At 36.4% G+C, this 72089-nt stretch overlaps 3 protein-coding genes, 1 long non-coding RNA gene and 2 pseudogenes across 4 annotated transcripts; 2 read left to right on the top strand and 4 right to left on the bottom strand.

The window, feature by feature from the left end:
• Positions 1-10979: 10979 nt before the first annotated feature.
• LOC118761108 lies at positions 10980-12804 on the bottom strand (annotated as a pseudogene).
• Positions 12805-12945: 141 nt separating this feature from the next.
• Positions 12946-13538, bottom strand: LOC118761111. The gene is made up of 3 exons (XR_004997158.1): positions 13468-13538; positions 13079-13437; positions 12946-13046 (listed from the first exon to the last, which is right to left on the bottom strand). It is a non-coding gene; the product is annotated as an uncharacterized LOC118761111 (long non-coding RNA).
• An 11025-nt stretch (positions 13539-24563) lies between these two features.
• On the top strand, positions 24564-25981 carry LOC115227942 (annotated as a pseudogene).
• Positions 25982-35145: 9164 nt separating this feature from the next.
• LOC115227919 (EPM2A-interacting protein 1-like) lies at positions 35146-51275 on the top strand. Its single transcript, XM_036498778.1, has 4 exons — positions 35146-35841; positions 36550-36705; positions 49099-49217; positions 51068-51275. Exons 1-4 carry the CDS (start codon positions 35146-35148, stop codon positions 51273-51275), a joined length of 1179 nt encoding a protein of 392 aa, XP_036354671.1.
• Positions 51276-56750: 5475 nt separating this feature from the next.
• LOC115227917 (KRAB-A domain-containing protein 2-like) lies at positions 56751-57440 on the bottom strand. Its single transcript, XM_029798622.1, has one exon. The coding sequence runs from the start codon at positions 57438-57440 to the stop codon at positions 56751-56753; it is 690 nt and encodes a 229-aa protein (XP_029654482.1).
• Positions 57441-70590: 13150 nt separating this feature from the next.
• On the bottom strand, positions 70591-71112 carry LOC118761107. The gene has a single exon (XM_036498777.1). The coding sequence runs from the start codon at positions 71110-71112 to the stop codon at positions 70591-70593; it is 522 nt and encodes a 173-aa protein (XP_036354670.1).
• Between the last annotated feature and the right edge of the window lie 977 nt (positions 71113-72089).

Raw genomic sequence — 72089 nt, 5'->3', positions numbered from 1 at the left:
CTTTATCAAGATACTCTACCAAAAATTTACCAAAATTATTAAAAACAAGTTAAAAAGATTAAAAAGATGGAATGTCCGAAACTTTAAGCCCCCGAGAAACTTACTCGTTGATACCAGCCACATATTCCAACAACTCGCACTGTTCAGAAGAGAGAAAAAGAACATAGTTAACAAAATTAGTGGAAGCGGACAACGATGATAGGTAACACGGAAGGGATAAATCACAAGAGCGAATACCGATGCCCCCATAACGAATGGGATAATATATATTGTTCGCACATACTTGAAGATATCCGCTTACACGCCGACCTGCTGAAACTTCTTTGACTGACATTTGTTGCTTCGGCCCCTGGCTTTTGAAACCAGTGAGGTAATTGGCCAAAAAGCTCTCAAACTCCTCTCAGAAATTAGTTTAATCATCTCGAGGAGAAGTCACGACAGTTGTGAAACGATATCGTTCGCGATATTACGTGGAATTTGCCTGTCCATTTGCTCGGCGACTCATCTAATTTAGTTAACTTCTCTTTTTCTTTATCATAAATTTTTTTTTGACTTATTTAATTTTTTAATAGTATTATGTTTATGGTAGATATGTAGCCTGGCGGATTGCCAAACTGTTTCCCCGGAAATTAATTCCAGATTTAAAAAAAAGATTAAATAGTCAAGGTGAAGAAAGCTCACTCAGAAGGCTCTGGATTTAGTTAGAAAAATTACTTAGTTAATTAGTTTCTTTTTTAATAAAGATAAAAAAAATTCTCTAAGTCGACAATATATTTAATCAGTTTTCTTCGTGCCCCATTCTTCTCAATTTCAAGAGGAATAAAGTTAAATGAATAAATATATAGCCGATACTGCCTTTTATGGTCTCTAAGTTGTAACATCCTTTTTTCAGTATCAATAAAGACAGTTTCTCATTGGATCCTACTCCACAAGGTATCCTGCATTCTAGTTAGATTTTTCTTACTTGAATGGGCAATGTTATAAATTTTATAACAAAATATAAATACTAGAAGCACGCAAGAAAAGTAAAATCTCCCTTTATTGTCTGAAAACAGGTTTATTTTATTTTCCCCGAGTTTTCAACCTCGAATTTGATTAAACCACATGTAGTAATGTTGGACTGTCAAACAAACCTAGATATCATTATTGTTTTTTCAACTAGCAAATATATTAATTTGATTATATCCAATATTATTATTTATATAATTTTATAATAAACAATAATTAAGATATTTATTTATAAAATACCGCAAATTAAAGAATGCCTTGTGTTGTTTGTTGTACTCTCAACATCTCGACATGCAAACACGAATTAAAAGAAATAAATGCCATTCTCAACACAGATAAACAACTCAGAGAACTCGTACGTTTAAATTTAAAACTGTATAAATACTTAATTTTAACATACTATCAAGAAACCTAAAACAAGCACTCCAAAACTACACAGGCAACGACCCTCTTGCTCTTTGGATGAAGTAAAACTTTTAAAAATATTTCTAAGACATTTGGAGACATTAAAATCACTCATACCCGTCCCCGAATTCATTGATGAGTGTAAAGAATGTATAATAGAGCACATTCCCCACAAAGAATGGTTAGGGGACATCCGGATTATCGACTTGTGCATTTTTTACGTTAAAATTACTAATTATATCAAAGGCACGTGATATGAGGATTTATTCCTTTCTGCATCGCCTTGGAGTGGGTCAGAGGTGTAGCAAATTTTACATTTCTTGGGCAAGACTTTGTGAGGAGAAGGGAGATTTGAAAAACGCAGAGCAAGTATTTGATTTGGCAAAAAAGTCCGGATCTCGGCCAGTTAAGGCTGTTGATAATGAAAAAATGTGAGTCGTTTAGTCAAAATAATTGCAGGGCTTTTTTATCGCGGATTGGTTCTTTGAAGTCTCCTCGGGTCAGATTGGAGTTTGACAAGAATATGTTTAAAATCCCTGGAGTGGGTTGTTTTGAGGAATTCTACTGGCATGATTGTTTAAAGAAAATTAAAAAACAAGTCCACCCACAGTCAGGGCTTAAAATACAATCAAAAAATTGTTGTCTTGAAATTTTTGTGTCGAAACGTGGAAAAGATCGCATTTCGTTTGAAGAATATGCCACACAGTTATATATTCCCTCTGATTTTTTTGAACAAAAAAACGAGGACTATGCCTTTGCTGTTGATTGTTGTTATTATTTGTAGGTGGATCACGGAATGAAAAAGTTGGATGTGTTTCTGAATCCCTTTGATGGCTCTCCTTTCGTTCTTGGTTTATAAATTGTTTTAATTTGTAGACGGAAATGTTTACATTTTAGAGCGAGTTGTATCACATTCAGCTTTTTTGTTGACTTTGGTGGATAAGAACGAGAATTATTATCATGCCACAGTTATATTTTCTCCGTGATTTTAGATTTTTACGGATATTAATTGGTTGAGACAATTTCGTTTTTCTCAACAAATTGTGGAGAAATGTCATGGAAATGAGTTTTTTAGTTCTTTTTCTAGTTTATATTCCTTGAAAAACTGTTTTCTGTTGATTGGGAAATCTCCATTTATTTTAGGAACTTTGAAGGTTTTTTGTGGTTTGTATATTTTAAGTATTTGATTAAGTTGTTTGTGTTGATTGAGTATCCGGCTGCACTGTTGGCTCTTGGTGTATATCTTTGTTGGCAGCTGTTGAGAGTTGTCAATCGATTTCACTCACATTGTTTTTTGCATGGGAATATCAACTCAGAGAATTTGATGATCATTAATTTGTTGGTTATGTGAATAAAATGATTAGACATCCCATGAGTGATCCATCTGTCGACTTTACTGTTTATGAGTGCTTCATGTTGATGGATTACCGTGCGAGTGTTGAGTTAACTGATGACAATTATCATTTGGACTGTTTGTCGGTTCGTGGAGTGCTTGGTGAATTGTTTGGATGTTTGAAACAAGAGTATCGGAGTACTGTTAGTTTGATTTTAGAATTCATTTAAATTGGGTGAATGAAATGTTTTTGGAAATGGAGAATTGTCCAGTGGGATGTAATGTTATTGAGAAATACCAAAATATTGCAGAGAATGAATTGCGGAATCATTTAATTGATGATTATCGTCGTATTTTTATTTCGGACATTCGTGATATTCTGTACCAGTTTATATGTTCATGAAATAAATTTTTATGTTGTATTTTATTAATATTTGGCATACTATGTGCTGAATAGAAAAGAAAAATGATTTTTTAATGTTGGACCATTGGTGAATAATACGAATTAAAATTATGTATAAATATGTAAAAATTTATTACATAAGAATTCAGCTTTGTTTTTAAAAATCATAAAATAATTCTTTCGGCACGATGATTTGTGCGATCGCTTTTGCTTTTAGGGAATTACCGTTGAGACTTCCCTGTGTTTTCTGGGCTAAGACTCTTGCTCATCTAAAGAAACTTTGCCGTCTGTGCACCCATCGTTCCAAAAATCCCAAGGAATTTATATTCCTTATTCAGAGGATCTCGCTGGCTGTTTTACGCTAAAATTGTCTCACTCCCGCGAGACGGTAGTTAATAACTAGCTTCTATCTCTTCGAAAAAAATCAATTATTATTTTTTGAATATTATAAAATAAAATATACAACAATTATTAATATGAATTCAAATTATGTATAAATATGTAAAAATTTATTACATAAAAATTCAAGCTTTGTTTTTAAAAATCATAAAATAACTCTTTCGCAAAGGGAGCCTGAATTCCACTTCTTGTCGACCCGGTTCGTCGGCTGAGAAGGCAGAATTAACGAAACTGTCGAAGTGCGGTCATTTCTGCGAACGCTTTTTCTTTTAGGCAATTGTCGTTGAGACGTCATGTGTTTTTGTGGCCGACTCTTGCTCATCTAAAGAAATTTGACCGTCTGTGCACCCATCGTTCCAAAAATCCAGTAATCTCCACTTTTAGTCAATGTATAAATCTCGACGTATAAGCAATAGATTTTAATTATTTTTTCATTTTTTATTAATTTAAATTAATTTTAATGGATTTGTTTAATTTTAAATAAGTTTGTCTATTGTTGATGCGGCTGCAATCAAGTCTGATGAGCAAATAATGCAGGAATATAACCGGTTATTGTCTTTAAACAGGCTCTTCGGCGATAATATAGAAGAGTATGTAATTTGGTGCGCAGAGAGGCGGTTGATCTCTAACAAAATGAAATGCGTTCGCTGTAAAGTAAGACCTACATTCTCACAAATAGAGACGCTGTCGTTTATCCAAGTCAAGAAGAAACGTGAACAACGCAATTTGGTTATGTATTCCATGCAATACTTCTCGAAGTATAAGAACGAACAGCTGGTTTTGCAGTAAGTGATCCTTAAACTCATGGTTAATGAAGATACATTACGTAATTCATTTAATTTTAATTTTTAGAGGAGTCGATAGTGGAAATCGACGAGTGTAAATTTGTTCACATAAAGTACCATTGAGGTCATTGGCGACCAGGCCATTGGGTATTGGGTGGAATAGACAGGGAAACCAGAAAGTGCTTATTTGAAGAAGTTGCAGGTTCTTTTTTCCATTTATCTTTTAGACAGAACAGCGGAAACACTTAATGAAGTTATCGTTCGACGCGTACTTCCCGGCACCCATATCATTACTGATGGTTGGGCAGCCTATAATGGGATTGCGCAGATTGGAGGAGTGATTTATTCACATTCTGTGATAAATCACTCCGAGCATTTTGTTGACCCTTTGGACCGCTCCATCCATACTCAAAATATTGTAACACATGGATGCAAGCGAAGAGAATGCTAAAGACGCAATTTGGTAAAACTCGTAAATTTATTTTAGGAACATCGCGATCTTTGTCGGAGTCTTATTTGGACGAATTCACGTGGCGGACCTCGTTAGTTGATAAAGAGAAGATATTCCAAGAATTTCTGCTCCTAATAGTTAACAAATGAGATTTTTCGGCTTAATTTTTATTCTTTAGAAAAATATGAAAATCTAAACAATCCAATAGACAATCCCATTAAAATTAACTTAAATTAATAAAAAATGAAAAAATAATTAAAATCTATTGCTTATACGTCGAGATTTATACATTGACTAAAATTGGAGATTACCTATATTCCTTATTCAAAGGATCTCGCTGGCTGTTCTACGCGGGAATTGTCTTTCAATACTGCGAGCCGGTACTTAATAACTAGCTTATTCGAAAAAATCAATGATTATTTTTTGAATATTATAAAATAATATATACAACAGATTCGCCGACAGATTCTCTTTGTGCCTGTTTCAGTCGAAACATCAGGCACATTCGCCCAGCCACGCTACGTTTTCTCACCGAGAGAGGCCGTCACTTCGGGAGGATTAGAAACGACCCCCGTGAGGTCAATCGGCTTTTTGAGCGCGTCTCAATAGCCGTACTCAGGGGGAACAGTTTCTCTATTCTCTCTGCGGCTAGTAGCTGACTTCTTGTTCCATTTTCTTTTCATTTGTAATAACTTGTAATAACATAAACTAAAAAAAAAAAAAAAATATATACAACAATTATTATAATCCAAATCTTTCGGATATTTTCTGTCGAATATTGACGAGATGAAAAATTCTCTTCCATCTGGAATGAACTAACCTTTTCCGCATTCTCTCTTTCTCTTTTAAGACACAATTTTCATATTCATCAATCAATTCTCCTGCTTCATCCGCACATACAATAAACCATCGAATCTACATTACTCATATCACAGTCATACTTGGGCCGACATGAACCTCTCTTAAACTCCCAGCCAACCATAGCCTTCGCAATATCAATCCCAAGTTTCTTTGCCAAGCAATCAATCCCAACATCTACCAAAAGAGTGAATACAGATAATCACAACAGTGTAAATGTACAGTCCCAACAGGCACCATATCATCGCCAAACACATACACATGTCCGTATTTATTTCGAGGCACAACTCCCTAAATAAATAGTTTTGATAGACAGACATTCGTAGCCACGGGAGCCACGAAGACCTCTGTTTGCCAGTAACCAAAAAACTCAACAAAATGCACTGATTTATTCTTTCCGTGTACTCTCTTATAAAATAAATTAAAATATCAAACTTTCAAAATTTTATGAGGATATTCCCCAGTCTACGATTATTAAACAGAAGACGTAAATAACCTTCACTTGCCTTCGCAATCTTAGCCAATTTTCTTCTCTTCGTAACTAGCATAAATAACACAGAAAACTTGCTGAACTGACTCTCTTCGATAGACGGAATATACGCCAACATATCCCACGGGGACAGTGCCATTGGGGTAAATACACTGAGTCTTCCTTATTTGTCGACTAAGGACATAACTAAGAGTAAGAAAATATATCGACTCAGGATGGCCTAAAAACCCACAAATGTTAGTCGGAATATTTTTTTGCGAAACATCTTTAAATCTTACAACTAAAATAAACCCACAAGTTTATTTCGTTCTCCAAAAACATCAAAAATTTGTTTTAACCAGCGAAATGAAGTCCGGACTTTCCAGGCCATTTCACGCAATATTTAGAAGTAAGGTCGGCCATTTGATTTCCTGAATATATTCAAAGCAATACTATTATCGAAGGATATTACATATATTAACGGGGAATATATATTCCCTATGTTTTTCACGTTATTTATTCCATCCCCGTTCACGTCGACGACTATTAAAGCATTCATTAAGGAATTATACTTCTCCATTGCTTTATAGCCGGGTCATGCACCTCAACCCAAACATGATCTAATATTCACGGTTTTTTTAATACCTTTAAATTTGGATTTCAATGAACACGAAATTCCCGGCATTTCTCGAATTTGGGCTAAAATTTGGTCTGAATTTTTAATTGATTTTGCCATTTTTTGAAGACTTGGATAATAAAATGTAATAAATACTCAAAATATGGGACTTGACGTTCACTTTTTAATTTCCGAATTGGAATGACGTCAAAAGAAGCCACAAATCTCACTTCAAAGCCCAGCGACCTCAACAAAGAGACATACAACTGAAATAAAAATCGTTTTAAAACCAAACCAATGAAAATATAAAAGGACAACACGCTTTCCTACGTTTTATACATTTAAACAAGCATTGACAATGCCGACGGTGTTTTTTTCTTATTTTATAGTTTAATCGACAAAATAAATAAATTTTTTGGAGAATTGCAAACGAAGGCTGACATGGAAATTTAAAATTGCTGTCACTTCCAAGAAGGACTGACAAACTCATAGCCAAAATAATATTCTGTGAGCAAATCATGTTCCAATATCGCCCTCGTGCCATTAAAAGAAGTAGATTTATCTGAATATAAAGGCTTATATTACTTGGTGGACAGTTCTCTGTTTCAGCGATACTTCCAGGTTATATCGTCTGAGGAGAGAGCCCAGGATTTGATCGGAGAGAGGTCTACTTGGAAATGTCTTTATACTTTTTTATACTTCCATTTTTTTCGAAAGAAATTTCTAGAATTCCGTCAGAAGAGTTTTCGTCTTTGAATTTTTGAATAAAGAAAACCTACTACTTCATGCCAGGCATCGTCCTCACTTTCATAATTTTCAAACGATACTTATTATTATTAAAAATTAAACTTTCTTCGTTTTCTTTTAGTTTTGGGGAATAGTTTCTTTTATTATTTGAATTTTTATTTGGTTTGTCTCTCGGCCTCTTCATTTATAAATAGGTTAACTCCCACACGAACAATGTTCTTAGTTTTAAATAATATTGTTTTTTATTAAAAAGTTTTGTATTTTAAATTATTTATTAAAACATTTATAAATATAAATTATTTTTTTATTAGATCAACGCTTTTGTTTAAGCTATCTTTTGTTTTAGAAATAATGTTAGAAAAGTGTCGAGAATTTACTTAATTTTATCTTAATGTGTATTTTATTAGTTTTTAACGATTAATTCAAAATAACTGTTCTTCACTTAAAAATAAATTGTGTGCACTGCCCAAGCCGAGTCATAAATATTTGGCTCTCGTGGAAAATGCTGTAATAAATACATAACTACTTTGGGGCTGTCAGTAGTTTTGTTTTTTAGTTATTTGTGCCTTGTTAAGTTTTATTTTTGATAATTTCAGTTTTTATTCAATTTTGGGCGTTCTCCTGTCTATTGGAATCATTTCTGTTGTAGTTGTTGAATCGACAATTTTCATTTTTTAGACCAAAGAAACGTCAGGAGCTGTATTCTGTTTATTGACAATCATGATTATATTTGGATTTATCTTTCTAATTTGTGCTCTTTCAATTTTTCATAAAGTCTATTTTTGTATTACTGCTTTGCTTCTTTGTGAGTTGGTAATTGAAAAAGATATAGTATTTTTTTGTCCATATCATGCTAATTAAAATTATTTTTAATAATTAGACGACTCTCAAATTTTTGCTTCCCGAGTTCCCCATAACTCCACTTTGATCTTCTCCGCCATGATCCTCAATCTCCTCGTGGGGCGTGCAGTCTCTGGGCCTCTTAAGGGACTTGCTGATCTTCATAGAGAAATTATATTTCCGCCAGTCCCTATTTACGGAATTTGCAGAGTCCAGAATTTCACTGAAGCCATATTTGTACTCGACAAACATGCTCTCCAGAGTGGCCTTCAGCGTTACAGTCTGGATGTAAGACCGAACACGTTCTTCAATCCCAGGAGCTCCATGTACTTGCGGTAGATTGTTGAAACGATTCCATCCCACGTAATGACAATTGGCACAATCTTCACCTTAGCCTTGTGAATCAGTTGTAATTCACTAGCTAAAATGTCGTATTTGTGCAGTTTTTCTACTTCCACACTCTTTAGGTTATCTATTGAAGTCACACCCACTTCAATAAGCCATATTAGGTTCTCTCTTTGTCGTAGAGGAAAATATCGGGTTTGTTATATTGAATTTTCAACTCTGTTGGAATTGTTGTATCAACTCGTATTTCTGCCAAGGTGTTGCACATAATACTCTGGACAGAGTGATTTTTCAGTCTTCTGGATTTTTTGAATCCAAATCTACGGCACAAGTGCATGTGGATGCATCTCACAATTTCATTGTGTCTTCTCGTATAATCCGAATTAAGCATCCTGTTGCATCTAGTTGCCATGTGATCAACCGTCTTATTGGAAGATTTACAGTGTGGACATTTTGAATTAGGGTCTCTGAAAAAAATATTCCTGTCTTGAAGAAATGAAAACATAGCTTCAGATTTAGGAGATATATTTCCTTTCTTAAGCCATGTTGAAGACGATAGAATATCAAAATTGTTATCATCAAGGATTCAAATAGCTTCGAGTGAAGTGTTTTCTTCTTGATATTGGACAGTAAGGAATCAATCTGCAATCTATTCAGTGATTTGGTTATCTCTTCTTGGGTGTTCGTTCCATATTTACAATGCAGGAATTCTGTGATCGTGGCCATATGGGATTTTCTTTTCTGCTCGGCCCACAGAATTGCTGCCTTTCTTGGGGAGATTAACTTTCGCCTCTCCAGATTTTCACGAAAGTCAAACAACATTTTTCCGACTGAAGGTAATCGAGGCAAGCCCTCTTCCAAGTTTATCCCTCGGCAAATATAGCCTTTCCTTACAGGCTGGTTTCATATGAATATTTAGATCCATTAACAGCTTCCTGACAAATTTGTCAATTTCATCAAAACGGACGGTTCCAAATCCAGAAGGCCGAAATTTGGGTATTTAGCCGATAACAATCTGCTCAACGGATCCAAAGTCAAAATGAACAACTGAGGAGACAGGGAATCTCCTTGGAGTATTCCACGTTCTATGTTAACAATTCCTAGATGCTGCTTTCCTAATTTGAGGGAGACCTTCCAATTTGGAATTATTGACATTACAAACTTTGTTATCCATTCAGGATAGCTCTTACTTTAACACAGAATTTCCCGAAACGTTAATTCTACAATAAAGCTCGGATAACCCTATGATAATATCTATCCAATGTCAATACCAATGATAAGGCAAATGATTTGTGTTTTGCTTCCAACTCATTATTCGGCAGCTTTTCAACTTTACTTGCTTGATTGAGAAAAGGTTAGTGATTCATCTCACTCGATGAGATTGAGTTTCTGGATTTTTCCAACATAAATATGGTAAGTTGATTATTTAAGATTTCGATAGTTGTGTTCATTGTTTCCCACGCGTATTTCCGTGTAGTGTTTAGTAGCTACAGATTTAGCTTTCAGATTTTTTTCTTTTACGTTATCTACAAAATGTAAATGCACATGCCTTAGCAAACATTATTAAGGATTATTTTCATTTCAGTTGCAACATTTTAAATGAATTAAATGACTTCAAAGCAAATGCAATATTATTTAAGCAATTTTATATGATTGAATGTAGTGAGTTTGCTCAACTAAATAATCCTTCTACCTTTCTTTTAAAATTCTCGTTATGAAAATATCAGGGTTCTAATTACATATTTTAAGCTGATGAATCCTACGTTTATGACTGTTTTGTTTTAAAACCCCGTTTAATTCAGTTTTCCTCGGGCAAACAAAGTTCTTAAATGTTTTATTCTCAATATAGTTTTTTGAAAATCAATTATTTAGGAGAAATTGACTTATTCGAGCAGAAAGAACTTAATTTATTCTCGATTAACATTATTTTTCATTATTATAATGAATGGTTGTTGCAGCTGGCGATCATCTGGGGAACAGCCAAAGCGATTCAATCCGCTGGGGCTGTGTGACCTCTTCCATTGTTTTTAAATGCAATAAATATTTTAAAAAATAAATTTGATAAAAATTAATAAACTGAAAACGATGATGTATTAAATAAAATAGTCAAATAGCATCATCATGTTGATTTAAAAGATGAGCAGGATGTCCATGCTCGATATGTTGATTTATCATTCTTTTCAACAAAAACTCAAAATCAAGCACGTATTGCTTCACATCAAAAAGAGAAGTACAAAACCGATTTTCACGAATTTTTTTCTTTGTTGCATTTAAACTATTTATAATAAAAACCACAAAAATACAATGAACGATCATTTCCCAGTCGAATAGAAATATCCATATATTCCTCAGGGGTAGTCGCCACCAGCTCAGGACACCCAATGGCTGTTAATTGAGAGCCAGCGACTCTGCTAGCCAAGTGTTCCCCCATTAGAGTAACCATTGGAGTTCCCCCGAAGAGAACATCCATTCCAGTAGTATGTCCGTTACAATTACATGTATCAAGACACACATCAGCTAATTGTCCACGACGGATATGCTCCTCCTATATTGTGATAGTAATAGACTACTTTGGGAGCTACGGATGAAAAGATTATTCTATTCTCGGGGATATTACGTTTTTTGGCATATTCAAAAATGTTCACTTGCCCACCAGGGGGGAACATTACCAACCAAAGCACAGAATTGGGCACTGCGTGGAGGATCCGACACCACATATCAAATGTATGTGGGTCGTACTTATAAAACTGATTGAAATTGCAAAACACCACACACTTTTCAGGCAAATTATACATTTTTCGACATGTATATACAGGAACAGCACAGCACTCCTCCCCAGCGGCACATCGGGGGTACACCTGCCATCATCAATCACCAAATACCTTAGGAATGGAACACCCATACACAACACTTTCACCCTTCTCGAATAAATAAAAGTCATTCTTCTTGGACAGATCATCAAGTTCTTGAACACTTGGGATGGGATATGATATCTCAATATCAGAGGAGTCCTCAGTGTACTGACAGTTCGGTGATTCCTATCGAAATGTTGTCAACACTACATTTTTGATTTCAAAGAGAGAAGATGGTGATATAAAATTGATAATATTACTGTTCTCAGATATATCATCTCCTCGATCAAAGTTGAGTCGGTTTATAATGTGCTTAAACATCTGGAATAAATAATGAAAATAAACATTCATGTGGTCTCCTATAAAAAACGAATTGGGCATATGAGCCAACTTCTCTGTGTACAAATGGGACAAGGATAGTGGGGCAATGACATTATCCAGGACTATATAATCCATGAATGAGGCACCACTGGTGTTAGGATACCCCAACCACATAATCTAGAATACTCCACTCATCTCTCAACTTGAATTGGCGCTGGTCGAAGAGCAAACAACTCATTACGGGCTCCTTTAGTATATCCATTTATGTTGATTAGAATATGAATATTGTCTTTGTTTATTAGATCTGCCACTTGTCCGTTGTCCTGGATTACAGAAAGGTCCACAAAATGTTCGACCTCCTCCATTATTTTCGACCTGAATGAAGTCCCGTCTGACGGATTCAAGGCATAACAATAAATCTACTCATCCCTTCAACCAAAAACCTCAAATTGACTCAGGTCATGAAGACCAGGAATGCTTTGCATCAAATGGGAGGTAGGGTGGTTACAAAAATCGTAAGAGACATACCCAACCCGAATCCGTTCACCTTTAGAAGGCAAATTATATGTGTAAGGTGGTTTGTTGAGTTGTTTGATCTTTTCTGTGCATGTTATTGCATATTTCTCCGCTATTTGAATCGCCAGTTCCCCTGTCAGTGTGGGGTACAACATGGTGTGGTGTGGGTGGATTGGAGCAAATCTATTCCTTCCTAACTGATCTCTCACAAATGAGGCTGCATTCTTCACACGTTCATCATACAATTCCCAGTCACAACAAATCTATTACATAACACCCAATATCCACACCAGACAACAGTGGGACAAATTGTAGTATGCCTCTGGAAAGGATGGCCTTAGTTTTAGAGCTTTTCTGAAATAGAACATTGCCTCCCCGACTTTGTTGTTGTCCTGAATTTACTTTAACACAAATAACTCGGTAAATTGTCCCAAGTTGGTTGTAGGGTTCCGGCATGTATGGATTGATGGCGGTAATTCGATTATAACACGAAATTGCACTATCAACGTCTTGGAGATCCTTGTAGAGACTCCCCAGGTTTAACAATGCGTCTACAAAGTTGGGATATATACTGAAATAGTCAGAATTGGAGGAAACCGGAGTGCTTCACTATAATGGGCCAGTGATTCGTTATATCGGCAGATGTGGTGGTAGATTCCCCCCAAATTAGAATGTGCGATGGCCATTAACGGATTGATCTAAAACAGACTCAACCAAAATCCATCAAAACCTTCAAAGCATGTTTGTATAGTGCCACTGCAGAATCGATTTGACCTTTTTCTCTTTTTATATTTCCAAGATTGTTGAGAGAATCACATAATTAGGGTTTATGAGCAATGATTGTTGATAGGCAGCTTCCGCTTCATCAAGTTTGCCCTTTTCCTTGAGAGCATTGCCCAAATAGCCGTGATATTCGGCACTGGATTGGTTCAAATCGACAGCCTTTTTGTAGCAGTCGACTGCCATGTCATACAGTCTGGAATATCTACACAGACATACCCTTTCTCCATATAAATTGAGCCAATGCTCACCAATATTTCTACATTTGTCGGGAAATAGCCCATCATTTGGCTGTATATTGATAATGCTCTACATTTGGTCTTTAAATAGAGAAACAACCTATCAGTCAGTTTTATACTCCCAAATGCATTCGCCAAGGCCATTTGAGCGTCATAAAACTTTGAATCCAAACGAGTGGCCTAAATATTAATACTTTAAATATAGACAAGTTCAAGGTGGTGGATGGTAAGCCAAATCTCCCCCTCTGCCTTATAAATAAAACTCAGATGGTAATGAGCCACTGCACAATCAGGCCTATTGCTGATAATCTTCATAAGCCAATTCTACAATAAAACAAAATTACGGCAATGCCAGGCTGCCAAACCGCAAAAAAGCAAAAATTAAACCAGCAAATCCATCTTCGGAGAAATCCCCCAGCGACTTCAGAGAAACTAAAAGCATTGCAGCGTTAGGGAATGAAATATCGCCATTAATCATTAGCAATCGCACTCAAGCCTTCATAGACCAGCTGCTACCTTGGCCTCCACATTCCGGCCTTGTAATTTAAGAAGACTTCCAATCATTATTTGAAACTCAATCGAATTCTATAAAAAAATAACTACAACAAATAGACTGGTTTTAGCTTGATTAAATTTGCATAAATCATCAACGCAGTGTCGAGATTTCCCAGTGAAACGTGACACTGTGCCAGTTCATGTCCGGCCAGGATGTTCTCGGGGTGATCGGAGTAGACTTTGTAGAGGACTTCCATTGCAAAATGTAAGGACCCAACCGCCTTGTAGGCATGTCCCAAATACATGAGGACTTCTGGCCGGTCTGGAAATAAGACCAAAGCTGAATGACAGAGGTTAATACATCTAAGAATGAATGAGTTATATGACTGGTTGTATCTCTTTTCTTGCATGTATATAGAGCAGAGCATTAGTGTGGATGGAAGGTCGCCTTTGTGTCTACCAAGTTGGTTTAGACATTTTTTCTCAAGTTCTGTTTTTTGTATATGATTGTTAGCAATATTTACTAATTTAAATACATTTTTAAACTAATAAAACCTGTTTCGAATTTCATGAAATGGACAACGAGAAAATATTATACAAATCAATAAATTGACTATTATTAATTAATAATAGATTTAAATAAAATTTATTATAATAGTTAAAAACAGTTAAAAGTTAAAAAAAGCTGCCAGACAGTCCTAGAGGTTCATGTCCGCTTCATTGTTGACCTCAATTCACTAATGAGGACTCGGTTGGTTGGTGATATGAGTAATGACATATGTTCTCTGCCACTCAGTTCTCCTTTTTGATTGTTGATAGAATTCGATCCACAGTGATTGATCTGGCAATGTAGTTTGAACGCTTGACTCCGTCTGGTTGTTTAAAACATTTTTCAACTTGATGGATCCTGGCTTCATCAAATCGTTTTGTCAGGAGACTATAGTAAATTGCGTTCTAGATTGGCTGTCGATGACACTCAAATTGAGCACGGAGAGGATTTGATTGACTTGTTGAGTGAATAAACTCGCTTCAATAACACTAATTTGCTTCTATTAGATTTGATGAGAATCGACGATTTCTACAAGGGGACATTGCCTGGGGCAGTGTAGTGCAAGATACTTACTGAGGGGGTTCAGAGTTATCTGATCAGGCAGAATGAGAATAGTCTTGACGTCTGCATTTGTCAGAAAGGAAGTCTGTCTTCTATGTTTGGTGTGTAGTCTTGATTATTGCTAGTTTGCGACAAGTTTCTTATATTTGGGTTACTGATATGTGTGCTATCTGTACGGAGGATTGGCAGGTCTTAAGATTAGAAATTATTTTGTCATTTCTATATCCTGAAACTTTCTAAATTTGTGATAAAATGATATTTTATGGGTAAACATGTAAAATACTGCAGCTTTCAGGTAAATAAAAAAGGATCAGAAATAAAGAGTCCCCTGTGGAGTTCCAATGCGCGCTTTGAATTTACGAGAGTGCTCCGAGCCAATCCACAATTCTATGTTTGCAATTATAAAACGTATCATTCTCAAACTGTTCTAATCCAACAATGTTCCTAATAGCTAAATAAGCTTGCCTCTGTGAACAGTGTCTAAAGCTCTGAATAAATCTATTCTTAGTATGTGGTGAACTGCCTTCTTGAACCTCTGTGTCATGGCACATGTCCATCTGTGTGTCCAGACAATATCCACTGTAGACCCTTCTCTTCTGAACTCATTTTGTCCCACAAACAAGAATTTTTCTACGGTAGGAGATATTCTGAAAGAACAATCAACGACAGTTGTTTTCGTAGAGATGTTAAGAGAATTATAGGTCTGCGGTTTTTTATCGGTCTAACTGGCTTCCCTAGTTTCCTGAAAGCTGCTCTCCGTGATCTGAGAGCTAAAATTAGCCCGACCTCTATCATATAAATAAAATATGCGGACGACATAGATTTTATTTCAGTGGACTTAAGTGACATCAGGATTGCACTTAACCACGCTCTCTGAGTATTTGGAGAGTGGTTCATGAACATGAACAAACAAAAGACAGAGTTCATCGCAGTCAAACAAGAAATTAAAGTTACTGACAAGATATGGAGGAGATCAAAAAATGTCTGGTGGACTCGGTTGGTTAGTGATGTGAGTAATGACTGGGAAAATGTTTAACGAAGAAAAATTTTGTTGACATTAGCAGTGAAAAGGCTAAAATCGACATGGCTGAGTTACACGCATCTCTCAAATCCTGTAAAAATACGTTTGTAAAATGTTTTAATCCTGCCCATCTTATTGTACAATTCTGCAACGTAGAAACTGAATCAGAAATGTGTTGAAAATCTCAATGCTTTTCACAGTAAACAATTCATGTCATTATTGGAAATACAATAAATTTTCCAAAATAGTTAAGGTAGCAATTTTTTTCTCTGAAAAAACAACTAAAATTTTAGCCAAATCTATAATGTCAAAGTAGTAGTTAAAGCTTGCATAGAGAGTCTTCTGATAAGTTGATGTTAAAAAGATTAAGAAATTCGATTTTAGTCATAGCTAGTATCTCCATACTATTTAACAATGCCGCTTAAGCACCGGGCGTATCCCGAGGCACGCTGGCCTGAACCACGTCGTTAAACAGGCCCTCAATGCCGCAGGCTTCCCTTCTGTTCTGGAGCCTGCCGGCCTCGACCGTGGCGACGGCAAGCGTCCAGACGGAATGACGGTCTTTCCATTCTCGGAGGGGAAATGTCTCGTTTGGGATGTTACCTGCGCGGACACCTTTGCCCCCGGGACCGTTGCTCAGTCTGCGTCCTCCCCCGGCTTCGCTTCCCGTCGGGCTGAGGAGACGAAGCGGAAGAAATACGCCTCTCTCCCATCAAATTACCACTTTGTCCCGATTGCTGTGGAGACAAGTGGAGTTATAGGGACGGCTGGAGTGTCGCTTCTGACCGAAATTGGGAAGTGCATCCACAAGTGCACGAAGGACCACCGCCAAATCGGCTGGCTGTACCAGAGGATATCGATCGCAATCTTGCGAGGTAACTCGCTTGCAATCCGAGGTGCAGCCACTGCTGACACTTAATTAGCTATTTTATCTCATTCTCAAGTTGTGCATGAATTCCTTTATCAACAATAAAAGAAGGAGTATTAAAAAAAAAAAAATTTAACAATATGTTGGTAACATAGGCTTGGCAATTTTCTTATTAAAAATTAATAGGGATTATAAAATGTTTATTTAATTAATCAAAACATAGATTTATGCTTTTTATATTTAATAAGATAGAGTAATGTAAACCCTATTTAGCAAACCTCAAAAATTACATTTTTTAGGCATCGAGCGTAAGTAGAGTTTGCAGAGTTAGCGGTCCTGACGGGTCAAAAGTACCGATCACAATCGTAACCTCTGGAGATTCTGTAAAAGTTCCAAAAGTTTATTTAAAGCACGTACAGAAATTGGGAGTATATGAAAATGGATTAAAAGATATGAATACTTGATGCAGTCAAAAATCAATTTTTAAGTTTATTTATGTTAGACGATCAAGACGGATACTAAAGTCAATAATAATAAACCGGGCATTTTTGTCTCCGACAAAGTCCGGAACATCATTACGCTCATCGAAGTTGGGATTACTTTTCAACAATTTTTGAAGAATCTAAAGTCTAGAAATTACATAAATACGATATCTTAGCAAGCAAAATGAAGTTAATCCACAATACAAATGTAAACGTCGTACCACTGGTTCTCACATGAGATGGAATAGTATCCAAATTTTACAAGCACTACCAAAACTCCCATAAACCCAAAATTCAACTCGTGCCTATGTCCAGACGATCGTGATTAAAAAGACATTAGAAAGCATGCGTCCGGAATACAAACTCTTGACTACGGCGGCGAATCATGCAATCAATGAACGACTGAGTAGAGGAAGCAGCTACTATAAGTCATTATAGGAACCCCTTGAAGACACAGACGCTGTATCCTGGCCCATGAGTCTGGCAAAAGAAGGCGATCGGAAGCAAAAAGGAGGAAACTGGAAGCAAAATTATCATAATAAAATATTTTCCCACTTTAATTAGTTTTCTAATTTGGATTTGATAATAAATCTTATTTTCAACGGTCAAACTTTAAGGAAGTTCATGACCGTTAGAGAACCTACAGCGATTGACGTTGAAACCCTTGCACTGCCTAAATCGGAACTACAAAGCCAACGAATTTGTGGCAGCAAGTGATTTATTCTATTAAGCTAGAAAAGAGTTAAGCTAGAAAAGGGCGACAGCATGTCTCCATTGCTGTTTGTCATCTTCCTAGAACCGCTGAGTAGAGTCCTTACTACTTAATTCGAACAAATGTCATGTGTCGGCTAAGTATGGTCTGGGTACTACCCAAGTAAACTTTAAATCAAAACAAAAAGTTAAATTTAGAAACAAAATGTAACTTTAATACAAAACACTCAAATTTTGCAAACAAAACATCCAATTGGTGATTCGCGAAAGAAAGCTTTAGAACAGGGGTGCGCAAGCTTTTTGGGTTTGCGGCCGCATAGCATTTTTTTTCCTTCTCTTCCACGGCCGCACATTTTCTGCATTATTTTTTCGATATTAATATAGTAATTTTTTTAATTATTAAAAGTGACCGCATAAGTTGCTCATTGTCATCGAGACCGAATGAGTTCTTGGACAGGAAATGCTCTCGTTCATCAGGGACATCATATTATTAAAATAAATAATTATTTCATGGACAAAAGATAAGAAAGAAGGAAAATTAATTAAAAGAAGTGTATTATGTGACATGGGCTGCGCGATACCTATGGGCCGCGTGATACGTGATATGACCTTGAAATGTGCAATTATGACATTGATGGGATTAAATTATAAATCTTTTAATTAGACCGCGACTCATTCTTATCATTTAATAATTTACTAAATTAGCTAAAAACTCTCTCATTTTGACAAAAAATTATATTTGTAGGAATTTAATTATCAGAAATTAATTTTTTTGGTGGAAAACCTAAATTTCTTGAGTTATTTCTAGCGTGCAAGTATATTTTGCAGCAATGTCCTCGTACAAAGGTTATGTAAAGAATAGTTTGGAATATCAAATTTTAAAAGATGCTTTACAGGATAAATTTCCTGAACATCTTACAAAGCAAAAAAAATATAGACTAGTTAAGAAAATTGAAAATTTTACTGTAATTAATGAAAGGTATCATACAAATTGTAAATGTATAGATTGTATCTTAAATGTGCGAATTCAGATCACAAGCTAGTGATTTGTCTAGACCAGCGGTTCTCAAATGCGGCCCCCGGGGCCGCATCTGGCCCCCAGGATTTTTTTTGCGGCCCCTCTAGAGTAACTAACTTTTTGAATTTTTTAATAATGTTAAAATTTAATTATTTATTCTTAAGGTTAAACATATCCATAATTGGTGATTTAATTAATCAATTTGAAGCACGTTTTGGGGTACATTTATATAAATTTAATTTTTAGACTTTTAAAGAATTCCTTCCTTTAACTTATTCCAGATTTCAAAAACTTAATAAACAAATAGTACTTTCTTTTTAAATACAACGCCTTTTGTAGATTTTTTAGCTTTTATTTCTTCATAAAGAAAATGGAAATTAAAAAAAGAAAAAAAAGTCCAAAAACTCATTACGCATCAGCAGTGGCTGCACTTCGGATTGCAAGCGAGTTACCGGCTTGAAAAATATAAAAATATATTAAAATATTTTTTGTGCGGCCCGCGAAGCTAATCTTAATTATCGATTTGGCCCTTGAGCTAAAAAGGTTGAGAACCCCTGGTCTAGACAATGAACCCGAAATGGAGATCGTTGCTAAAAGTTTGCATGACTTCTCGCATGGAGGAGTTAACAAAATTGAATATGAATGTCGACAACGATATTTCACAGTTAAAAATGAGATTATTCGAAAAGTCATTCGAAACTGTGAAATTTGTAAATTTGCGCGACCCTTAAAAGTTTTAACTTTTTTAAATCCTAGATTGGAGATATAAATAACCATGTCTTTGCATCTTGCCCAAATGAAAGATTTCAGATAGATCTTATAGATCTGAAAAGTTTTTCTACTATAAATAAAAATTTTAAATGGATTTTAACGGTCATTGACGTATATAGCAGGTTAGTTTTTTTAACAATTTTTATAGATTTGCATTTGCGAGGCCGCTCTACACTAAGTCCTCAAATGAAGTTTGTGAAAACCTCAGATCATTATTTTTCTTAATGGTCCGTGTCAATTTCTTCAGTCCGATAATGGGACTGAATTCAAGAATCGTGAAATGACCAATCTATGTGAGGAATTCAAACGAATTCACGCAAGGCCAAACAATCCCCGCTCACAAGGGATTGTCGAACGCTTCAACCAGTCAATTACAAGAAAAATGGCAAAAATGATCGACAATGATAATAAAAAGTGGCTGGAAAAATTAGAAAATGCAGTGTACAGTTATAACATTTCTGTCCACTCATCTTCTAATGAGAGCCCTTTTGAAAGATACCGGGGAATAAGTGGAATAAATACAATATTTTATGGTTGTAATTATAAAATTATTCCTTAGATAATTCAAGTAATGATTTGTTGAGTCCTGATCAAGTCGATGATGCAAACAATTGTCCGAGTCCAATTGAAAATCATGTAATTTGAATTTCTATATGTAGATGATTGTAATTATTCGTTTACAAGTCCGAAAAGATTTCAGTTCGAAATCAACCCCATTGATCCTAATTCTAATTATTACAAAGCGATGAACAGAAAAATGAATGTTCACAATAGTAAGTATGAATTTAGTGTTGGTGATAAAGTATGCATAAAAATTAGTGTTTAGGTTCGAGTTAAAAAAGACTTTGGAACAAATCCTTCGTTACGACTGGATAAGTTGAATCTCCATATTATCCATCTGCAGAATTATCAGTATTTTATCAAACAATCGCGTTGAGGTAGTTTAAACATTTAAATTTAATGGATAAAAAATTCGATGAGCGAAATTTCGATTGTGCCAATGTCCAGACTTAAAAGATAATTAACAAGTTATTATTCTTTGAAGTTTAATATTAATTACAATATTGACATTAAGTTAAGCTTCAAGGTCACGTCAGGTAACACGCGGCCCATAGGTGTCACGCAAACCATGTCACATATTATACAAGTTATTCTAATGACGGCCAGGATCTTTGGTATTTTTTGCGAGCATATTGAAATCTACTGGTAGGGTAGATATCATTATGCGCAAGCATGACTCTAAGTTTGCATCCGTTATCCGAGATCTATATTGACTTTTTAAATATTTCATTTTGGAAAATGTAGACTCACATAAATATGTGCTTCCGAATAAAATAAGAATATTTCTTGCCATTTCACGTAAATTTGGATAATCTGTCGCTGATTTCCATACATTCAACAAATCTTCGCTTTCATTAAATTTATTTATCAAAATTAAATCATTTTTTAATTTAAATAATTCAATTTGAAGTTCCAATGGCGCATTCTCAATCGAAAAACTATGTGGTCCTGCAGTTAATTGAAGTTTGAGTTCAATTTTTTTAAATTCGTTAAATCGCTCTTCAAATTGTTTCGAAATATAATCAAATATAGTATTAAATGTATTTGGTGTAAGATCGTCATAATTAATTATTTTGTCATCAATGAGATTTTTTTGACTTTTTGAAAATGAAATAATTTATTTTTTTCCATGTGAATCTTCAGTAGGCGGCATGTATCCTTTTATGGATATTTTTAATTATTATTTAAGGTTTTTCTCGATTAATTAACATTATGAGCATTATATTTAAGATTAGTGTTGTGGTGTGTGCTACCCAAAATTCAAAGGGAATCTCTAATTAAAAAATCAGCTTAAAAGTTCTTCAATTCGGTGGATCTTAGAAAACTCTTTAACTCAGAGAAACATCTTTCATACGAGCACGAAATTGGCTGACAATTCAGGAGTAATGAATACTCGGCAGGAGATATGTTTGAATTGGTCATTTTAATATGTTTGAAATATCATTTTTGAAGCCATTTATTTGTGTATTCTTTGTTTTCATTTTCAAATTCTAACAATTCTAAACCATCATATGCTTGTTCAATTGTGAAACATGTACTTTTAAATTTCGTAATAATATCTGCAATAGCGACATTATTTGGAAACGTAAATTGTTTAAATAGGTTCGGATAAGGTCACATAAACTGCTAACTAACACATGGTTTTTGAAAATTTCTTTATAAAACTTCATTTTTATTATTTAACAACAACTAAACTCAACAATAAATATTTTGTTTTATTTAGTTGAGAAGTATTCGATGTAAAAATGATATAGTTTTATGATTTATGGCAAAACAATTTTATAAAATAGACAAAAATTTTATTTAACTACCCAAGTTAATGCGAAAAAGTAGATCAAACTTTAGTAGAAATCCCCAATAAAAAAGATCAACTTTAAGGTCATTCACAAGACTTTCTTTAGCAGCCTGGGTAACACGTACATTGACGTATTGTCGTCATCAACGTGGTTGAAGTATGGGAGTAACTCTTCTCAATCAAGAGTTATTTTTATATTTTAAGGATAGAATTTTTTTCAATGATCAACCGAAACAGTGTAACCACTGTAAAGGTAAGGCGATGAACATTTAGCCACAAAATGCGAGGGTATGCTATACCATGATTACACATAAAGGCATTTCTGCTCTGCAAAAAGTATGGACTGAGGCGGTCAAAAAAGTAGGGAACCAATTGAGTTCAATCGTTGTGTGAGAACTTAAAGGTGTGCACCTTGATTGTTGTCCAGCACAACAAACCCGATATTGTGATTCACGATAAGATCACCAAAGAGATTGTTATCATGGAAATTGGCAGCAAGTGTCTATTGCAGACAGTGGAAGTGGAAAAAAGGAGGAGGTATGAGCTAGGGCTAATGCACGAGTGTTAAGTCCATGTTCCGTGTGTGATGACATAAGATGGACTGATCACTAAATATTAAAACGGGTACTTATAACAGCTGGGTGCAGATAAGTCTCTACAAGCTTATATGCAGTCAACTTTTCTCAAAAAAACTTTGGAGAGTATCTCGTTGCTCGCGATCCAGTTTTTTACTGCCATTTAGTTGACGAGAAGGGCCGGACTGCGCTTTCTCTAAAGTCTACAAACCCAGAAAAGATGAGGAAAAAATCAGTAACCGATCTCATCCCCGGAGTTCAGACTAACAACATATCCGAAGCCACATTCTTCCGCTACTCCCTCAGTCCATCTGGCTTAAGAGCCCATCTGGTGTCCAGACAAGGGGATTGGGACGAGATCTGGGCAACACACTCATTTTCCATGCTACAACCGCTATTGGACAAACATCGCCTAACGTGTTTGGTTTCCGCAGCACACGAACACAGTGAGTCCTGCCTCGACGCCTTCTCGACGCCATCAACAGGCTTGTTATTGGATGACAAGACCCACCAGATTGAAGTTGCACTCAGTTGGGTCTTGATATCTGCACGTCCCATTGGTGTCGATGAGAAGGTATGGTTAATGTGAAGAGTCTACATCCCCTTTGTGCCGCCAGATAATCTCTCATGGTCCAATCGCCTTAAAACTGAGACTACACTATGCCGAGCTGCGGCTAGCATAATGCAAATTTCCAATTTGAATAATATTATTCCAAGTCCGCTTGACCACCTAATTAAAAAAGATGGAAAGGGATTCTTAGCCATTAACAGGACCAACTGTCAAAAGATTATCATATGTCAATTAGCAACCAGAAGCACATCACCCCGATTCAATTCCTTACGAAAACTGTTCCCCGTCCGTTCCCCACTTGCGTTGGGTTCAGAGTCCAACATCGGGAAAAGCTGAGAAAGATCTTCATGATTGTTGGAATCACCTAATTAATTACTCTAATTTACTGTTGATGATTCTTGGGTTAAATAAAAAAACTTACAATAAACTGCTTTTTTTCAAGAAATCTAGAATGGAGGGTATTCGGACAAGTTTTTTCACTCAGCTCTGTTATGTAAAGTTATTCTTGCCCAAAAAGCATATATAAGAATTATATTCTATGAATCCAAGTAATTAATTATCATTTTAAGCATTCCCTGAAACATGAATTTAGTTATAGGATTTTATAATTAACCAGTTAACCCTTTAGTTATGTTTTTTTGTAATTTAAACCTAAATCCTAAAGAAATTGACTAAATATGATCATTTACAGAATAGTTGTCTATTTGTTCATTTTAAATATTAGTCTTTGACAGAATGTGAATTTTAGACGTTTTTTTGAAAAATTTAAAGGGTCGATCTTTTCAAATTAATAAAACTCATAATGAAATGAACAGAGAAGATTGCTTTATGATATTGTGACTGTATTCTATCATTGATAGCGACCACAAAATTTCCCTCTCAAACTTTATTTTTATTATAGAATATAGATTATTTGATTAGTTTGACATAAAAGGAAAGTGCTTATTGGTAGATAGCCAGGACATTATTCCCGACTATAGCTAGAGAGACTCATTCGACTAAATACTGGTGCTTAGATTGGTCGCCGGCGAGCCAGGGACTGAAGAAAAGTCTTTGTATTTCAGACTGCTTTAATTAAAAAGACTTTATAATCAGCTTGAGTAAAATATTTCTTATAATACTTATCAATTTTTTATTAGATTTATACATTTATCAATTATGGTTAACCCAAATAAATAAAATACCGCACACATTGAGCAGCATGTAATTAACATAACATGCGTGAGGTTGTACATATTCAAGCTGGTCAATGCGGAAATCAAATTGGAGCTAAAGTAAAAAACCAATCTTATCCATAACAGTTCTGGGAGGTCATCTCAGATGAGCACGGAATAGACCCCACAGGCACATACCACGGAGATTCTGACCTTCAGTTGGAGAGAATCAACGTGTACTACAACGAGGCCTCTGGTATCTAGTATGGTGTGGCTATACAGGCGGGAAATATGTCCCTCGTGCTATCATGGTCGATTTGGAACCTGGAACGATGGATGCAGTGAGATCTGGTCCATTCGGACAGATTTTCCGCCCTGACAATTTTGTCTTTGGACAGTCAGGGGCAGGGAATAATTGGGCAAAGGGACATTACACAGAAGGGGCTGAGTTGGTGGATTCAGTCTTGGACGTTGTAAGAAAGGAGGCCGAGAGTGCTGACTGTCTGCAAGGATTTCAACTAACTCATTCGTTGGGCGGAGGAACTGGGTCAGGAATGGGGTCACTAATAATCCATCGAGTGAGAGAGGAGTACCCCGATCGAATAATGAGTACATTCTCTGTTGTCCCTTCACCTAAGGTTATGGTCTCCTTCTGATCTGATTAGGTGAGTGACACTGTTGTGGAGCCGTATAATGCCACTCTCTCAGTCCATCAACTTGTAGAATACACTGACCAGACATACTGCATTGATAATGAGGCACTCTACGATATCTGCTTCAGGACACTCAAATTGACAACTCCTACTTATGGAGACCTTAATCACTTGGTGTCGGCCACTATGTCTGGTGTGACTACCTGTTTGCGGTTTCCTGGACAGTTAAATGCTGATCTTCGTAAACTGGCTGTCAATATGGTGCCATTTCCTCGTCTCCATTTTTTTATGCCTGGCTTTGCTCCACTCACATCTCGTGGTTCGCAGCAGTACCGATCATTGACTGTGCCCGAGTTGACTCAGCAGATGTTTGATGCAAAGAATATGATGGCTGCGTGTGACCCACGGCATGGCCGATATCTCACTGTTGCTGCAATATTCCGTGGAAGAATGTCTATGAAGGAAGTGGATGAGCAAATGCTAAACATCCAAACTAAGAACAGCAGTTATTTCGTTGAGTGGATTCCTAATAATGTGAAAACTGCAGTTTGTGATATTCCACCTCGTGGACTGAAAATGTCTGGAACGTTTGTGGGGAATTCTACGGCCATACAAGAATTGTTCAAGAGAGTGTCCGAGCAGTTTGTTGCCATGTTCCGTCGGAAGGCTTTCCTTCATTGGTATACTGGCGAGGGAATGGACGAAATGGAGTTTACTGAGGCCGAGTCGAACATGCACGATCTAGTTGTTGAGTATCAGCAGTATCAGGATGCTGCTGCTGATGAGGAAGGCGAGTTTGACGAAGAACATGACGAGGAGATGGCTTAGTTTTGTTTAATTACTTTTTTTGATTTGGTTTTCAGTTTTTTTCTAATAATTGTTTATTCTTTAGGTATTATATATTGATGGCATTTGGGGATTATTTATTTTTCAATACAGTTAAAGCATGGCATTAATATTATTTAAGCCCTGCATTAATTATTCTTAGATTCGAAATTATTAGTGGTGAATTAGTTAATGGTTAGTTAAGAGCACTTTTGCGTTTCCATAAGCAGAGAACAAGCAAGTTAATTATTTTTAATTAATTCTGAGGTAGGCGAATCATTGGTTACTCTTTTTTATAGTTTATTTTGATTGTAGTGCAATTGATTAAACGCTATTTATTTACCCCCGGCCTCCTCAATTGAAGGAAACCGGTGGCTAACAAGAACGAAATTGTCAATGTCCGACGCTCCCAGAGATCCCCAATCGCGATCCGGTGTTTTGATGAAGCAGGAGGTGGGCCAGGACACGAGAAAAAACACTGAGAGAGTGGGAATGTGTGGATTCGGCAAGGCCTATTCTTCGACGATAATTGCGTAGCCCAATGGCCAAGTTCACTCGGGCTTCTCTCGAGAGGGAGGATTCGTTTTTGTTTATTGGTGGCGGAATGCTTCCCAGAAGCTTGTTTATTCCAAGAAATCTGATTGCCTTCGTAGCTATCAAGTCGTGAACTTTCCTCTGGTTATTGTCCGGAGGAAATGGTTCATGCATGCGGATTTTTTCCGCAAGGGTCGGAATTATTTTCCTGTTATTAGAGAAGTGCCAAATAAAGTAGGCGGGGTGATTTTGCGTTCGGCATTTTTCAAGAAATTGTAGCCCGAGCATTTCTAAATGGTCTCTGATAGGAAGGATTTTTGATCCCCAATGTAAGTGGTCACTATGTGTCGTTTTTAGACAGCCCGTAATAATTCATAATGCTGAATTTTAAGTTCTCTGAAGTTTTTCAAGTTTTGCAATAGATAAGCAAGAGCCCCAAGCAGGGACAGCGTAGTTCATAGTTGTTCTGATAAACTGCTTGTATACAGTTATTAGACTCTTCTTATCCTGCCCAAATGACGTCCCCGCAATAGCCCGAAGCACATTGAGTTTTTTCTGGCATTTTCTACAGATGTATAAACATGTTTCGAGAAAGATAAACAGACCAGGGATTTTGGGGGATTTTTCAACTGGGAGTGGAATGTTGTCTAGGATTAGTTTAGGCTCTAAGTTGAACTGACGGCGGTCAGTTGTGAATAGAGTAACAGATGATTTGGATGGGGAAGGTTGAATAAGATTGCATTTCAGCCATGACGATAGTGTTCAAATGTTCCTGCAGAGATTCAGAAGAGATGTCAATGTTTTGGTTGCGAGAGGCAATAATTATGTCATCAGCGTAGAATAGAAGTAGAGTATTATTGTTCGTCGGGATACTGGACAGATGTAAGTTAAATAAGGCAGGTGAAAGAACCGAGCCTTGGGGAACCCCGTTAGGTATTTGTAACGTGAGTAAGAGGACATGATTGTCGTGCGACCAAGACGCCCAGAAAGAAAAGAGAGTAACCATGACTTTATTTGATGAGGAAATTCCGTATCGATTATTTTCCTACACAGAACATGTCTTGACGTTCTGTCAAATGCTTTTCAATGTCGATGGATGCAATAACTGTTCTTTGAGAAGGATTATAATTGTTAAACCCATCCGCAATGAATTGTGTCAGTCTTGAGAGATGGGTGGAAGTGGATGGCAAAGAACGAAAACTGTGTTGAGATTCAGCAAATGGGAGGAAAGGTTTTACGATACTACCCGTTCTGTTATTTTTGAAACCACTGAGATCAAAGAAATAGGTCGAAAAGAAGAAGGGTCAGAGGTATCTCAATTTGGTTTTTCGAAATGGGATGATGGTAGATTTTTTCCAAAGCATAGGAACCAAACCATGGTTGATCAAGTGTTCGATTAAATTAGTCAGACCCAGAAAGCCATTTGGACCCAGATTTTTTAGATGGTGGATGTCAAGACCATCCAGACCTCTGGCGTTAGAATTCCGCGAGTTAACAACAAGCTGCTTGGTAAGTGATTCTGGGATGTTAATAGAGTGTGTAGAATTGAAATTAGAATTATAATGAGATTTTCTTATGAAACAGAGATCCTTTGGGGTAGGAAGGTGACTAATTTTTGCATAATGACGAATTAAGATGTTAGCTTGATCCCGAAAGGATAGGACAGATTTTTTGGACGAGATGCCGGTGGCATGTGAGAGAGGGCATGTTTTCCTTGTGTGAATTTGATTAAGCGCTAGAAATTAAATTTCTTCTTCGCTCTCTTTTTTTAACAATTTGCTAAAAATGAATGAAATGAATGAATGAATTTTTATTAACGGAAAAGCCGAAAAAAGAGGGAGAAAGTTAAAAATCAAAAGAGAAATTACAAGAAAAAAGAAGAAACGTGTCTACATATACAATCTGGCAAATTGGCAACTATTCCGATTGCTCACTGACCAACAATTCGCAAATATAAAACTGGAAGACTTCATCTCTCTTGACGCGGCTGTTGCCTACGTCAACAAGATCATTCTAGAAGCAAGAGCTAAGACTGTTCCTCAAAGACATGCCTCTTACACATGTAACTATGGAAGGAAGTCTCTTGTCAAGGAAAGAAATCGTCTTAAAAAAGTAGGGATCCGAACCCCCGAAGCAAGGATCCGTTTGAAACTGTTGAACGACGAAATAAAAGTTAGTGAATTCAAAACTCAAAGAGCGAAATGGAGGAAAGTACTTACGTCCCTAAACCGTAATCGGTCGACATCCGAGATCTGGAAATCTATTCGGAACATTTTGAAGGCTAATGAGGAAACACCTGGAGACGACGAATTCAGCCAAAAAGATCTAAATGCCTTAATAAAATACTACGCGAAAATCTCCCACAAGGATCGTATGAAGACTGACCCATCCAATCCGCCGCTAAGAAAGCTGAAAAGTAAACATTCAACTCATTTCACTGAAAAAGAAATATTGGAATCCCTACGCCAAACAAAAGTAACATATTCACATGGTCCCGACGGCATTCCTATAATTCTCCTGAAAAACATAGGGAATGAGGGAATCAGTGTTCTCACAAAAATCTACAATTGGTCTATTAGCTACAACTCAATCCCAACGATTTGGAAATTGGCGAACATCCGCCCAATTTTGAAGAGTGGAAAACCAAAACAAGACCCGGCCTCCTTCAGGCCAATTTCCCTATTATGTTCAATGTCAAAAACTCTGGAAAAACTCATCCTCACAAAAATCATTAACAGCATTCCCAACAAGGCTTTCCAACATGGATTCAAAAAAGATTGTTCCACTGCAAGCTTCCTTAGCTCCTTGACTATCTTTATCCGTTCTGGCATTTCGTGCAAGCCAAGACATCAGAAAACTGTACTTTGTTCCCTGGACATCCACAAAGCCTTCGACGCTGTGCCTAGAAAAAACCTAGCATGGAAAATCCACCAATCAAACATCTCTGAAGACCTCAAGCTCTGGTTGACTAACTTCCTCAGCAGTCGAAGAGGAAGAGTATGCTTTGGAAACATTCGTTCCATTTCCCGTCTATTCCCAAATGGTGTACCCCAGGGCTCACCATTATCACCTTTCTTATTCAATTTGTTTACGGCCGATATTCCGACGCCTAATGGCGATGACGATCTGCTTCTGGCCTATGCAGATGACATTGTATTGGCATCACGGGACCAGAACATCCAAACAGCAAAAGGAAGATTACAACAAAACCTGGATCACCTAGTTGAGTGGTTTAACGTAAACCGGATGTCGATCAACACAGAAAAATCTGTCACAACTCTCTACTCCTCAGCCAAAAGACTATCGAAAACTTCAATCGGAGTTGTTGTGGAGGGAAGAGTATTACCTTTCAGCAAATGGCAAAAGATATTGGGATTAACTTATGACACGCACATGAACTTCTCTAAACATGTCACAAATGTGCTGAACAAATGTGAAAAGAAAATCAACCTCCTGAAATGCCTAACTGGTCTATGGAAAATGGGAAATCACCCTATACTTAAAACACTCTACTCACAGTATATCGAACCATGTATCTCATATGTTTGTGCCTCATGGGGGCCACTGATTTCGAATACAAATCTCCGCAACCCAGAAAAGAGCTTTCACACTTACCGAAAGGTGGTATACAGGTAAAGCTATCAAACCACCAATCTCTTTCGAAACTCTCATTGAGAAGAATACAAAAGGGCATCAATGGTATAAAGAAACGATCCGCCCTCAACGATCTTGTGTGGGCTCAAGAGAGCAGCACAGAGCGAAGCTGAGAGCAATGATCAAATTTGTCGGGATCACCTAGTTAGTTTTTTCTTTTGGTTAACGGTGGTCTTTGGAATACATTTTGATTTTGTGGCTGGCACGAGCGAATCCTTAGATGCTTATAACAACTCGGAAGTGCTATTTATTTACTTTTACTTAATTAGTTAATGTGCACGCTTATCGATGTTACTCCTGGTTTTCGAATTAAAGATCATTTAAGAAAAGTCAGTAAATAGATGCAAGAGGGTCTGTGCATATCGTGTTTCAACCAGAAACATTTACATTAAATAAGGAAGATTGTAATTTTATCCGAAAGGGCGAACAGGGGACAAATTGGATGGGTTTAAGAATTAAAAGAAATTCATCTGCATCTATTCGTTTGTTAAGATTTTGTTAGCCATGAATACCTCTCAGGACTATATTGCGCGAAAAGCGGGTTTGATGAGTAACGCTGTCATCAGTGGCCTTCCACTCCAAAATCGGATTATCCTACACACAAGAAAAAAGAAAGACAAGTAAAGATCATTTCCTGTTTATAACTACGATTGATTATTAAAATTAACTCTTTACTTAAAATAAAGTAACTACAAACGCGATAAAGTCCAATTAGAAATCAGAATTTTAAAAATTACAAATAATTTCTTTTATTCCATACTAAAAAAATTTTTTAAAAACACTTGCTGAACGTGGTTTAATTTTTCTTACAGAAATTGTCAAACCATCTAAATTAAAGCTGAGGTCATTGCTGCATTTGTTTTAAAATGTCTACTTATATTCATTTCAGTTGCATTTGAAAATAGCCGTTTCACTCGTAAAATGCGAAATACATTTTTGCAGATATTTGAAAAAATATCTTAAAAAACTTCCGACTCTAGCAAGACCTGCTAATTGTTCCAATAGATTACAATTGAATTTTACAAAAAAATGAAAGTCAATCCCCTTGTCAAGTATTTCTTAAATACTTTGTTTTTATAAATAAACACAATTAGTAACTTTTTTATTCCGAGTTTCAACATCGAAAGCGCAATCAATAATGTTGACGCTTCGAGCATTAATTTCAAGCTCTAAACATTAGCTTTAAACCACATATAGCCAAGAATTTAAGTTTTTCGAGGCCACCTAAGTCGAAGCTTATATTCAAGCAAAAAAATTGATTGTATCCTGATTTTTTTTCTTAGTCCTATCATATAAGATTAGTAGTAGCAATATGTCTTTGTGACCATACATTGTCTTTTATGCGATTGATTATTTATCATGGATTGTAAAATAATCCCCTTTCCACTTTCTCCCTCTGAAAAAAAGCTTATTATTGTATTTAGTAGTCACAGTCATGGGCAGACTCACAAAACGTTAACCTGCATTCAAACTGAAAAAAGATTCTGTTTATGGGGCTGTCAATGAATTTTTAGAGTAGACATAAAAACCTGAATACAAATAATTACTTTAAACATATTTTTAAAAACCAGGGATTTTACGAAATTATTTCTGGAAGTAATTCAGAATAACTCCCAGTCATTTTTCTGGCAACTCCAGTGAATTGAAGAAAAAGATCACAATCAGGCACTAAAAATGATTTTTGAATGATGTGGATAATCAGTATGTGTGATTTGACTGTTTTTTTAGACATAAGAAACTGAAATCAGAAACTAGTCGAGCTATATAGGACCAGGTGGTCAGTCCGACAAAAACTCACTGTGGAACGTAGTCATCCCGTTGATCCTTTCTCTGAGAGAATTTTCTGTTACTTGCAGAAACGTAAAAACCTCTCCTTTCGTTCAAAGCCGCTTTCTCGGAAACAAGCTCGGGTTTTTATCAAAATTTATTATTTTTAATATAAACCACTTTTAACAAATAATTATTACTTCTTGATGGTTAACATAAATATAATAAAATATACTATCTAATAAGATCTATACTGGCGCGCTCTATTTATTGTTTTGTGGTTTCCTATTTATATCAATATCCAATTATAGTAAATGGAGAGTGATATATTGTGGACTACTCATTCTTTGGTGGACTGTATAATTAAAAGAGATCTAGAAAAGGAGCCAAAATATACTCCTTTCATCAATCTCATTAAAAAAATGTCTTTAAAACATCAGAAATACCTCGACTCTGCAACCTCCCAATTGGAGTTGATAAACTCTCCTTTTGATTTAGCACTCGTTTTTGTACTTGAACGACTATTTCAAAAAATTCTGAAAAATGCTGGGGAGGACTTGTTATGCTTTTTTTATTTGCATATGATTTGGCCGAAAAGAATCCCCAATATTCCCCACTAATAAAAGATATTTTCACCGAACACATTAATCGGGTTTATTCTGGTTGGATATTCAGTCAGGGCGGATGGGTTTGATATTTCTGCTTATTTATTTATAGTACAAACTATTCGTTGCTAAATATTTGGCAGTGGAGAAAACATTTAGTTTGGTAGAATTTCTTTCTAGTAAAATAACCAGTTTGTTTGTCAATTAATTATGATTGTTTTTATTGTATTTATAAGATCAAAGTAACCGATATTATTGGCTTTATAGTTGATTAATTGACAATTAATTCGGACAGTTCGATCCGTTTTTATAAATCGACTTATTTTTTTGTCAATTATAGTCACGTGCAGTCGATTTTAAGTTTTTTCCAAATATTTGATGTCAATAAACATTTAATCGACAATTTTGTTTTCTAAACTTAATTAATATTTTATTATGTTTGGTGTGGACATTGTCTATAATTTTCAATAAAAACTCAACCGCTGTTCAATTTTAATTAAAGTCGTTTAATTATTGTTATTATAAATACTTCCAACTGTTTATTTATAGATATTTATCAGTATAAGTAGGGCAACTTTTTTATTGACTTGAAAAATTAAAAATTTCTCTTAAAAATAAAAATCAATGTAATTTATTTCCGAAGAGTAAATTAATAAGATAATAGGCAAAGTAAGTGATTAAAAGGATTGTCGAGAGCATAATGATCGGCTTAACGACAATAAGACAGAAATGTCATGCCTATTATTTTAAATTTATTTTGACCGATATTATTGGCTTTATAGTTGATTAATTGACAAAATAAAAAGCGCTGCGAGACCGATTCGCGTTCTATCCGATTGTGGTCGAGACAACTGGAGGAATAAATAGAAATCGCTTCCTTCCTAAAGAAACCTGGACCCTTAGTCATACTAAAAAGCCACGAAACACGTGAAACCCGGTGGCTTCTCCAGTTGATCTCTGTTGCTGTTGTGAAGGCAACGTAACGTTGATAATGTCGGCGGGGTCCATTTCGGATGGATGGCTTTGTTAACTTTTAGTTGATGCAACTATTTTTTGACTATCGGTAAAATATAAAAATTCTTTTGATTCTTAAAATTATGATAATACACTTTGATCAAAATAAATCCGCAAGTACTCTCATCTCAATACTAGAGTTTTATTATGACGATTTCTTGGCTTTATTTGACCAGGAAAGTACCCAGACTCAAAGAACATAGAGTGTAAAAAAGAAAGCGGAAAAAATCCGTAAATCATGTCGAATTTATTTTAGAGTATACTATTCGAAGACAGGGGAGTTAAACGGTTTTCTGGCTGAAGAGTTGGAGTACGGCCGTCGTGGATTCGATTCCGAAGAAAGCAACTTTCCAGCTGGGGTCAATTCTCGTCAACGTTCCCCGCCCATAAGGCGACGAATCCTTCTGTAGTAACAAAGTTGAAGTAAGGGGACCTCCTACCTTCCCGGATTAATCAATTTAACGTGACTCTATGTGGTCCAACAACTCAGTTGGATCTATTAAATCAATGGATTTGGAAACGCTTAGTGGGTATCTAATGCCTACTGTAAAAGGACCATTTGAGCCTTTACTCCTGAGTCATTATCGTCTAAGACGATTCACTTATTACACGACCGAACCTTCTCGAACGAAATTCCCCAGCCAATTAAAATGCTGCAAACTGACTATCGGTTGGGTACTGTGTTGTGTGGCCTCGTGGGTAGATTAGCGTGTAAAGTGTATCAAAATCACTGGTTAATTAGCTTGGTTTAAACGTGTCTTTATAACATAATAAATAAAATAAATTAAGCGAAAGACATTGACCTAAGAAAATTAACAACTCATCGCTCTACAAACTCAGTAACTCGGTGCCAGTCAGCCAGGACATCATGGATGGCCGCTGGAGGCTCTTCGGACACGTCCTGAGAATGGACCCGTCCTCACCTGCTTACCAAGCCATGGAAGAGTACTTTCTCTCGGATATCCCAAAGTTTCGCGGACGTCCCCGCACAACACTGCCGGTTGCGCTGGAACACGATTTGAAACACGTGGGCAAAACCCTAAAAAAATGCAAGGACTTGGACGAACTGCGATGGCTTGCACAAAACCGCAGAGGATGGCAAACGATGGTTAAGAAGATTGTATCGTGTGTGGCACGTGTGGGAATATAATTTTTTCCTTTCCTTGTTTATGTTCCTACGGGAAGTGCTAATAATAATAATAAACAACTTTCGAACTCTTTATGCAATAAAAATCAACAGTTTCAGGATTTATAACCCAGTTTATTAAGAAATGATTTTGTGTTATCGATTTAGCGCCTAATTGGGTATTTGGAAATACTTTAGAGCAGGGCTGGCCAACCCAAGGCCCGCGGGCCGCATGCGGCCCGCGATGGAGTTTGGTGCGGCCCGCGAGAGAAATTTTGTATGTAGTTAACCTATAAATACATTCAAGATAAATTTTTCTTAAGTTTAATAAATAAAGATAAATTTTATAAGTTTAATAAATTTTAAAGTTTATCTATTTTTGTAGCTGTTATCAATATGAAGAAAAGGAAAATTTTTGAAGAAAACAGGCAATTCAGCAATCATTGGGAAGAAGATTACTTTTTATAATGCATAATTCCAAGCCAACATGTTTAATTTGCAAGGAGAAAGTATCGGTGGTGAAAGAGTACAATGTAAGAAGACATTATGAAACAAAGCATTCCGAATACGCGAAATTTAGTAAGGAATTGAAAACAAGGAAACTGGATTCGCTTAAATCTGAATTGAGAAATCAGCAAAGACTATTAAATTCATCGATACACTCTTCTTCTGATACTGTTAAAGCAAGCTACTCTGTTGCAATGATAATTTCAAAGAGAATGAAATCATTTTCGGATGGAGAATTCGTAAAAGAGTGTTTGGATGCTGTCGTGAAAGACATTTTGCCAGATAAAACTAAAAAGTTTTCAAACATTAGCTTGTCACGTCAAACCATATGTCGCAGGGTTAATGACATTTCAAATGAAATTGTGGTGACTTTGCGTGATCAAATAAAATATTTCAAAAGTTATTCTTTGGCCTTTGACGAATGCACGGATATATCAGACACGTCTCAACTTGTAGTATATATTCGTGGAGTTACCGAATCTTTTCAAGTGAAACAAGAAATGCTTAACCTTGTCAGTTTGAAAGATACTACAAAGGGCGAAGATATTTTCCAAGCTGTTATGAAATGTTTATCCGACAATGGAGCGAATTTAGAGACCCTTGCTGGATTGACAACAGATGGGGCGCCGGCTATGATTGGAAGAAATAAAGGAGTTGTAAAGCTAATAATGGATGAGATGGAGTCAAGAAGCATAAAAAATGATTTATTTGTAATACACTGCTTGATACATCAACACAATTTGTGCGCGCAAGTGTTGTCTATGAACCATGTTATGAGTGTGGTTGTAAGAACTATAAACTTCATTCGTTCTCATGCACTTCAACATCGCCAGTTTAAAGAATTATTGAACGAGTTATATTCTCACTATGGTGATCTTGTGTATTTTTCCAATGTCAGATGGCTGAGTCGCGGAAAATGTTTAAAACGTTTTTTCGACTTGAGAGAAGAAATCAAAAGTTTTATGATGCATAAGAAAATGACATTAACTGAATTAAATGATGAAGAATGGATGCTAGATCTGTGCTTTTTGGTAGATATAACCGAAAAAATTAATCAATTAAACAAGGAGTTACAAGGACAGGATAATTTGATTACTAATGCATGCCATCAAGTCAAAGCATTTCGAATGAAATTGTCATTGTTTGAATGTCAAATAAGAAATGGAAATGATCAACATTTTCCAACGCTAAATCAATTTAAAATCAGCCATTGTAAAAATTTCTTCAAGTACGCTGATGAAATAAAAAATCTTGCTGCAGCATTTGACAGTCGATTCTCGGAACTAAAAAAATATGAGAAAATGTTTGAAACATTTTCTTCTCCATTTCATGTTGACGTTTCTATTGTTTCAAATACTTTGCAGACGGAAATAATTGACCTACAGTGCAACAGTGAACTAAGACTTGTTTATCCTACTATATCCAAAATTGACTTTTATAACAAATATGTGACTGCAGAAAAATATCCCAACTTAAGAATTTTTGCACAAAGAGTTGTAAGCTCCTTTGGATCTACTTACGTATGTGAATCATTCTTTTCGAAATTAAAGTTTAGTAAAAGTAGATATAGATCTTCTTTAACAGATAAAAACTTAGAAAACCAATTAAGATGTGCAACTAGTAATTGTGAAGTTGATTTGAAAAAATTAAGTGAAGATAAAGAAAAACAGATTTCTCATTGATACGTATAATTGGACTGAATGCTATTTTACTAAATAAAATCTTATCTGTGTTGTTTTGATATCTATCCTTAGTATGTACATGTATATGCGGCCCGCGGAAAGGATTCATTTGGACAAAGTGGCCCGCGATGCGATTTGGGTTGGCCAGGCCTGCTTTAGAGCTTTCTTCTGACACCATTTGTATTCTGGTCTCACTAATCCCTTAAAAAGGGCCCAAACTATCGACAAGCTTGTATTCGCGTATTTTAAAACAAACGGTGGTGATCTTCTCGACGATTTTGTGACCCACAGTCCACCAACTTGTTCTTCATTAGCCCATTTGGCCTCGGAACTACTTTCTGGTTATAATCAGCCGGTTATTGCTACTTTATATCGTTTTTTGAACGTTTTGATTATTTTCTGCAGTTTTTATTTTATGCAACTCAGAGGTCTTAATGGTCGTTTGAACCGTTCCCCAAAACCGGATTTTATAGACAAAAAACGTTATTTGTGTTATTAAGTAGCATAAATTCGATTATTTGTAAACCATTGACAGTTTAGCCTGCCTGAGCAACACAAAAAGACTATAAAAAATATTGTTACAACTGGACTTAGGCTACCTTTCTTCAAAAACCGACAAAACATCAATATATTGACTATTTTTTGAAAATATTTAAAATGTTAAGTCGACTTGAACAAAACTGAAATTAGATGATCTGGAAGATTTGAGATATCTTTCACAAAACGTTGGAGGGTTGGAAACAACTAACAAGGCGTATCCTGAGTCGACCTTTATTAATAAAAATAAACTAATTAACTAAGTAATTTTTCCAAGTCCAGAGCCTTTGATGTGAGCAGAGGATGGCACTCAACGCACCTTCTTCCTCCTATTTTCTAACACTGTAGACCTCCAAGGAGATGCAGTCCAGCACCTCTCACTAACTAGAGTCAGGAAAGGGCTGGATCGGCGAGCATCAAACGAGACACTCTCCAGAGTCCTTTTAAGAACAGTTGACTGAATATAAGCCTGTAGAGACTTGTCTTCACCCAGCTGTCTTAATTACTGCTTGTGGTATTTGGTGACCAGTCCATTTCATCACACGGGATGACATACTTCTTCCTTTTCTCCACTTCCACCGTCTACAAACGGTCTAGATACGTGATACCCATATCTACGATAATAATCTCCCCGGTGACCTTATCGTGGACTACAATATCGGGTCTGTTGTGCTGGACAACAATCGAGGTGCGTATGGGGGTATCCACCTTAATGCACACCCGCGAGTTCTCACACACCGATTGAACTAGATGGGTTCACAACTTTCTGGACCGCCTCAAGCCATACTTATTGCAAAGCAAAAGATGGAGGGACCTTACCACCTCGTTATGCCTCCATGTGGAATCTTCGCGTTCCAATCTTCACTTATGTAAAGTGAATAGCTCGTGGATATTTCCATAAGGGTCGTAGATAGTGAACTGTAAAAGTCATCCAGTTCCGTTGGGTTTTTTTAGAGACTCTTGGAGAAGTAGGCGCATATACATTTATAATTGTAATTGTCGATTTAGATCCAGTTTCCAATTGAATTACGCAGATTCTGTCATTCACTTTCCATATTGTCTATATATATTCCCGAAGTCTGATATCCACCGCGAACCCCATTCCGCAGTGGTGACAGTCCGAGGGGAGCAAGATAAACTCATGGTCAGCATTTTGTTCGTTAAGTCCTTCTTTGACTTTGGTCTCTTGCAGGCAGCAGATAGTGATGTTGTATCGTTTCAGATCCTGGCAGAGTGACCTCCTTTTGACCGACTACTTCAGCCCTCGAACGTTGAAGGATGGTAGCGTGAACAGAGAGTTTGAAAAGGGTGAAAAAGACAATCACCAACCTCAACCGATATATAACCAAATTGACTACATTCTGTGCCGACAATCACAGAAAGCTTTACTCTGTGATGCCAGAACATATGGAGGAACGCTAACATCAAGTGACCATTTATTTATTTATTGAACCAGAAAACCACCGTCATAGCCAAAAGAAAGAAGAATTCAGGTGATCCCAGCCTCCCTCAGCAGTTCGCGCAGCCTCTCCCGATGTTCCGCCGTTGTCCCGACGCATTTTCGGTACGGACGGGGATTTTCAGGACGAACCTCTCTGTTGTTCCAGGCTTTTGGGATAATCTCTTTATCGGAGAAAATATTTAGCAGGTTTGCCGCTTTTAACCGAATTTTGTCGATTTTTGATTGATTGTTTGCGCTTAAGTTTGTTCCCCAGATTCCGCACGCATAGCCGATCGTAGGTTCCATGTATTGATTATATATGTTGTTTAGGCCATATAGGCCTTTGCATTCTCCTGCGTTCTTCAGGAAGGCATTCAGGAAGTTAATCTTTCTTGCACCCGTCATAACTACATTTTCGACGTGGGTTGAAAAGGTTAGAAAGGTGTCGAATGTAACACCAAGAATCTTCTGGGTTTTGCTCTGCGGTATAATTTCCCCGTCTAACTTCGCTTCAATTGAGACTTTCCCAAGCCTTCTGTTTTTCGTAAACAGAGTCAAAATAGATTTTTCCGGACTTGCCTCCAGTTCGTTTTTATATAGCCATGAACTCAGATTGTTGAGGTTATCCTGTATTCTATCCGTTGCTTTTATTATGCTCACATCCCTTGATGCGACGATAATATCATCTGTAATCAAACTTCTTCTAAAGAGAAGATTTTTGATTAACAGAGTCAAAAACAGACACAGAGAAGCCAGATTTGCAGTCGAACTCTTAAAAAACAATCATGTCTGCAGAAATAACTACTCAGCTAAAATATCACAAACCATAGAATCGATCAATCTCAATTTACCTGATGAAAATGAAATAAACTCGCAAACAAAATAAAATCAGTGGCTAAACATACGATTGGGACAATTCCCAAAACCTTCAAAGGAATACATAGATTACCTTTCTCATTTACAAAAGGATCTACGTTTCAAATACATAAACACCCACAACCAAGTGAAAGCAGCTGAGTTCAAAATCTAAAAAAACAAAATCATGCGAGAAAGCAAGAAAAAAATGTCAAAAAATTACGAAACAGAGCTATAAAACCTTGCAAATGAAGTGGGAAAGTACAAAAACGAAGCGCAAATGTATGCATCTGTAATGATGTTAGCGCGAAAGAAGAAATCGGAAAACCTAACAATTCATGATGAACTCGGAAGAACCATTTACAACAACCAGGAACGCACAGACACTATAGGCGACCAGTTTAAAAATATTTCAATTTTGAACACGAAGAAACGCTTTACCCTTTCGATGGAACGCCCAGAAAGCTATCGCAAAAAATTACTTTAACGGAAGTTAAAAAATCTGTGACCAGACTAAAAAACTCAAAAGCTCCAGGTCCAGATAATGTTAATGCAGAGCTCATGAAATATGGCTCCTTATTATTTATTTATTTATTATTTAAAGACCAAACACGGGCAAAGCCAGTTAATTATAGTTATTCCCGTGATCGCCGATCCAAACGAGGGAGATCCTTCTGAAAGGTTCAATCCTTCCCGCAAGATCGGCCTGAGACGACGATGTCCCAGGGTCTGAGAAGCTAAGAGTCCTTTTCGGTAGGCATTAAGTGCCTCCTGAGCGTTGCCATATCCGGAGGAATTTCCAACTGACATGGTGGACCCCGTAACGCCACGCTAAGCCCGGAAGGTAAGAGATCCCCATTTCCAACTGTGTCGTGCCAGAAGTACTCGTTGCCTCACGGCAGGGGAACGATAACGAGAATTTGCCCCAGGATGAAAACTGGCCTCCTTCGGAATCGAACTCACGACCGTCCAAATCCATTATCCATAGCTTAGTCTTCCTGAAGAAATAATAGAGTTAAAAAGTTAAAAAAATAAATTTTAAGGTTAATTTTTTAACTTAATTTTTTTTCATTATTTCAACAAATTATTATTTTACTATTAAATAAATATTTAGCAACCTGTAGTTTAAACTTTTTTGTATTCCACGCACGTCTAAATCTCTTCTAACTAAAGGAAAATTAATTGTCAACGAATTTCCTGAAGAATTTCAATTAAATAAAAACCATGAGTTATTTTGTAAACTATGTTTAACGACAGTGAAGTGCTCAAAAAGGCATTTTGTTAACCTCAGCAGGTTGTCCAAGAAGCATAAAATTTCCCTTGGTAAGGATTTTTCGATGATATAATGGATAATTTTATGCTTCTTATTTCTGATGCTGCAAGGTATATGGTGGCCTGTATTGTTTTAATTCATTTACGATTTAGCAGGAAAAGTTTTAAAAAATATATATCCTAATCTTTTCCATGTCAATTGCGTCGCCCATATTTTACATAATTGTTCAATGGAGGTCAGAAAATCTTATCCAGAAGTCGATGATGTGATAGCTAGCGTACAAGGTGCTATTAGGAAGAACAAAAAGCGACAATTGTTGTTTTCAAAAATTGGAATTCCACCGAAAGTCGTATTTACTAGATGGGCTATCTGATTAAAAGCTGCATCTTATTATTAAAAAAATTTAATCTCAGTGATTAATATTTTTGAGTTAATTGAGAACGAGGGAATTTTAGTAACTTCTACGAAGAGTGCATTGAAAAATGATAGATTAGTACAAAGTTTATGTGCAATTTCGCATTGCTATTCACACATTCCAGGCTGTCCTTAGATAGTAATTTATATAAAAAATATCAAAATTTGAGAGTAACAAATGCACAATAGACTACGCATATTCGACTCTTAGTGTAATAGAATTTGGAAAAGATGAAATAGAGGTTAAAAAATATTTGGAGAAGAGAATTTCGGAAAGCGATCTAACGAAAATTATCGCAATTCAGGAGTTTCTTGAGGTCAAATATAAACTTTTGGATACTGTCCTCGATAGGGATTCACTCCGTTTGGGGATCTGTAATCGCCTTGGACTCCCTGTCTGCAGACCTCACCCCTGTCGTTGTGGGGATAAAGTTGACGCCTTTGAGCTACACCCTCTGTCTTGTCAAATGAGCGCCGGCTGATTTCCTCGGCACACTGAAATTAACAATCTAATTCACAAAGCTCTGGAAAGAGCTGATTTCCCTTCAATTCTGGAACTGACGGGCCTTGTTTTTGAAAATTCAAAACGTCCAGACGGCTGTACATTTTTCGCTTTTGAATTCGGGAAGCAGCTCGTCTGGGACGTCACCTGTGTCGACTCCTTCGCCAAGGGATCCTTGAATTCTACGGCTTGTCGATTCCGAGAAGGCCGAATTCGCGAAACTAACGAAATACGAGGATTTACGGGATTGATTTTGCTTTTGGGCAATGCCGTCGTGACTTCCTGTGTTTTTGGGACCAAGACGCTTGCTCATCTTAAGAAACTTGGCCGCCTGTGCTCCTACCGCTCCAGAGATCCCAGGGAATTTATATTCCTTATTCAGAGGATCTCGCTGGCTGTTTTACGCGGGAATTGTCTTTCAATTCTGCGAACCAGTTCATAATAGCTAGAGAAGAGAATAAAATTTGAATAAAAGAAAAATACAATGTAACATTTTACTTTTTTCAAAATAAATCTTGAATTGAAAAAAATTAAACTTTAGTACTCAAAATCTGGAAAATTTCGTTATGTCAATTTTCAATAAAAAAAACTCATTTTATGAAAAACCAATTGATAATTAAACCAAAATTAAAGATTTATTCAGGGGTTATAACCCAGCCGAACGGCTTGTTCTGTCAATTTATTTCCGTTATGAAAATAAAGACGCATTTTTAAATTTGAATATGAATGCTATTATTTTAAAGTGATTTATTATGTTGCTTGCGACTAAGGTAAGTTTTTTTGGCGTATTTGATCAAATTGAGTAAGATACTAGCGTTTTGATATATTACAATATGAGACTCAAATGGATTCGAATTTGAACATGGAGAGGGTTGTACCCATAACATGTTCGTATATTATTCCAGCAATGCCACCACTCCGAACTCATTCCTCGATTTGTACAATTATCAGCAATAATGTCATAAATACAACCGTCCCTTTGAAGTGTTCGAGAGTGGCCACAACTAATTCCCTCCAAATGAATAACATTCACTTATTCACATTATCCCAAGTATTCCAGATAACCCTTCAATGAGGACAACACAAACTTGCACATTTCGGTCGAATTCGTCGCAATTTGAAGAGTCACAAACTGTGGAAATATTAATCCTGACTTGTCATACTTAACCCTGTCGAGTTCTAACGTTATAACGTCGAGTTTTTTGGACTGGATAGAGAGGACGGCAAACTCCCAGACGGCATGTCCACCTTTCCATACAAGCAGGGGAAATCCCTTATTTGGGATTCTACCTGTTCGGACACGTTTTCGCTCGGGTCTCTCGCTCTGTCCGCCGCCAATCCTGGGCACGCTTTGAGGCAGGCCGAGGATCAAAAGATTTTCGAGTACGGCCACCTCTCCAACTCGCTGTTCTTTACTCCAATCGCCGTGGGGTCTTCCGGGATCTTCGGCCCCAAGACACTCCGCATCCTTCGCTTGCTCAGTCGACGGATTTTACGATCCAAGAGAGTCATCTTGGCTCCTGGAACGTCTGTCGATTGTTGTGATCCGGGGGAACGGCTTCGCCATTCGCAATGCTGGCCGGGTGTCTCGTGAAGCCATTAATTAGTTTAACCATCTTTTTACTTATATAACGCTATTATTCCAATCCTGATTTGTTTGGCCAGTCTAACGTAAGACGGGTTTATAAACCAGGGAATGCACGAGCCATTTCAATGTCGTTGATGTGGTACAGTCCGGCAGCCAATGAAGGGGGTCACCAAAATCTTGGAGTAAAGTACAAACTAACTGCCTGTTAATGAACTGAGCATAGTTGTCTACAAAACTCGTACAGTAAACTCTCTCAAATTTGCCATTTTTGGTTCCTGGCGAAATTGTGGCCAATTTGAGAAATGGCAGATTTCAGAATAAGATTTTTATTTAATTTTCTAATTAAGTTAATATCTTCTCATTGAAGTAATAAATTCCGAATCATTGTCATTTTTAATGTTTTCTAGAAGGCTATTTTCAATCTCTCTTAATTTGTAAAGCATTTCAGCCTTGCTTAATGATTTATGCACTTCTACACAACCCGATTCTTCTTGTTCCTCAATAGAAATTAATTTCTCATCATCAATTGCCTCCTTCTCATTGTAATCAATTGAAATAATTTCTTTTATTTCAATTGGATCATAAATATCTGTTTTGCTTACAATGTTATCTCTAAGAGTTAACTTTTATACGATTCATAGACTGAGTATTTCTCACATTCCAATATATCCGTTAAATAAAGTAATTTGTGTCTTGTAAAATGTACTTTGAGCGTTTTTATAATGCCCAGCTCCATTGGCTGAATAAGCCCTGTACTGTATTTTGGAATTTCAATAAATTGACAAAATTCGTAACCCAATTCGCAAAAATTGATGCTTTCATCCAAGCCCTTTTTGGAATTGTAATAAGAAACAAAGGAATTATAATCATAATTCTTGAATTTTAATTTTTTACAAGTTTTTTGTTCAGGAATTCGATTCTTGAGATGAAATAAGAGCGATTCTGCATCCTTTAATATTGCATTTACCGTCCTTCTTGAAATTGTCTTTTTAAAAATTGTAGAAAATCTGCTGCAAATCGTCTGACATGAAGCAGACTTATTACTTTCTTTGTAACGCAATATTTCCACTTTCTGAGCAATTGTAAATCTAACGTAGCTTCAAACAGGAACAGTGCGAACCATGCTTGCTTTAAATTCTTTTTATTTTTTTCAATTAAAAGAATTTTTTTTAATTAATAATGAGAATTTTAAAAAATTGTGGCAAATTTCAGAATTGGCAAATATCATTAAAAAGTAAAAAGAATCGATAAAAAATGGCGAATTTCAGAATTGACAGATTCTAGAGAGTTTACTGTATTTTGTTGATTAACCACTATTCCGAACATGCCTATTTGTTAGTCTATTTAAATAATAAGTAAATGGAAAAACAACAAAATATATAGTCAACTAGGTGGATGTATAATGGAGGTTGTGTGGAGGAGAGAGGGGGAGGTCAAACACGTGAGCGTGCCCCCCGAAGAGATGTATACATTATGGAGTGCCCTTATATTGATAATATCAAACACAACAATATATTGGCTGGCCCAATCCACTGACAGTCCATTAGTCTGTCCAAGTGGGGAATGGAGTATATGCTCACTCGCCCTCCCAATCCCACCACGACTAACCACCGTCGACCATTCCACTGTGCCGACCGTGCACTCACAATCCTCTCCTTCAACCTCTTCTTGACGACCACTTTAAGATTGGGAATATTCAATATCTGCATGTACAACACAACACAACCCGAATCTGTTCCTCCGCGCACACCAACACGCACTCATCCCCCACAGATATGTCCACAATGGGTGACCGGTGAGACAACTGAATGGTCTTCCCTGCCTATCACCACACAACACAAACATAGTCGGAAACACTCCCCCGACTTGTATATGTATATCTTGCCCCCACTAGTCCCCACCCACAATGTCGGATACCCACCTTCCACCTCCCCACTACTGTACAGAGGCAACCCCTCCTCCGCGAAGTACACAACAGTCACCCACTTGTCCTGGGTCTGCCGGGAGTCTGTCTGACGGGTGTCTGTCTGGGCAGTGTTTGTCCGACAACGCTTGAGGGTTTCTCTGAGGGACTTGAACATGCTCAACTGCCGTTTACTACTGGGGGGTTTGTGCATGTCTATCACATCACCCACAGAAATGACCGTGGATGCTGAGCGTGGAGTGGGAGTAGACTGTCTGGTCCGTGCGTGTGTCGACCACCACATATCCCTGCCGTGTGGCCACCACCAGTCTGGTTATACACTAACACTACTCGCCCTCATTGAGTGCCACACCCACAACACAGCCAGGAGGATGGACTTGGTATATTCTCCAGTTGGACTTGCCCACATTCATTCGCACTGGCTTATGTCCCTTCCACCTGAATATCCCATCCTCGTGCAAAATATGCAAATCGACCACAGAAGGAGGACAGTTCTACAATTCACTCACACACTCACCACATCCGCACACTTTTCCACTTTCATCACAAAAACCTGACCCGCAGCCCCTCCGGCCACCAGAACACGTGAATGTGGGAAATACAGCAGCCGACGTATAGCCAGCCGAGGGTCGTCACTGCAGGGGTCGTATGAATTCATCACACGTGCACAACTGTCCTCTCCCGAAAGATTGGTAGAAATAGTCCCCAATGACAGACACTTATCCCCCACCAGTCCCCAAAACCGAATAGACCCGTCCTCGTGCCTACGACTAGAGGACACCAGACAACCCCGTCAGCAACAGATCCCCGGTGCCTTGTTGGAGGGGAATGTGTACTGACGTGAGAATCTCCCTCAGTCCCGTCATATATTCCACGGACAGTGAGTCGAGGACCACAAACGTCGTGATTTCAGACACGTGAATGCAGTTCAAGTACTCGAGGGACACATTCCGCATATTCGGGACATCCACAACGAACATTTCCTCACGTGTCACCACAAGAATGTCCTCCCCTGTTGAGAATAAGGCAATGACAGGGAGAGACGAGTGGATGACCGTCTCCTCATCTGTCCGCAGGTCATACAACGTGACGGACTGCCCTCCCGCGGACACAACTCGGTCACCAATCCACATAACTATATTCACTGCTTTCCCTGCCTGTCTTTCCCTTCTCTCCACATCCCAAATCGAGATTGTCCCATCCATGTGTCCACACGCCCATTTCCTCCCCTCAAAGTGCCAGCCGAGGCACTCTATTTCCTACAATGGAGACACTAGCTCACCCTCTGAGTACTGATATGGCTCACTACTGCACTCCTCCTTACATCCCACTCCACTACCAGCCCTCTTCGGAATCCAATCAGAACTGACCCCGCCCTGGTTGGGTTCTCTGCCATGTCCTCCACAGTCAGCGGATTGAGGTGAAAGTCCCCCAGTCTACACTCAACAAAGGACAGACTTTGGTTGAATATCTTCCCAATATTTGACTGTCTTCCAACACTGCATGTCCTCTGTTCGAAAAATGGCCATTTCTGCATTGCCGTGTCCTTCCAAGGCAATGACCAATTCCTGGGTGGCCAACAGACATATTGCTGTGATGACAGAGGCACACCAGTCAGACTGAGTGAGCAGACACAGGCTGTCGGATGTCAATTGGTAGAGAAGAATGTGCTGATTAATGACTATTATTTTGCCCTAAAAAGTATATGTTTGCATAAACTTGTCCCTCAATGAAGCCAATCCAGCGAACTTGGCTGGGGACTGAGCAGGAGAGTCGGTAGGAGGCATTCCCATATCTTTAATTAGTCTGAGAATGTACATTCGGAGAGTCTGGTCGTTGCTTAACAGTGCGATCAGTTTGAGAGTTGGGTCATAAGCACATGCACAAATATTACCAGGATAACCAATTTCCCGGGTCTGTACAATTTGGCTGCATATATCCTCAGTGATTATACTTTGGACAGTTCTAAGGATGGACTTGTTTGAAGTTTGTCTTTTAAATTAGACTTTTTTGTTGTTTTTCGGAAAAATTTGATCATTCAAAATGAGCGCGAACAATGTCTTACAAGACGGCAAACCGCATATAAACAATATCAAATAAATATTGATTATTGATCGCTTACTTTTGCCTAAAATGAAATTTTATAAATCTATTTTGTGATTAATTAGGAGTGTTTTTTAATTGTAATTTATTACAAATATATTTAGTAGTGAAAATTGAACGGATTTTTTGTGGCGAATTTGTATAATTATAGGTTAAGGGACTGAAGAACGGCCCCTCATAAATATTAAATCAGGCCTCATCACGATTTCCGAATTGACAAAAAGTGAATTTCTGGACTAAATACGTTATATATTTAACCTCACAATGTCAGTAAGAGAATTTAAGTTGTAATGAAACGTAACATGGTCTGCTGTGAATCTACTTTCCTGTCGATTCCGAATGAAAGTGGAGGTAGAAGGGATGCTACGATTAGACTTACGGATGATGATATGAATTTATAATTGAAAAATTGAGAATAATTTATCGATAACATTGAAGGAATTACGAAAATTGGTAAATAATTAAGTTTGTATTGCGACAATATATAACCGACTTGAGAAAACCAATTTCTAGAAATAGTCTGGAAAATATAGAAAAACGAAAAATATTTGTATTGGATTATCAACGTAGTACAAATAGAAAAATACATTTGGACTAAACAATTTTCAATCTATTTACATTAAACAAATTCGCCGATCCTATATAGCAGGGGTCTCCAAACTTTTGACACGCGGGCCGGATAGAATATTTGGTAGATGACCGTTGGCCATAGTGTAAAATCATTAGATTTTATAATGTCCCTAATTTTTTAACTACGACTAAAAGACAAAAACAAAAAAAGATTTAACATTAGTTTTTAATGAGAATGATGAAACTGACTTTTCGTTTTATATTTTTTTTGTAATCAGGCGTCAATCTGTTGTCACGATTATCAAAAGAAACTTTAATTGCTCATCCGACAATTTTGCTCGATTTTGGATTTTACATATTTCATTCTTGAAATGTTTGTTCAAAAAACTATATTCATCGCTTCTCTTGTCAAGGTCAGAAATCGTTCCAGAAATTGTTTCTCTTCAAATCCTTAATTATTTGGGTACCAAATTCGACAGGAACTTCACAAACGTTTTTTTTACAGAAATTTTTCGCAAAATGCGAAATGGATAGTTTTATTTTTTGAGTTTGTTTTCCAAAAGGACTAGTTTTGACCTGAATGCCTTGACATGTGTGAATGCCACAAAAAGATATTTACAACAGCCGGGCCGATTAAATCACATGCTGCTATATAGGATCACATCAATAGTTCCAGTAAGGGCAAGCAAAGGAGTGAATCTTAACTTGCATGAAATAAACAAATTAATGATTATTTTAATTCTGATTGCAATCCGTCAGCTTTTAAAGATGTTGATAAGAAAAAAAATTTTGAATCTGATCCGATTTAAAGACGGAAAAACTTACATTCTGCAGGAGGATATTTAACGTCGTTTTTTGGCTGTCGAGGAATATGAGCTAAAGCTCAAACACATTGAGGTTACATGGTCAGTCAGAACATAATCATGTTGGACCAGATCGTTTATTTGATAGGCTTTATAATCGCTATGACGATGTGTCCAGAACTGAGGTTGCTCAGATTTTTTAAAAATGTTCATTTTGTCAGGTCGTTTTCAGAACATTCTTAAAGACATTGTCTTCGATTGTAACTCCACTGTTCATTAAACTACCAAAAAAATCCCGTTCTATGTGTTCATGGGCCAGGAACACTGTTCACAAGGATTTGTATCTCCTAGAAGACGATAAAGGAAACAATTTAACTAACGTAAATATTTCGAGGCTGAAAAAGCTTAAATGACTCTGTTTTGACATTTTTTGTTTTTAATGTAAATTTTAAAATTTCATTGGTTTTTAAAATTAGGGCTTTGTAAAAGTTTCAGTTAGGGTTGGCTTTTAAAATAATGATCAGTAAACGTTGTGATTATGTTTGCTTGGGTTTGGTAAAAATTAACGTTAGGGATTCATTTTTTAAAAGATCTGCTGGATAATTTTAAAATTTAATTTGTTTTTTTAAGGAGTGGTTTTTTCTAATTTAAAAATAATTATTTTAATCGGAAAAACTCCAAAAGTAATAAAAAACGATAATTAAATTAATTATTTTTTAAGTTTAGGTTTGGTTGTTACTGTTTTATATCTAATTTTTCTGAAGTCACGAAAACCATTAAAATAGCTTTATAATGGCACTTAGAAAAAATTAAGACATATTTTATAAGGATAAAATTGATTAAAATGACATTTTAATATTGGTCCATTCAACGGCGTGGTCCGTTCAACGGACGTAACAATATATATTTTTGTTGTATTAAAATAGACCTTTAAAATCAGATTCTTTACAAATAAATATTTTTCTATTATTATTAAATAATCACCATAAAAATTATTCGCGGATGGTGAAAATGATAGTATACATGTTCTTGATAAAAATGATAGTATAAATGTGCGATTATATTTTTATCAAATGGCTTTTCCAATTAGAGAAGAAATGCTCACTCATAAAAAGCCTACATTAAATAATGATTAAGAGAAGGATTGTTTAAGAGCCAAAATATATTCTAATTTCAATAATGATTTCTTAACGGAATTAAGATCTATGATTATCTTTCATTATATGATATGTGCAAAAACAAAAAAACACACCAGACTACTTATTTATTTAAAAAATAACTTTATGTGTGCACATATATTACTTTATATTTATTCAGTGTTACCCAGTGTACATTAATTAATATTATTATTATTATAAAGCACTTTCGGAAAAGTCATAAGTTAATTAAGCTTTCCTTGTGCCACCATTGAAATTCTCCCGGTCATGCGTCTCCAGGCTCTCCGGTCAGTTGCGGTCGTCCTGAGTGAGTCGAGATCATCGCCATTTTTCAGTTTTTTGTCAAACTATTTCTACACATCACGGGGCATACCACAAGGCGATTCGCTGTCCCCAGTTCTCTTTATCGTCTACCTAGAGGCAGCACTCAGAGACTTTCGGCCTCTGTGGACAACACTAAATACAACGAAATAATATATGCTGATGATGTCGACTTCGTATCTGATGATGCTGAAACCCTTCGATTTATTATCGAAACATTACCAGATATTTTTTCCAAATGGTTTCTAACAATCAACCACAATAAAACTGAACATACGAAATTTATTCGATCTGAACGAACTCATGATGAGCCCTGGAGAAGACAAAAAAAAAGTCGGATCTCTCTTAGGGGACTCTGAAGACATTATGCACAGAAAAATACTATCAATTGCCACATACAATAAGTTTATGAACATCTGGCGCCTAAAGAAGCTAAATTCAAAGACAAAACTTAAAATATACAACACATTTGTTGTCCCAGTCCTAATGTACAATGGATCGACGTGGGGAATCAGTAAGACCGATATGAACAATTTGGACCGATTTCATCGGAACCAACTGAGAAGAGTGATAAACATGCAATTCTCAAGGAAAATAGCAAATTAATATATTGTTATTTTAATAATTTTATTTATAGATAAAGTGAAAATGTATTTCGGTCAGCATTGAACAATATTTGATATAAATTATTTTATAAAATAAATTCTAATAGGTCACCTTTAAGGTGTCGTGTACAAATAACTTATTTTCAAATGAGCAGTGAATTGACTCACCGTGGAATCCATAAAGATCTTGATCGAGAAAATAATAGAACTATAAACCAAGAACACACGCCTCTTGAAAATCCAGCAAATGACGACAAACTAAATTTAATGGAGGAACTACTTCTCCTATCTTTCAAAGACGAGAGGGTTCAGTAGATCCTTCTAACCTTCAGGACTTTTCCTCAATTTGGAAGGAATCAGTCTCCCTTGGACTCAGATGTGCCATTATGGCAGAATTAGCCCTGAGGGGAAAGATTACATTAAAAAATTCCAATCAGTCCACAACCTACGTCGCCGTTGTCCCCTCAGTCAGTCCATGTGGTGATGGAGTTCTCGACGAAGCACTTGAAATTATCCGAAAATCAACGCCCAGGCTTCTAATCACGTGGATTGAATTATTTACAGGTAATTTTAACATAAAAACGTGTTTTTAGGGGTTACTTGGAATCCACTTAACCTAGTTTTTCAAATCAGAAATTTGCGTGACAGAATTTGCAAGTCTTTGAGCGAAAAGGGAATTTGTTCTGTCGAGTTCAGAGAGTCGATGATTTCTAGTGTTGTTCTTTACCCATTAAAAAATATCCGAGCTCAAAAAAAACTGTTTTCCAAGCTCTATGACTGTATTTTTAATCATTGGTCGACTGATGTATGGAGGATGGATATGAGAAGTATCAGTATTCTTGTTATTGCTGATATTGCTGATGTTTTGCACAATTTTTATTCTACTTTGTCTGTTTCGGAATATGCAGTTGCCTCAGATCGGATTGAAAAAATTCTGAATCTGGATTTTAATAAACTTGCGAGGGAGCATCCCAGAGATGCTGTTATGTGGAATTTGATTGAGTGCAATAAACTCAGTTTAATGTGATATTGTATAATTTCTTAAAAAGATATTTAAATCATTTTTTATAGATTTATTTAATAAAATTAATTGTATACTTAATTTGTTGTTGTGTGAGATGGCTTTAAGATTTCAGGGAAAGAATGTATTGTTATTATATAAATAAAAAAGGTTCGTTTGCCTCCAGACGTAAACAGAATTTTATTTGTTCGTAATCTACCTTATAAATGTACATCGGAAGAAATGTACGACATTTTTGGGAAATATGGAGCAATCCGTCAAATCAGAATGTTTTATATTTAGTATAAAATTACTTAGTGGATCAACCCCTGAGTCCAGAGGATCTGCCTTTGTAGTCTATGAGGACATTTTTGACGCAAAGAATGCCTGCGACCATCTCCAGGGGTTCAATGTCTGCAATCGTTATTTGGTCATTTTATATTATAATCCAAATAAGGTTAAAATATCAATTAATATTGCTGTAGGTACTTAGAGATGTCGATGCTGAAAAACGAAAGGAAGAACTCAATCGAATGAAACAGAAATATAACTTGCATACACCCAGATCTCGTTGAATTTTTGTTTGATTAAAAATAATAAACTTTTTTGGCTTTAAAAGTTAATTTTTGTTTAAAATTCGGAGCTTACAACCGTCAAAAGAAAAAGTCGACTGAAAATGGAGAATAAAAAGGAAATTTGGATTATTACTAAGTTTTTTTTGGTAAAAAATGCTTTTTCATTAAAAATTTGGATTCTTTAGCATTACTAATTTGTTTTTTTCTTTTGCAAAAACTGTGTGGCTTGCACGTACGCAGTTTAGGCACTCGGGTGTTTGTGATTTATATATTCACAATAGCAAATACCAACACATGTGAAAATGCGACTACAAAACGCATATTTTTTGGCTAATACGATTCGGAAGTGTGATAAACAATAAATGCATTTAAACGCATTTTACAGAGAACTAAAATGCCTATTGGATAAAACAAATGTGATCGGCTACAGGACGCTACATAAACACTTGGGAGTTGACTGTGGTGAATACTTGATGAGGACTACTTGGACATATCCTGAAAACTTATTTTTAAGAACTATTTAAGAACTGGTGGCTTTTGAAGGACAGCACTGACATTATCCACATCTATTTGAAAAATGCTAAAATACGCCAAGAAAATGCTGACAACCTCTAAAAAATCGCAGTTTTAAAAGAATGTGGAAGTGTCTAGAAGACGATAAAACACACATTTCGTAAATAATTTTATTTATTATTAAGTGTACATCCGCAACAACAAGAAAGAAAATCACAATTTTTTCGTTGCTTGTGGCACACCCCGTAAGATTTTGTCTGTTAGACACCTCCACGCTCTTCTTAAGATTGCGATTTTTCGGAGCCTGTCTAGATGGTCTATATTTTCTATATAGCAATCTGACATGCTCAAAGTTGTTATTTAAGATTAGTGGCAGTGTTGTCCGTGGCTTGCCTCGAGAAATCCCAAAGCATTAAAAGTATGTTTACAAGATTTCATTAGCAGGAAGTGAGGAATCCTTCCGTAGTATGTGGCCAGAGAGTCCCCATTGACCCTTAGTGACAGTTGCATCTAATTGTTCTGTTTTGAAAACGGAGTATAAGTCTTGGTTCTTGATATTCATTGGATAGTATATTTTTAGTAATGACCTGAGTTATTTTTTATGAAAAGCATTAAGATTTTCTACACATTTCTGATTCAGTCCCCATGTTTCTGAGTTGTAAATAAAATAGGCAGGATTCATTTTATTATTCCCCGAATAAAAAAAAGAACAAATAAAGTCACATGATCCCGACAGGCTCAAAAGAGTCCTCATCTTTGCCCGATCATGAGTGCATCTTAGACGTGTACCCCTGATCCCTGATTATATGTTCGTCCATATGAGAGGGCCTCCTCGCCTTGATTTTCATTTTTAGTTCCAGGAAAAATGATTTACTGTAAAAGCAACAAAACACAATGTACTGGTTCTATAAACATCCAAGTACGAGATATCTACTACTGGGAGCTTCTATTTTTTAAGACATTGAAGACTTATTTTTTGTCTGGACCTTCCTTAACGGTGTATTCCCTATGGCTTACAAGGCTTGTAGAAAGGGACTATAAAATGATAGTTTTTATTGATATAGAAAAAAATAAAATTTTTTTGAATATAAATTGAATTGATATTCAAATTAAATAATAATTTATTAATAAACGTGACTCTACATTTCTTGTTGTTTCACATATGAAGGTAATTTATCATTTTTAATACTTAGTTAAATATTGCATACCCCGAAACCGGATGTCAAAAGACTTTCGAGATCGAAGATCCCAGCATGCTTGCAAAACTTTATGATAAAAAAATTGGTTCTCAATTTGATATCGGATTCCTTGGCGAATCTTTCCAAGTCCATTTTTTACATAAAACCGTATTTTAGGGTTACATTGTCCGTGTTACCGGGGGATTTGACAACGCTGGATGTCCCATGATGAACGGAGTCATTCTCAACGGAAGAACTCGAATTCTACTCTCAGGAAAACAGAAATGTTACAACCCTATAAGACGTGGTGACAGAAAACGTAAAGTAGTCCACGGATGTATTATCGGAAGACTGATTAAAGCAGTGAATCTAATTTTAATCAAAAAAGGTCTAAAAAAGTATTTAAACTAATTATAGGCCCCAATGAGTTACCCGGACTGACTGATACGTCTGTGCCACGTCATCTCGGGCCAAAAAGAGCAGACAAAATAAAAAAGTTGTTTCAGTTGGATAAGGAGGATGATGTGAGGAATTATGTTGTCCGACGACCTTATGTGAATAAGAAGGGTCAGAGTAGGTCCAAGGCACCCAAGATTCAGCGTCTTGTAACACCAGCAGTGAAAAGGCGAAGGAAATTGTTGTTGAATAAGAAAATTGAGAGGAAGCACAAGAGGTCTGAAGAATTGAAAAAATATCAGCAAGTGTTAGCTAAGCATCTCGAAACTTCTCGAAAGAGAAGTGGAAGTCAGCGTACTAAGACTAAATAGATCACATTTTTCCTTTGATGATTCGTTTTTTTAATAATATGATTTGTTTCGGTAAAAACAGTTAATCAAAGTTTGCAATTTTTTCTTGTTCGGATTTTTATGCATGCAAATAGACATGAAAGAATTTTCATGCAAATAGACATGAGAGAGTTTTCTTGGCTCCTGGAACGTCTGTCGATTGCTGTGATCCGAGGGAACGTCTTCGCCATTCGCGCGGCTGGTCGGGTGTCTCGTGAGGCCTTTAACTAACTTAGCTATCTGTAATTTTTGTCTTGTTTAAAAAAAAAAAAATCATGAAAGAATTGTTCGTTAATTTAAATTAGTCGCTGAGCGGATGGATAGGCAATTCCCAAGCAATATCGCGAATGATGTCCGTTAAAAAAGCCAGTTCGTTTTTTAAGCTGAACAAATCTCTGAGAGTAGTTTGAGCGCTTTGGGTATGGTCTCAAAAGCCAGGGGGATGAAGAAGCAGGTATCGGTCAGCGAGGCATATTTTGCAGTTTTCTTTAGAGTCGATCAGCGATGATGACGAAAATGAGTCTATCCAGGTAACATCTCACACGAGGGCCAGTCCCTCCCTGAACGGGAATAAAGTCGACCCATCGGGCGTTTCCCGTCACTACGGTCCAGTCAAACCGGTTCTAATATTGAGAAGAATCCAGCGGTGTTAAGCACGCTTTATAACATCATTTATTGAGGTGTGTCTGGGGATCCTGCCGACACTGAGGCGGCAAGAGAGAGGATGTAACCCCTTCATGTAGATGAGCTTACCATATCTACAATGATCCGGCTGGCAAATCTCAATGTCAAGGCGTGTACAAATTCCAATGCGGACTGATGTGTTCAGATTTTGGAAAAAATTTCAAATGGTCACTTCTAAACAAAAATCCTAGGAACGAATATGATTATGGTGATCTTTCCGACCATAAAAGTTCTTGCCGAAGATAGTTATATTACAAAACAGCATCTTTTAGGGTGTCTATCACCGAATGTATATCTTGTAACTCTGGTTGAGATAGTTGTTAGTCTAAATACTTTTTATGGCCAGGGGGCAACGTAGATTCTTGTTAAATTTTACAATTCAAGACCAATTATCGGTATATTTGAATTCTTGTAATATTTTTGAACCCTAATTCTTGTATGTGCTTACAATGAAGGGATCTATGAAATAGATCTTATTGTAAACAATACATATTACTTTACGACAATTATTGTTACAGTAAATAGAGATACCAGGAAATAGCGATCCGAAGTAAAATAATTATAAAATTTTATATTGTCCAAATAGAGAAATCTATAAAGACAAATACTGTGCAGGACGATTTTTTCGTTATTTGATAATTTTATAAATTAATAAATAGCTTACTAAAAAATCTGCTTTAAAATCGTACAGGAATAATGAAAATATTTGCTTAAGAATAGATTCGTTTATTGTTTGAATTGTTAATTTTTTTAAATGTTTAAATGACGCTTTTTATTAACAATTTAGTCAATTTCGCGTTAAATCTTTATGGAGTGTATTTTAGTTTCGATTTCATTTTATTTAAACAAAAATGAAAATATGGAAAAGTAATTCAAATTCTTTTTTTTTGAAATAGCAAATAGTTGTCTATTTTCGATTGCAATCATAAAAGAACAAAAATTAAGATATAAAGAAGTTTATTCCGAAACAAAATTTTTATAGTTTTCCAACGATAGCTAGTCTATTAATATCGATCTCGTAAGGGGCCTCATGATTGATCAACATATTCGTCGAACTAATTTGGACCCTGTCGTGCTGTAAATGTTATATTTTCGAGGATATCAATCCAACGAAATCCATTCCCGTTGGTTAATAACGTCGAACTGAGCATCCATTTGAGTGTCTGATTAAGTCGTTCCACTTGACCCTGTATCCAGGGACATCGGGCCCTCCCCCTGACATGGCGAATTCCAAATTCTTCGCACAACTGCGTCATCCGCGAGTTGCAGAATTCAAGTCCATTGTCGGTATGTATTATGAATACTTCCCCCAAAGAAAGAACAACACTTCGTATCCTCGGTATCACATCAGCCGAGTTCTTTGATTTCAGTGCTGAAGTCCAACAGTATTTCGTAAACGAGTCCATTATCACCAGCAACCATTTTTCGCCACTATTTTGATCGCTGTAATATCTTAGGTCCACAAGATCGATAATCAGCCTTTCTCGTGAAAACTTGGCAATTATTGGAGTAATTTGTCTCCTGGTTGCGAGCGTACGACGAGCTATGCAAGTTGTACATGCACTTAGAACATGATTCACATGTTCTATGCTAATTCCATATGCCAAGTTCTTCATATGATTGAATAATTTATCTCGACCTGGATGCCCCGTATCCAGGTGACACAACCGGACATAATCATAAAGTTGTTCTTGTTCTTCAACAGTAAAAAATCGGACAAAATGATCAACTCCACGTTTAAACATAAGATTCGGCGGAAAGTGAATAACTTACTCGCCCGGAGCCTGAAGGAACGAATTTCATTGGCGGTACTGAGTGTTGACGGTAAATTCGCATTGACTAGATCAGCGGTTCTCAAATGCGGCCCCCGGGGCCGCATGTGGCCCCCAGGATTTTTTTTGCGGCCCCTCTAGAGTAACTAACTTTTTTAATTTTTAATAATGTTTAAATTTAATTATTCATTCTTAAGGTTAAACATATCCATAATTGGTGATTTCATTAATCAATTTGAAGCACGTTTTGGGGTACATTATAAATTTAATTTTTAGAATTTTAAAGAATTCCTTCCTTTAATGAAAATATTGACAACTCCATTCAGCGTGGAAATTAAGGATGCGCCTGCAAAGTTTCAACTAGAACTCATTAATTTACAACATGATATATAACTGGCGGCATTGTTCAAAAAGGCGTCCATTATTAATTTTTACGAATTAATACCTCAAGACAAATTCAAAAATATAACACACAATGCATATATGAATCTACATATTTATGCGAATCAATATTTAGTAAAATGGAAAATATAAAAATATATAAAATAATTTTTGTGCGGCCCGCGAAGCTAATCTTAATTATCGATTTGGCCCTTGAGCTCAAAAGGTTGAGAACCCCTGGACTAGATAATCAATAATCTGATCCCTTTCATAATTGCACATCGATAGATATCCCATGCTCAAATAAAAATTATTATTTTTTGCAAAAAATAAAAACATTTTCAAAAATAAAAATGATTATTACTAAATAGACATATAAATTGCTTAATTTATTTATATTTGAATACTATGCGCTCTATTTACTACGGATCGCTATTTCCTGAAATCCCTATTTACTGCGACAATTATTATTATTATTAACACATTCCGTAGGAACATAAACAAAGTTATAATCCCACACGTGGCCAAAAAGACCTACTCATCGTGACCTACTCATCGGGGTTCTGGAAAGCTTCCTAGAGGTGGATGAAGTGAGAATGATACAATTACTACTTGCTAGGACAGAACTTTCTGTTCGTATTGGGTCAGTCTGCTCCAGGCGGTTCAAAACGAATGTCGGCACGCCTCAGGGAAACTCTCTCTCCCCCCTGCTATTTGTAATCTATCTGGAAGCCGCCTTGAGAGATTTGAGAACTTTCTATAATGATTCTATTACCAAAATTGTATATGCCGACGATGTGGACTTTGCCTCGGACAACATAGATGATCTAATTCATCTACTAAACAATTCCCCACGGGTGCTTAACAAATGGTTTCTGATAATTAACACTTCCAAAACTGAATTGACGGAGATTAAACGAATGGACACCAGAATTGGCGAAACATGGAGGAATGCGAACAAACTCGGCTCCCTACTTGGAGATAGTAAAGACATTTCTCGTAGAAAGATGCTTGCTACTGCGGCTCTGAGCAGAATACGTAAAAAATGGCTCCAAGCTTGGCCGATTAATCGGGCTCTCAGATCAAGGCTTTATAATGCACTGGTAAAGCCTGTTCTACTATACAACTCGTCAACATGAAGGATCTCGGACACTGAACTGAAGACTATAGACTCTTCCCCGTAAACAACTACGTCTCTTACACGGAATACACTGGCCATCAAAAATTAACAATCCATCTCTGTATAAACATTACGATGCTACGCCGTTGTCTCAAGAAATCGTTGGAGGCCGGTGGAAATTATTTGGCCATATTTTGCGAATGGACCCCAGAGCTCCGGCCAATCGGGCAATGGACGATTATTTCTCCGAACATGGAGACAAATATCGTGGAAGACCTAGATCCACTCTTCCGGCAGTTCTGGAGAGGGATCTCAAATTTTCATGGCAAAAGTTTCAAAAACTGGGACGACCTAGAATCTTTGCGGGATCTCGCCCGCAACAGAGGGGCATGGACAAGGATGGTCCAGAAGATTGTTTCGCTTGTTTACGACAATTGTCTTAATAAATTTTGAAAAATTCTACTTAAATTGGTTTAAATGATTAAATGGGTGGTTGGACCGTTTCAATTACTCAAATCTTTTTATAAGGAAACCAGATCGCCTGACAAGTCGCTGTAGCCTTCCTTTTTTAACCATAATGATTATTATCTCGTAATGCCAGGGCACCCTAAGCACTTTCGGTGCAATTCATCATTATTGATCCATGTCGGTCATTGTAACCTGCATAGTTAAGTCCGCACTATCTCCGAGGAGTGACCCAAGTTTTCTGAAACGTTTCCATTCCTCATCCAATCTTGATCCCATACGTGCGATTTCCGTGATTCACGGTAAGAAACTATTTACCAAGTTCTGCTGGAGCAACATAAAGTAACCGCCTCAAGGCTGTTGTATCATGTGATGTAAAATCCACATCGTCAGCGTATACAATTTCGGTGATTTTTTCGCTATTAAAGCGTTTAAGATTACCAGTGATCATATGGAGAAAAATGAGCAAAATGTGATTTCCCTAACCGAGATTGGCCTATTTCGTCTATTGTAATCCAAACAAAACATTTCCATACCGAATAGGGATTATCATTTCAGAATTGTTCATCTCCTGCCAACCATATGGGAAATGCAAGCAAATTTTAATCTAACAAATACTCTAATTCCGCTGCCTTTAAAAAATACTATCAATGTTGTCTACGAGCAGTGCCTGATATTTTTTCATTGATTAAGAACAGTTTGTATGAGTCTAGTCAGTACACTGAATTTGTCATGTTAGTCAATGCGAAACAGGCACATAAATGAACAAGATCTGATTTGAATACGGTCTCTTGTCTAAGTAAACTAGAGATTATTAGTTTATTAAAAACTAATACTATTTGATAATACATTTATGTCAAATAAAGTATATCAAATTAGTAAAACATGAAATTCCTTACTTTCACGTTTTTTGGCGTTTACTTGCATTTTATAACTTTAAAAAGTTAACGATGAATTGATTAATTCAAAAGTAAAAATTTGGAGAAAAAATAACGGATCATTTTTCAACAAGTAAAAATGGAAGATTAAAATCGTTAAATAAAATGTAAAATAAACATCCTTTTGGTTTTAAACTAACAAAACTTTAAGTTTTTGTTAGTATTTAAAAACATCTTCTATCTGGGAAAATCCCTCTTGGTGCCCCCCAAAAAGAAGTTAGATTGTCATGGGAAACAAATCCACAATAATGAAGTCCTAAAAAAATCTTCCCCGGCAAAAAAATTAAAGAATTATTTTCAACATATTAATAAAAACGATGGCTAACGTAATAGAAGTGACGATATTTACAGCTAAGTATAATAGTGAGGACGTTTATATCCCACGAATTTTGAAAATTTTTAGAGAGGGACTGCTTTTTCCATGGACAACTGTACGTGGGATGTTCAAGGGTAGCAGAAGAGAAAATTTATTCATATATACCAAGGAAAGACGGACAAAAAACATAGTTTATCAATACGTGTTAAAATAGGGTTACGTCAAACCAGGTCGTTTAATATATTTACTTAAACTTATAGTTGTTTAATGAAACAGGGCCCCGCAGGAGCTACGTCGCGGTGTGCGAAGCGAGCTGCCGAACTAGTTTCTAATAATTCAAAATTTGGCATCTTGGCGTCTTAAATCTATAGATTAACATGTCGAATATTCAACCATTATTTGTTTTTTAAACTAGTCTATAAGCAGTCATGGAACCCACAATTAGCTACGCCTGGAAATACGATAAGCTACACCAATCGGGAAAAAATTTTGAAAATTCAATCAAGAATCTGCAAAACCCTAGAAGAACCAAACTAGCAACTAAATTTTACCACTTTTGAGAGATCATGCGAAGAAACGGGAAACGACATTCGCAATGACACACCCGCCGCGCCCCTACAGAAAATGTGCAGGAACATGGGAAGAACGTCAGGGAAAAATGAGGACCTCTCTTAGAGAAGCTGGGATCATCTGATTAGTTATTTTGGGTTTTTAGACGGTGGTCTTGGTTGAATAATAATAGAGCAACAAAAAGAAGGCAGAATAGGTAATCTTTGGTTATCTATCTGCAATTGAGAATCACAGATGGTCTGTCGAGCTCTTTCCCCAGCGAATAATAGACACTTTCAGAGAGCACGTAAGACAGTCAGTGGGTGCTGGGAGTGCTCGTTCTCTCAATTAACTCCTTCTCATTACTGCTAAAGACAATGGAATCAATTCACTCAGATTTCTCAACCCGGAAACTGAATTCACAGTTTTCACTAATCAATTCCTCAAAGAGATCTCGTTCTAAAACTGAGGTTCAGGCAAGTAAACAGATTCATTTATGCAGTTCTCCGACCATTTAATTCCCCACACAATATTTTTTTGTCGATTCTCTTGTAAATCTCTTTACTACTGCTGAACTCATTTCTCTCACCCATAGAGCAATGTCCAATCAGAAATACTCTACACTCACTAACCAACTTAATTTGGTCAAAAAGCAGCTCCATCAACGCCATTACGCACTATTCAGTTCATATGTCGAACAACAATTGTTTACTTTCTTTCAATCATTTCATCTTAATTTGTTTTTAGTAAATTTTAGGTAGTTCATCTACACTATTTTCTACCCAAGCAAACTTTAACGTTCCTATTATGCTACTTTTCTGTTTCAAATTAAACTATACTAAATAACTAAACTGTGTACAGTTTCCTAGATGTTAAAAAAAGATTTTTTATGCCACGGTGCTCCCACTCTTCTTCTATCGCGTACAATTCTGGTATTCACGTAAGCGAATGCAAATTTACTAGTGCGGTAAAAACAAACCGTAGACGTGCCATCAAATGGGACAGGGTAATCATTAGAGAAAGTCATACAGATCTCCAGATACTATCAATCAAAAAACTCTTGTTGGTAATTGAAAAAATAGTTTCTGGATACTGCTGAAGTAAGAACTATTTAAGTAAAATTGAAAGTAAGGGGTTTAGACAATAAAGATAAACTCTAGATATCATTGAGATTTTGTGTACTAATATAATAAAAAATATTGTGGTATTTATTGTAAAAAATAAAAAAGCAATCTTTCATCGTCATGAGAACAAAACAATGCGAACTCTACGCAATACAATAATCTTAGTAAATCAATTATAAAGCTCAAGTTACGTCCTAATCAAATAAACAAGCTAAAATGCTAAATTGTTCACAAATTAATATCTCAACATATAACGATCATTTTAAAGATTACATTCCCCGAAAGCGTTCAAGTAAAAGGCCTCAAGACAGCAGAAAATTTCTTACAGGTAATATCAACAAACCGTGTTTCATTTCTACAAATCGTGATCATTTTCCAACTATTTCCGGGAACCATCAGCGATCTCCCAAAAAATATGTAATTTAAACACATTAATTTTAGATTGATAATGACTTTAGTAATAAAGAATTTCAAACTCCTTATCTTACCACTAATAACAGAGTTTTTGTAAAACCAAAACTGCAAAAAATTCCAGAAAAGAAAATTCAAGTGACGGAAAACAACAAAATGAAAACTTATTATGAAACCAACTATAGCCAAGACTACAAATGGAAAACGCCAAATACAAAAATAACATATTCTGAATTTCCATCATTACTTGGCATAAAATTATGTTTTAATATAATTGAAAGGCTCAACAATATTTCCAAATTCATCTCATCTGTTTTCCACAACAACAAATTCTCATTTTAGAGGAGAATGGGTAAAAAGACCAGAAAAAGTACATATTCCTGAAAACATAGAATTCTCAGGTATATATATTTGTTTAATATTAGGCGATTATGAACTTATGACATCACATAAATCGGATTTTTATGAAAAGCAAGGAGAGGGCCCAAAGCTTCGAAGAAAACCGAAACCTAACTCATTTGAATTTTATAACTTGCTTCAACACCTGTGAGTATTATAGATTATTTACTAATACATATTTTTAATATTTTTTAACCTAAGAAACGTTCTTGATAATTTATCAACCTCATGGAATTCAATAATTCCAGACTATTTTGATTGCGTTAGAAAATGTTTATTAATTGATTTTTGTAAATGCCTGAGTTTAGCAAAGTCTTTGATAATTCATTAATACGTTTTTTAATTTCTCCTTAATATTTTTGAGTAAATTCTAATTAAGTTGCCGCGTCTATTTCTTAGAATCCCCAAATATCAATAATTATCATGTCAATACACTAAATCAGAATTCTTTTCAAATAAATGACCTAAAAAGTAACAATAATAATAAAATGTCTTCTAAAAACCGAAAATATAAGTAAATACACACCTTATCGAAATTAAAGAAAATTAGACTTGCAGTTTAATTTTTATTGTCGTGGATGTTGATCAAGTTTTTAATTTCTTCTTTCTTTGCTTTAATGTACTATAATTGTATAGTGGGATTGTAAAAACATGAATTGTGTATTTTTAGCTTTGTTGGGTCAAATTTTTATTCAAGCGCAAAGATGATTAAAACAAATTTATTGTTAAAGTGAGTTTGCTGAAAGATATGATATCGCCGGATAAAATCAATATACGAGAAATTTGTGACATCAGCCTAGTTTATGAATGTTTAGACGAAGTCTCTTCAAAGTCATTTTTCATTAATTAGTCATGCACGTCTATGGTCTGAAAACAATAACGACCAAGTTTTCAGCGCACAAATCAATTTATCAGAAATTGAGAAGAATTAGAAATGTCAACTAGGTTGGCCAGAAGATTTGTCTTCTTGAAAAAAGAAACTTGTAACGAATAATCTGCCAAAGGTAAAGTCACTCTAAACAAAAACTCATACTAATAATGACTAATACCGTGTTCTCTATATTACAAGATCTAGTTGAGACGTATTCCAATATCCTCCCTAGATTATTTTTATTCTTTCAAATTACATAGAAATGAATATAGACATCACACGAATATATGTTAATTTTTATGAAATGGCTCAATATCTCCAATCCTGTGATATTGAAAATTAGTCATTTTTAAATCTGTGTTTGCAATCAAAATTGATCCTAATTAACTTACTAAAATAAACACGTACTTGAGATAATCGAGTTAATCGCGACAGTTTTTGCAAATAGGAACCATATAATTATTGATTTAAATTAATAATTATTGAATCACTTTTTCAGACTATATAAGGGAGTAAACTGCAGTATAAGGGAGTGACTAATTTCCAAGTCGCCAACTGCTTCCAAAGCCCGGATAACTTTACAGAAGTCCGGCACCTTCATTCTAAAATTCAGATCGCTCGAGGATGCTGCTGCTTTCAAAGCAGAGCTGTCTCAATCGAATATGTTTGGCGAAGGCGGCCATAAACTTGCCTCAGTAGCTGAGAAGGCCTCAGTCTTGGTCCTTAAAGGAATCCCTCATTGGATCTCGACAGAGGACCTTAACCTCCACTTGAGAGAAAGTCTAGAATCGGACTTCAAGTTTGAAAGGTTCTCTCGCAATGGAACCGACATGCCTGTCGGCAGACTCACGCTGGATTCCAGAGCCGAGGCCAACACCCTCATCCGCTTTGGAATAACTGCCGGCTTCAGCCACATCCGCTGCGAATGGCACAAGCCCCCAGCAACGAGATGCTTCCGGTGCAATCAGTTTGGACATACCTCCTACAGATGCTCGGAAAAACTCCGTTGTCTCCTCTGCGGTAAAGAACACAGGCACCAAAACTGCCCGAGTTCCAAGCCAAAACCGAGTGTCCCAGCTGCAAAAACTTGCATTAACTGCAAGAACTCTGGGCACTTGGCGTGCTACGGTGAATGTCCGTCTGCCAAAGCAGCAACAGCAGCCTCAAGGGTTGCGAAGAGCCCACAGACTAAAAGCCCAGTACGCTGGGTAAAAGCCGAACCGATAGAATCAGTCTGGACATAAGGGTCTCCCCCAAGTCCGTCCAAAGTCGATGTCTCTATTCAGACGTCGCCGGGCCCCAGCACACTCACAAGCGCGAAGTCAAACACTAATGAGTGCCATAACTCAAAAGTGGTCCGCTCGGCTGTCCCCCATAAGAAGGGAGAAACACACCGTAACAAAGCTTTGCGACAAAGAGGTGCCCACTTGGATTAGGACCTACACAACAGAGATTCCCTACTGGAATCCTTTCGCCGTTGTGTAGGAGCCCTGACCAAACTTGGAGTAAATTTGAATATGCTGCAAGAGCTCCTGCTAGAAGGGAGCAATTCAGCAACATAGCCACTATTAACTCTGGCTCACGACAGATGAATTGGACGCAAGCTCAGAAGAGTTCAGTTGCCTTGGCATCTGTCTCGTCCTATCACCGTCCTTAATTCCTGTTACTTTCTCTTTCTCTGTTAATTACAATAAACTTAATTGAATTGAATTAAGACACAATTTCCATCAACGTCTTAACCAAACACATACATACCAGTGCAATATTTACTATCCTCTCAATATATGTCAGTTCAGGATCCACCTCGACAATTTGTCCCCAGGAGGGATTCCAGCCGACCTGAAGTAAGGGCACTAAATTCACTAAATCGACTCTATAATCGTCAAGAAGAAGTATATATTTGAATAACTAACATTTAATAAGTTTATTTCTGCATATGAACATTCCAGGAAGTGCAATCTTTTGTGCTCTTCTCATTGCCGAAAAATGAAAAACTACTTAAATCATATTTATAGATGTAATGGATGTGATAGTTTGGTGTTATGTCAAGCTATCAAGGAAATTATGGGTTGACAATTTTATTTAATTTTTTAGCAATGAAAATAAATCAGTCGTACAAATCGTCCGACCTCGACCACCCAGTATTAACCCTCAGCAGCCAATTCCAAAAGCCAGTTATATTTCTATAAATGAGGGGGAATATAGAAAAAATCAATTGTATATAAATATAAACTAATGTTTAGATGTGAATCTTTGAGAAGAAATATTAACTCTCCACAAAAACTTAAAAAAGCCTTAAATTTTGTGAATATGCATGAAAACAGGATTTATAACCATTCCAATTCCGTCGATGGATATATACATAAATTTGCAGCGTTTTCTGAAGGTTTTGAAAGGAAATTAATGGTTTAATAATTTAATTTTACTAATTTAGACTTCTCCCTCTCGGACACCATCACTCGATATTATACCTCCAGTTAAAAAGGAGGAGACCCCCGAGAGTCTTCCGACCTTAAAAGTTCCAAAGAAGGAAGGTCACACTCCTGCCCCAAAAACTCCACAAAAACCAGTTTTTGTGACAAACAGTATTTGTCCTCAAAGATAAAATTTTAAGAAATTTCGCCTCAAAATATTAAAGAGGCTTTTATACCGTTAATCGACAAAATACAAACGATGTCGGAAGCCCGACTATTTTTTTTGCCATTGGACCCGATAAAGGACGGAACACCGGTACTCTTGTAATAAATATATACAAGAATTACTTTGATATAATCAAAAAACCAATGGACTTGTCCGCGATGTACAGTAAGCTGCAGGATTTGGAATATCAATGTCCTTGGGACTTGATTGATGACTTTCACACAATGGTGGACAATTCTAAACTTTACAACGGTGCCAAAAACTTCATTACAAAGAACGCTTCCAAAGTACAGTTTATTATTTCTATTCATTCTTAGCTCCTCTCTGTATTTAACAACGAGGCGGAGAGTATAATGAAAGACGGACTACGGTACTGTTGCAAGAATAAGTATGTGTTTAATCTGCACATGCTATACTGTTGTTCCCCTCTTGGCTGTCAAATTGGGGCAGATAAGGATTATTACTCGTGCGAAAAGTATGTTTCCTGTATATAATTTGTAGAAATGGGGAGGATGTGTATATTATGTGTGAAAAATTCTTTAACTCATCCAGCGGCGAATTTATTATCCAACCAGGAGCAAGCTCTAACGAATCAATGTTTAATAACCTGTTTGTGAAGCTGAAAAACAACGTCATTGTGCACGAAGAGTTGATTATATTGTATATATTTGTAGATTTGTAAAAAGTGTATGCACTGTGGTCGACATAACCACAAAATATGTGTCCTTTATAATGAAATTCTTTATAATGAATGATACGTATGTAAAAAATGTATATCCAACGGGGCCCCTCCTACTGAAGTAAAGAACATATTAACCGCAAAAAGTATATTTTTGTAACTCATCAGATCTTCGAACTACTTATTTGAGCGATTTTATAGATGATAAGGTCAACAGATTCATTCAGAAAGAATCTGGGGACATTACTCCTTGACACGTATATGTCAGAGTCCTTTCTTCCATCAACAGAGTCTGCGAAGTTAAACCATACATGAAGAAAAGGTTCTTATTTGAATATATTTAAAGTATTTAGACAAAGGAGAGATGCCTCCTTCTTATCCTTACAAAGCCAAGTCCATATACTTTTTCAAGAGAATGGGGATAAGGAGTGCACACACAAAAATATGGTTCTGAGTGTCCCGAGGCAAATAATAGGCATTCTTAAGATCTCTATTTTAGACGAGTTTACATTGCTTATTTGGACAGTGTTCATTATTTTGATGCACCCTTTCTCCGTTCCAGAGTCCATTACCAAGCCATCATCGCTTATCTCGAATATGTATGTAATGTTGGGTAATTATAATTGCGGCATTATGTAATAGTTTTATGACCGCTCATATTTGGGCATGTCCTCCGAGTGAGCGAGATGATTATATATTTCATTCCCACCTACCAGAACAAAAAATGCCAACAGCAAATTGCAAGAAAAGGCGATTCGAAGTTTTCAGGTCGATCGAATTTTATATTTTTAGGACATGTCTGCTTATATGATTGATAATGGAATTACTTTGCCGAATCAGATGCCTTATATGAAGGGAGATTTTTGGCCCTGTCGATGGGAGGATATAATAAGGGACGTGGATGAAGAGAAACAGCGAATTAAAGACGGATCTCAGGTAATATCAAGCTCGAGTAAATCTGTAATTCTCAATAATTATTATATTTGCAGGTAAAACGGCCAATTTCAAAAACCGAGACAAAAAAAGCTAAATCCAAGATTCGAAGGAAAACTCCCAATATCGCTCCAAATACACTGGAGAAACACAAAAATATATTTTTTGTGATTGAACTCCATCTTCCCAGTGCTCTGAGTCAAATGTCGAGAATTGCTGACCGTGACCCGTCCATTCATTGCGATCTGACAAACACCCGAGATTCATTTTTGACATTTTGTCGTGACAAAAACTACGAATTTTCATCAAAGCGAAGAGCACTTCATTCGACACTTTCAATCCTGATTGAACTACATTAAGTTCATCGAATGCTTATCACTGCAATTCGTCCACGACAGGATAATAATGGAAAACTTGGAATTCCAGCACAGCAAGTTCCCGCTAATGTGGGAGTATCCAGTAATGGATATTTGAATTATCCCCCTTCTTATAATTTGGATAATGAAGCATATGAGAGAAGATGTTCAACTACATCCTATCCGACTAATCAAGAGGAGTATTATCGTTCCAGAATAGAATTTGATCAGTCTGATCCGAGAAGACAATCTATTAACTCACAAATGGGTCGTCTACAAATCAATCAGCTGCAAACTTCTTCTAGGAATCAACGACTTCAGACAGTTCACATTCCTGTCACGTTTTTCAAACAAAACGAAAAATACATCAATAGTTATTACATTTGCTTCAAAAAATTTAGAATAAACATTATTCATTTTACAGAAAATGATTCTTATCTAACTTTGTTCATCTATTAATAATGAAAATATACATTAAATATAACATCATTCGGGAAATTTTTTTTTAAATGGAAGAGAAAACAGAGGCTATATGTTCCATTGTCATATGCTTGTTATCATCGATGTAGGCCAGGGGTCGGCAAAAGCAGGCTCGCGAGCCTTTGAAGGCTCTTTAACTCTTATGGTAGGCTCTTTCAATTTTTAACTATTTTTTTAATAAATGATTTCAATTTTTTTGGACGACGAATCCTTACGGATTGGTGTTTGCTTACGCTTGGGCCTGGACATCTGTCAGCCCCACCCATGCCGGTGCGGGTCCACGATCTCGCCGAACGGTTTGCACGCCCTATCGTGCAAGAAGAGTGCTGGCAGAATTCCTCGCCACACTCAGCTCAATGACATCGTGAAAAGGGCACTAGAGTCGGCAGGTTTCCCCTCCACTCTAAAGCCAGTCGGTCTCTGTCAAAGTGATGGTGTTACTCAAGTCCATCACCAACCCGGGTTCTGCCAGTGCTCAGGTTGAAGACGCTAAGAGGACGAAGTATGGAAGTATTTCGGACTCTTACGAGTTTGTCCCCCTCGCCTTCGAAACATCTGGAATCGTCGGCAGGTCTGCGACTCGCCTTCTTGCCGACATTGCCAGGATGATTGCCAGAAAGACCAACGACCGGAGGGAGACGAGCTGGCTCTTCCAGCGAATCTCGGTCGCGGTGCTCCGCGGAAACTGCCACTCGATACGCAGTGCGGCGACTTTGAGCTGACCTCCAGGCTCTTTATAAACTCGTGTTAACTTTTTCATATACAGTGCTGGTAGAAAAAAACCGGTTTTGCAGTTACTAATTTTTTTTGGCGGATAGCTATTAATTTTCTAAATGAAATAAAGAGTTTGAAGTTGATTATATATATAATTTTTTTTACTTTTAAAAAATTTCAATAATCGGCCGAAATTTTAAAAATTTAAATTTTTGCATGTGAATAAAAAACCGGTTTTAACAAAAAGAGTTAACAAAATCAACAGTTAATATGTTGTGTGGTATCCTCGATTAATAAATAGCTCGTATGACCTTTTAGGCATGCTATCAATTAACTTCTGAATACTTTCAGACGGCAATTCGTTCCAAATTTTTGTTAATTTGACTTCCAGATCCAGTTTATTTTTTGCAGGATCTAAAGAATACTTCTGCTTCATCATGCTCCAAACATGTTCCATTGGGTTCATGTCTGGAGATTGCGGAGCCCAATCAAAAATTGGAATTTTATTTTCTTCAAAAACTTGGTTGTCAATGCAGATTGATGGCAGGGAGCCAAATCTTGTTGGAAAGTGAACCGATTTAGTTTTATTTTTCGCGCCGAAACGAACAATTATTCGTTAAAACATTTATATATTTAGCGGAATTGAGGGTTCCATTAACAAAAACTAAATTGCCCACTCCTTGATAGGAGATACAGCCCCAAACCATAACACTGCCTCCACCAAATTTACTGTCGGCGTAGTATGGCTCAATTCATAACGTGAACTTTTTTTTCGATAACTGTATTGCCTTTTTTTAGTAGGAAAATCTGAAAAGATGCTTCATCAGAGAAAATAATAGTTTTCCATGCGTCATTGTTCATCCGAATCAAAATTTTTGACAATTCATATCTTTTTATTATGTTTTTCTTCGAAAGCAACGGTTTGCGTTGACATACTCTTCCGAAGAGAAAATTGGAATTTAAGTAATTTCCAATTGTCTTTCTAAAGACACTCTTACCAGTTAAATGGTTTATTTCATTCCTCAACGTGTTAGAAGATTTTTTTGGATCGCACTCAACAAGATGCAATAAAATTTCAACGTCTGTTTTTTGAAGCTTTTTAGGACGCCCAGAACCAGGAATCCTATCAATAGTTCCATATTTTTTGAATTTTCGAAGAAAATCTCCGATTGTCGATTTTGGAGTATTTAGATGATCTGCAATATCTTTTATCGTCCAATTTAACTCATAAAGAGCAAGAATCTTCCCTTTAATTATTTTATTTAACATTTGCTTATAAAACTAAAAATTCAACTACTAAAATATCACTCAATAATGAAAACCGGTTTTTTATTCACACGCTAAAATTTAAATCATCCGAATTGTAAACGATTAATGAAATTTTTTATAAATAAAAAAAATATAAATCTAATCAACTACAAAGAGTTCAATTCAGTTAAAAAAATAAATGCTATCTGCCAAAAAAAGTTAGTAACTGCAAAACCGGTTTTTTTCTACCAGCACTGTATTTATAAAAACATGTTTCATTAAAACCTCTGAAAAACTTTTTCACGATTTTTCAAATCTATTGAATGAACTATTATTCAAAACTCTTGATGGAGAGGGCATTTTGAAACTAGACTGACGGATGAGCACTTGGATGATTTTATTTTACGACTTGTGGAAAATAAACAATTATTCAACCCAGCAGAGGATAAAATGTTGTGATAGAATTGAAACTGAGGAAATTAGAATGCTTGACATACTAAATAAACTCGAATATAATATGTACACAAAATTTCCCGAAAATCTACAAATTTATTATGAACTAGCTCAGCAGTTCGCTTCGCTCACTGCGAGCTAGCTCCTGCGGAGGCCCTGCTCGCTACGCTCGCAGTTTCCTTAAATAACTATAAATTTATGTAGATATATAAATGCGACCTGCTTTGATATAACCTTATTCTAAGGCCTGTGGATAAACGATGTTTGCAGTCCGTCCATCCTTGGCAAATATAAATAAATTTCTCTTCTACCTACCCTTGAGCACCCCACATACAGCTGGCCATGTGAAAAGCACTCGTTCTCTAAAAATAAGCCTACTACCTTTAAAGACTGTCCCTGGGCCTTGTTTATTGTCATAGCAAAACTTATCTTCAGCGGAAATTGTAGTCTCTTAAATCTATCGCAGGCCCTTTCATGGTCCATAATAACGTCGACCGATTTATATATTCTTTCTCTGCCAGGGATTTTCATTAATAAATCTAAAT

The sequence above is a fragment of the Octopus sinensis genome, unplaced genomic scaffold (genome assembly GCF_006345805.1).
Source record: "Octopus sinensis unplaced genomic scaffold, ASM634580v1 Contig08735, whole genome shotgun sequence".
NCBI lineage: Eukaryota > Metazoa > Mollusca > Cephalopoda > Octopoda > Octopodidae > Octopus > Octopus sinensis.
Note: the sequence above shows the minus strand (reverse complement) of the source record. Positions and strands in the feature narration are given on the sequence as shown.

Excerpts from the sequence above, each read along its gene's own strand:
- LOC118761107 (XM_036498777.1), bottom strand. The coding sequence starts at position 71,112 with ATGTTAAATAAAATAATTAAAGGGAAGATTCTTGCTCTTTATGAGTTA.
- LOC115227917 (XM_029798622.1), bottom strand. The coding sequence starts at position 57,440 with ATGTTTAAACGTGGAGTTGATCATTTTGTCCGATTTTTTACTGTTGAA.
- LOC115227919 (XM_036498778.1), top strand. The coding sequence starts at position 35,146 with ATGCATAATTCCAAGCCAACATGTTTAATTTGCAAGGAGAAAGTATCG. Across the intron at positions 35,842-36,549 it reads TTGGAAGAAATAAAGGAGTT|ACGGAAATAATTGACCTACA; the intron begins GTAAAGCTAATA and ends AATACTTTGCAG. Across the intron at positions 36,706-49,098 it reads GCTCCTTTGGATCTACTTAC|GTCGTTTTCAGAACATTCTT; the intron begins GTATGTGAATCA and ends TCATTTTGTCAG.